Raw genomic sequence first — 72,089 nt, forward strand, 5'->3', positions numbered from 1 at the left:
GCGTAGGTGTTGTCATCTCGGCTAACTTAGAGTAGTCGGCAGTTCTGAAATAGGGCGGCCAATGTGATGACCCCTTTTGCATATGTCGACATTCTTTTGTCCCTGGCTGCAAATTCTCCTGTTGACTGGTTAACAATAAGCTGTGAATCACAAAAAACTATTACCTCATCTGCTTCTGCTGCTGCTGCCAGTTTTAGCCCTGCAATTAGTGCTTCATATTCCACTTCATTGTTTGAGGCCTTGAACCCCAAACGGATGGACTATTCTATTATTTCTCCATCTAGAGATATCAGTAGTACTCCTGCCCCCGCTCTTTGTCGGTTCGAACTTCCATCGACAAACAGTCTGAATGAATCGCCGATGTAGATGCTGCAGGGTCTAAGTTTTTCCTTCCTTTGTTCTTTTGCCTTTGGCTGGGATTCTTCTTGCTTGCTGGGACAATGCTCATCCTGGCTCAACGGAGCCCGATGTTTGACGGTTTCAGGGGTGAATTCTGCCACGAAGTCGGCCAAAACTTGGCCCTTTATTGTTGTTCTCGGCCTGAACTCCAGGTCATACTGGCCCAGGGCTACTGCCCATCTTGCTATCCTTCCTGTTAAGTCTCCTTGTTGCAACAAGGACTTCAGTTGGTGCTCTGTTAGGACCACAATCTTGTGCGCCTGAAAGTAATGGTTCAACTTCTTTGAGGCCATTACTAAGGCTAGCATTAATTTCTCCAGTGGTAGATACCTTGTTTCTGCATCGGCCAAGGTTTTACTTACATAATAAACAGCCTTTTGCTCCCATTTTTCCTCTCGGATTAGTACTGCACTGACTGGGTGTTCTGAAACTACCAAGTACAAAAACAGTTCTTCCCCTGGTTCTGGATTGGAAAGAACCGGAGTTGTGGTCAAGTACTTTTTCAAGTCGGTCAAAGCGGCTTCGCATTCTTCTGTCCACAGGAAGTCTGTGGCTTTTTTCACCAGGTTGAAGAAGGGTCTGCACTTATCTGAGCTTCTGCTGATGAATCTGTTTAGGGCTGCGGCCCTTCCAGTAAGCATCTGAACCTGTTTTGCCGACGTCGGGCTCTTCAGCTCTAGGATGGCCTTGATTTGGTCTGGGCTGGCCTCAATGCCCTTTCTTGTTACCAGATACCCTAAAAACTTACCTGATCCAACTTCAAATGCGCACTTTGATGCGTTAAGTCGGAGCCGGTATGTTTTGAGTATATCAAAGACCTCTTTTAGGTCAGCAAGATGACCCTTAGATTCCTTGGTCTTCACGACCATGTCATCGATGTAGACTTCTACCGTTTTGCCAATCAGGTGCTTGAACATCTTTGTTACTAACCTTTAGTAAGTTGCTCTTGCATTTTTCAACCCAAAAGGCATTACCTTGTAACAGTACAGGCCTTTAGGGGTGATGAACGTGGTCTTCTCCTCGTCTGGAGGGTACATTACAATCTGGTGGTACCCCCTGTATGCATCCAGAAAACTCATCCTTTCATGCCCTAAAGTAGCATCTACTAGCTAGTCAATCTTGGGCAGAGGAAAGCTGTCTTTGGGGCAGGCTTTGTTGAGACTGGTAAAGTCTACACAGACCCTCCATTTGCCGTTCTTCTTCTTCACCACTACTGTGTTGGACAGCTATGTCGGGTAGTGAACTTCTCGGATGGCCCTGGCCTCCAGAAGTCTGTCTACCTCTTCTTTTACTGCTTCAACGTGCATCAACGTTGGTCTTCTGGCTCGTTGAATCACAGGCTTTGCCGACCTGTCGACATTCAGTTTGTGGCAAGTGACCTCGGGGTCAATGCCAGGCATTTCGTAAGGTGTCTAGACGAACACCTCAATGTTGGTTCTTAGAAAAGTTTCCAACTCTTTCTCCTCTTCTTCGGCTAAGCCTGAGCCGAGAAGGAAGAACCGTTTTTCATCCCCATCCTGGACGAGGATTTTCTTCAGCGCCTCTTCGCTCTTCTCGGCTGGTTCTTTGCCGACGTCTTCTAGGACTTCTACATCCTCATCTTCAATTTCTGCTTTCTCTGGTTCTCGTACGCTGTAGGTGGACTTCATTGCTGCCATGGAGCAATTCTTTGCCTGTAGTTGATCTCCTCTGACTTCTTCAATCCCATGTTCTGTTGGGAACCGTAGTAGTTGATGCAATGTTGAGGGAACTGCCCCCATTGCATGCAACCATGGCCTTCCCAGGATAATGTTGTATGGCGAGGGTGTATCAATCACAATGAATTCCGTCTTGATTTTCTTCGTGCCGGCTTGAACTTCCAAGCTTGTTGCGCCAAGTGGCCACGTCGGCGTTCCGTTGAAGCCGACCATCGAGCCATTCAATTGCTCTATGTCGTCTGGGTGAAGGCCCAACTCCTTGTAACATCTAACATACATGATGTCACAAGAGCTGCCTTGATCTATCAGGATGCGTTTCACTTGGTACTCCCCAACCTGGAGGGATACTACCAAGGCATCATTATGCGGATGTTGGACCAACTCCAGATCGGCTTCAGTAAAGGCTATCACCGGTCCTTGGCACTCTTCTGGCCGATGTCTTTTTTCCCCAACTTGGTAGACATGCTGTAAATGCCTTACCCTCTCGGTCTCCCCTCTGACTTTGTTCTCGTTGACCCTTAAGTGGATCACATTAACCACCCGTGGTCCTCCTGCCTGTGGTTGCTGTGCTGGGGGTGGTGGAGCTGCTGGTGCTTGAGGCAATCTTGCCTGTTCTTCCCTCGTCCTGGCTTCATCGACCAGGTCCCTCAGAAGGCCTTGCCTTACCAAGTCTTCTAAGTGTGCTTTTAAGGCTCTGCAACCCTGAGTTGGGTGCCCTTCTTCATTGTGGTAAGCACAACGCCTACCAACGTTTCTTCCCATAAATTCTCCTGGTGCTCTTGCTGGTGCCCTGAAATAAGGTTGGTTTTGAATTTGATCCAGGACTTTATGGATAGGGATTCGGAACACCGTCGTCATCGCCTGTTTACCCCTCAATTTCGTCTCTTGTTTAGTCGGCCCGTTGTTACCTCGGCCTCGCTTCGGCGAGCCGTTTCCCTTCTCCTGCTTTATCTCTTTGTTTCCCGATGTATCTTCTTCGGCTCTGGCGTACTTCTCAATTCTCGCCATGAGTTCTTCCATGCTTTTTGACAATGTTTTTGCCAAAGACTTCCGTAGTGGGCAGTCATCTTTCAGGCCGTTCTTGAAAGACACGACCGCCACTTCTTGGTTGCATTCGGGTATTCGATTGAACACCTCGTAGTATCTCTTCGCGTAGACCCTAAGGCCTTCATCCTTGGTGATTCTTAAAGCCATCAAGGCATCGACCCTCAGGGGCTGCAGCTTGTTTGTCACAAACCTGGCCACAAACATCTCGGCCAGGCCTTCCCACGTCTTTACGTTTCCCTTCGGTAGCTTATGGAACCAATCGGATGCAATCTCCCCAAAGGATGCGGGGAATACTTTGCAGAGCAACGGCTCGTTCCTACTATATAATGCCATTGAATTTAGGTATAGTCCAACGTGAAAGTTGGGATCTGACTTACCATCATAAATTTGGAACCTCGGCATACTGAATCTCTTTGGTGCTTCGAATTTGTCCAGTTCCACCGAGAATGGTGTTCTCGGCTTAACTGGGGAATTTACCTCGGCTTCAACATTCTGTTGCTTCCTCTTGAGGTAATTCCTCAAGTCTTCTTTACTCCTCCCTAGAGCTCGGCTATCTTTGGACTTCAATCTTTTTGGCACACTACTTTCGGCCTCTTGGTGGGCCCGTTTCGATTTTTCTCCGTGGGTTGTGTCAAAGAAGAGTGCTTGCCCTTGAATATGCCGATGTTCTTTAGGCTCTGAATCCTTTGTGTGATGCGTCCTTCGGGACTCTTCTTGCCTTGGCTCTTCTCGTCCGACTTCCCTGGAAGGTCGATGAGAGTGCCTTCCGCTCCTGGTGTGCTGAGGGACTTCGGGGATTGTTTTCCTTCCTCCCTTCTGGGTATTAATTGTTGGCATCGGTGTATCTTGCAGCGGGTATGGTGGCTGCATAACATTATTCTGCATCATAAAGTTGACGACCGACTGTAGGTCTGCCAACTTGTTTGCCAATTCTTTTACTTCCTCATCCCTCCGTAGGCACCTGTCCCTCCATACCTGGAGGTTATCTTCGTTGTAGTACTTTCCTTGGTCTGTCTTCTTCGAAGTGTCGCCCTCCTTGACGACGTCTTTCTCTCTGTGACCCTGGTCACGGGCTTCTGCGTTGTGGTTGTCTCCTTCAATGTCAAGGTCAATTAGTCTGCTACTCCCAGCGGGAGCGTCGTCCCCAATCTTTTCCTTCTGTCCGTTACTGGCCATCTATTCTTCCTTCTTCCCACAGACGGCGCCAAATTGTGTGGGTAAAAATCTGACCACACTGCCCGACTTAGTCTTCAGCTGGAGAACATTGGCAGAATAGATGACTTCAGCCAACCTGTAATAGAAAGAGAAGGCTCCGGTGGTGGCTCTTCCACCCGGGGGCACTTTGACGATCAAGTCAGTATATCTCTCAAAGATGATCAATTGCCAAAATCACTGCTCAAAGCATAAAACTCATACCTTAGACCCACGGGGGTGCCTCTCTTTTATAGTTTACTCAATCCAAGTCCCACTAGAAGCATGACCTCTATGGACTCCAATTCAATACTGACTTTGGACTCTTCAAGAGATAAAGATAAACTCCCTAAGAGTTTTATCCTTATCTTGGCTAAAACTCCTCTTCATTTTAGGACTCTTGTCCCTTATCCGTTTATCTCGGATTCCAATATCTTCGGAGATAACCTCGGCCTCGCCAAGATAACCTCGGCATAACTACCGATAACCTCGGCATAACTACCACGACACGTGGCATCTCGGCTGACACGTCGGCGTCACCATGCCACGTGTTGGTACTCAGAAAATATATCCCCACACATTGATATGTGATATCATCAATCAATAATAAAGAAATACATGAAGAGTGAACCTTACATGTCAAATGTAACTAACAATCCAATAAATTATATATCTTCGTAATAAGATTAATTATGCTTAATAATAATAGATATCACCATTACATTAAAAATATTATAAATTTTTCATAGATAATAATATAATCTATCGTAATTTTTTAATTTTCAATCAAAATAGCCATTATTGTTCTCATAATTTTAAAAATGTCATTGACATTTCACTCCAAATAATATTTTTATAATTTTTTAAAAAATATTTTCTTTATATTTGGTAAAAAATAGAACAAAAAAAAGAAGACCAAAACCCAGGGGGCACGTGACCCCCTGCCTCCTCTTTATCTCGGCCCCTGCATATAGTATTCTTAAAATATCAAATAACTACTTATTGCGAATAATATAATAAATTCTTAACCAAAGAACATGTTAAGAAAAAAAAAATACATTTTATACATGGCAATCACCAAAAAAAAAAAAAATTCAAAACTGAGGGGCACGTGAACCCCCCGCGGCAGCGGTGGCGGCCCTATGCTGCCTCTGCCCCTGCACCCAATTATGGATTTTCAGTAGTTAGTATTAGTACCCATGAAACAGTACCAGCAACAGAGCTGAATCTTTCTTGATTACTTTATTTATTTATTTTGTGATCTAAGACCTAATGCCCTGTTTTGCATACCCTTTGATGCAATGATTGTCGTCAAACCTCAACAAACCTGCCCAAGACGCGTATGTACTCAAAGGTATGTTTGATTGAATGGATTAAAATATGTAATTGAGATTATTAATTCGTGAGCCTAATTATCTTATGTTTGTTTTAACATTTTGGTTTAGGATTATTAATCTAATGGATAATTAATCTAACAAATTTGTAGGATTATTAATAATGGGGTAGAGATAGGATTATTAATCCAATGAATAATTTATCCTATTAATTCTATTGGATAGTAAATACTACACTAATTTGATAGGATTATTAATATCTCACTATTAATCTTGTGAATCAAACATGACCAAAAGATATTGTTGGCTACATATTTTGTACAAGCCAATTACAGTTCAACGCGTGGCAGAATAAGGGTAATACCGGAAGATTATTCAAGTCTTCGATCCTGATCGTACACGTGGTAGTTATTATTGGTTATTACAAGATCTGGGTAGCAGTGGATCAACAAAGAGATGCAAGGTGATGTGGCTTCAACGGTTACTCACATTTAAATTCAAATTTAGGAGGGAAGCCTAACTGCAAGTGATGGCGTAGTGGAGCTAATTATAAGGCAACATGATCAACGATCATGGAGGAGCAGTTCGATGGTTCGAAATGCAATTCGATGGTCATCCTTGAGAAGTATAAATAGCAGAGAAGGCCCCAGAAAAAAACCCCAGACTCAGATCCAAAAAACCAGTCTTATTCTACTTTATTTCTTTTCCAGTTTTACATTTCTTGTTCTTTACATTCCAGTTCTTTACATTCCTGTTCTTTACATTTCTGCACTTTAAAATTCCTGCACTGCACTTTGTTCGATAGGAGTAGTTTCAAGTAGATTGTTGTTGTAAACCTCTACGAGGTTGAGTTTGGATCATTGTAAGTTTTTCATTTCAATGAAATGCTTCAATTGTTCTTCATTTAACTGTTATTTTGCTTAATTCTCCTAAATCAAGCCACCAGTAAAAGTTCTCTTCATTGAGGCTGAAAGAACTAAAACACAATCGTCTGATAATTGGTTGGCAATTATTTTTCTGTAATGACTGATTGATCCTTGCTGGCACGCTCGCAATTACAATAATAACCTTCGAAAGCCAAAAAGCCAACATATATTTTTGGCACGCCCAGTGGGACTAATTGAAATGGCTAGACGTAGAAGACAAGGAGAAAATGAACGCTTGGAAGAAGGCGTGGAAGGAGAGATAGAGATACCTAATCTAGAGGATAATGTGATAACACATCCTGTGGAAACTCCCATTTTATCAGAACCTATGGTCGAACAGACCAGCACTTCAGAACAAGTACCACATGTTCATAATATTGGACGAGACCAAGGAATTGGACCATCCACTGTTCCATCTACTCAGCCATGGAGTGGCCTAGTACATGCTATGGGACAACAATTAATGAACACAATGGAAAGGTGGGCAACATCCTTTTTGGATCGAATGAACAACCACCAACAAACAAACGCAAGACACATGGAGGAAGTTTTAAATGTCCCTCAACAAAGATTGACTAAAGATAAACAGCCTATGTAAGTTAATGGACATTCTAATGGTCAAACTAGTAATCAGAACTATGAAAGACCCTCACCTCAGTCTTGGTACAAACCTATTTCGAGGCCTATAGCAGGTCAAAATGCCTCAGTACTTAACAGTGAAGCCATGCAAATTGGTGGATCTGACCCAGTACAAGAAAATGGCATAAGAATGGTTCTAAATCCCATGTTCGAAGCCATACCTGGCACGAGGGGGTTCACAAATCCCTTATTCGAATTTATACCCGGGGGGTTAGAAGGTTTTCCTACAAATGGAAGAGACACAACGTCTGTTCCAGCACCTTTCGCAGGTCCTTTCGCAGGACAAGCTCAAAGGGGTTACCCAGCACCCCAACAGTAACCTACACCACAGAGACAACCAGTCCCAAATTTACCACCTTATGGACCAAGAGGACCGCAGGCATAAGTTTGTTCACCAAATCTTGTGTTTATCCCTCCAGTAGTGGTTCAGCAGGCACAAAATATGGTCCCTATGGACCAAATTGCTGATATTGTTAGAGAGATGTGTGGACCGATGGCTCGGGGGATCCAGACTCCTGTGTACAAGAAACCATACCCAGAATGGGTAGATAGGGTACATGAATACCCAAGAGATTTCAGGATACCAGATTTTGCCCTTTTTTATGGGAATGGAAACCAATCAACAGTAGAGCATATTGCTAGGTTTGCTGCTCAATGCGGTGAATTTACTAATAATGACTATATGAAGTTAAGGTTATTCCTAAATTCTCTAACTGGGGGAGCACTTGTATGGTACATTAACATTACACCTGGCTCTATCCAAACTTGACAACAAATGGAAAAGGCATTTCATGCCCAATTCTTCCAATCAGAGCCAGAGGTTTCCATGGCAGATTTGGCAAGATTAAGTCAAAGGCCTGAGGAGAAGGCTACTCAGTTTATTGTCAGATTTAAAAGGGCTCGAAATAAATATAGAGTCATCTTACCAGAGCCAGAATTCGTAAGATTGGCTCAAAATGGCTTAGAGTTTAGGCTTCGGAAGAAGTTTGACTCAACTGAGTTCAGGGACTTAGTGGAACTGACTTATAAGGTGTCTAGGTACGAAGCATTACTAGAGGAGGAATAAGATCGAAATAATGCATCGTACATGACATATTATAGAGATCCTAATTATGAGATCGATGCAGCAGAGATTGTGGAAAAATAACCTGTGATCTGTGAAGCATTAGTTCATAAGGATAAAACAATTGACCAACAGTTTAAAAAGAAAGACCTTCATAGGAAATACTCTTTCGATTTAACTAAGGCAGATGACATTTTTGATCATTTGCTTGTGGCCAACTACCTTAAGTTATCAAAAGGAGTCAAAATTCCATCTCCAAATGAACTTAAAGGAAAAGTATATTGTAAATGACATAACTCTTGGTCTCACTCGACTAAAAACTGTATTGTTTTTCGAGATAGGATCCAAGAACAAATTCAGAAAGGAAGTTTGAAATTCCCAGCCAAAGCAGAAAAAGCCATGGGGATCGACAGTAATACATTTTCAGAAATTGGAGAGGTGGCAGCCAATGTCATTATGCCAGACATCTAGAGCTTGTCATTGAAAGAATTGGAAGAAGTCAATATGCAGATGCATGTTGCCAACCAGACAACTATCAAGAAAGACACTGGAAATTTACCAGCTATTGGACAAGGTTTCTCACACCAGAGGGAAAACTCTGATGAAGAAGCACTGGATGACGATTCCTTAGAGGCGGCTATAATGCAAAGGATGTGTCCCAGATGCAAATTGAGTTATAAGTGGTTGAAAGGGCTTCCAGTTGATGAGAAGCAATATTACAGGGATGTGCAGAGACGTACTAAACCAACCAATGCTTACAACAAAAGGCCATACCCAACTAGCGGTAGGTAGCAACCATTAATGGTTGAGCCAACCGCCGATAGAATGCATTCTAAAGGCAAGAGACCTTTGTATGAGTCCAGGCCACCTAATTATTACAGAATGGAGAGCAGTCATTCTGAAAGAAAATTGGAGAAGGGTTCAGTTCATGGGATCAAGGCCTAAGATTGGCCCCCCAGACCAGCCTCATGCAGGACAAAAAGTGGCCACCTTCATCGAAGGCCTGAGTTAGGCCCAAAACATGAAGTCAGGACCAAGTAGCGGCCTTCACAGCCAGTTTCGAAGATGGCTTCGAAGGAAGAAAAGAACAGTTCAACATCTGGGTCAGTAAGTTCGTGGGTACCTGGAGTTCCAGATTGGTTTGTTATGCAGAACAAACCTAGGGAGGTATCTACCCGAAGAGATATTGTTGGAAACCAAGGCAGGATGGTCAAACCTCCTTTGGTGGCCCCAAACAATTGGGTATTGCTTAAACACCCAAAAACAAAAGAACCAGATATGGTTCTAGTAATTTCAAGATCACGAAGGAGAAAGATTCAGCGTAGGTACACTCAGTACCAGAAAGACCTGAAAGAAAGTGGAAAGAGCTCTTCATTGGTCCAGACAGAAGGAAGGAAGAATCCAAAGTCAGACCATACTCCAAAACCAACTCTACAAGGCAAAATGGGCTGCAATAGAGAACAGTTGGCTAAAGTTCACTCTGAACTAAAAGCCAGAGAGAAGTCCAGTTTAGCAGGATTGGAGAAGGCTTTGATGCAGAGTGATAGCGAGACAGAAGAAGAAGTTGGCCTAGGCCAAAAGAAATGAATGGTTGAGGAAGAAATGTTCAAAGCCTTCATGGTTGAACAAACATTTTTGGTTGCAAAGCCAGTCGGAAAAGACCATTCGAAAGAGTCTGTTAGTAATGAAGTGCCAGAATGCAGCATGAAAGATGCATCTGAAGTAACTGAACAAGGTGGCCAAGAGGAGAGACCGGCACAACCAGCCATCCAATTTGGCTCAATGTCAGTGAATATGGTACACATACTACTGCATGAATTCCAAACTGGAGATGAGAACCAAGAGGGGCAAGAAATTGACCCAATTCCAGTCTCTAGTGAAGATTCACAAGTGAGTATGGTGCAAGATGAATCCAAGATGGCTACCCCAATGGAAATTGAATACGAGAGTGAAGAAGAGGTGAGCATTAACCTCTCTTATCCTTTTGAGTATCCCTCGAACTCTATGACACAACATGTCAAGCCTTTGTATATCAAGGCCTTCTTCGACAGGATACAATTGAATCGAGTTTTGGTGGACAATGGAGCAGCAGTGAACTTATTACCGAAATCTTCCTTGAAGAAACTAGGGAAAAGGAACCCCAGGTTGATCCCTACTAGCACAACCATTGCTGGCTTCGCTGGAGACAAACAGATGGCTCAGGGAATTCTGCCCATCAACCTTAGTGTGAGAACCAGGGACTGCATGATGGCATTCTTCGTTATCGACAGCAATGCTAAGTACAATGCTTTACTTGGTAGAGATTGGATCCACACTAACAAATGTGTGCCTTCCTCTTTGCATCAGAAAATAATGATGGCTTTGGGCAATGGGGAGACAGAGGAAATTGATGCAGATCCTCAACCCTTCATAGCCTGTGCAAACTTCGCAGAGGCCAAATTGTATATTGAGGGAGTGACACCACTCAGTTTACTGAGGAAACCTGATGGCTCAGCCGAAGTGACGGCTGATGAGGAAGTGACACACCTGAAGCACTTAGTCCAGGAGAGTGCTGATGAAGAGATTGTCATTAAGGATGACAATGATGCCTGGTTATAGGCAAAAAGATGAAGCACAAGAAGCCAAGTCTTTGGCTCTAATCAAGTTCTCAACATTGGATGTAAAATCAATAATCTAGAAAGTGCAGGAGCAAGAGAAAGAAGCCATGATAATTGGCTGCAAGCAGGAGCTGCAACAGGTCAGAGTTTTGGCCCTTGATAAATACTGTGCATTAGACATTGAAACAAAAGTCTAGGAGATACAGGAAGAAGAAGCCTTGCGGACAGACTTTGTCTATGAGGAGGAGGGTAAAGATGTTAAATTAAAGAACCTGGGACCAGAACAAAGCAAGAAGATTGCTTCGAAGGCAGAAGGAATCAAAGAAGAAGCCTCAGTAAGTTCTCAGACACAAGACTCCTTAGAAGAAGTAAATTTAGGGGAAGGTTCTATACAACAGCCCACATATATAAGTGCTTGGTTGAATGTTCTGGACAGGGACCAGTTGTTGGTTGTCTTGACGAAATATAAAGATTGTTTTGCATGGTCTTATAATGAACTACCAGGATTGGATAGGTCATTAGTAGAACATAGGCTCCCTATGAGGCCTAATTTTAAGCCATACAAGCAAAAACCAAGAAGAATGAGTCCAGAAGTGATTCAGAAAGTTAAGGAGGAAATTCTTAGACTACTCAAGACAAGTTTTATTAGGACAGCCAGGTATGTTGAATGGTTATCCAATATTGTGCCTGTAGTTAAGAAGAATGATAAAATGAGGGTATGCATTGATTTCAGAAACTTGAATCTAGCAACTCCAAAAGATGAATATCCTATGCCTATATTAGATTTGTTGGTAGACAGTTCAGCAGGACATCAAATTTTATCAATGATGGATGGGCACTCTGGTTATAACCAAATCTGCATTGCAGAGGAGGATGTCCACAAGACGACATTCAGATGTCCTGGGAATATTGGCACCTTCGAATGGGTTAAAATGCCATTTGGTCTGAAGAATGCTAGGGCTACATATCAGAGGGCTATGAACACTATCTTTCATGACCTCATTGGAGGGTATTTAGAGTGTTATATTGATGACATTGTAGTGAAATCTCAATCCATGGAGGAACATCTGTTTCACTTAGAAGCAGTTTTTGAAAGAATGAGGAAGTTTAAGTTGAAACTCGATCCTCTTAAGTGTGCTTTTGGCGTATCATCTGGAAACTTCTTGGGCTATGTAGTACACAAGAAAGGAATGCGGATTGACCAGAACAAAGCCAAAGCCATCATTAAAGCTAGACCTCCATCAAGTAAGAAAGAATTACAAAGATTCCTTGGACAGGTTAACTTTCTTCGAAGATTCATTTCTAACACTGCAGGGAAAACTAAAGCATTTTCTTCTTTGTTAAGGCTAAAAGATGAAGAGGAATTTGTGTGGACAGCAAAGCATCAAATTGCTTTCGAAGGAATCAAAGCCTACTTGGCCAACCCTCCAGTGCTGATGCCACCAAAGGGTGATAAGCCCTTGAAGTTGTACATAGCTGTAGCAGAAGATTCATTGGGAGCTTTCTTAGCCCAAGACAATGAAGAATGCAAGGAGCAAGCTGTTTATTACCTTAGTAGGTTTTTAAATTCTTGTGAATGTAAATATTCAGCTGTAGAAAAGTTGTGCCTTGCATTGTATTTTGCTGCAATGAAATTAAGATACTATCTTTTGCCTACAACTGTCTTGGTAATTGCAATCACAGATTTGGTTAAGTATATGTTATCTAGACCTATATTGAGGGGAAGAATTAGCAAATGGATACTAGCCTTATCAGAATTTCATTTAGAATATGTTCCCCAAAAGGCAGTAAAAGGACAAGTTTTAGCTAATTTTTTGACAGATCATCCATCTTAAACAGAAAGCCAAGAGATAATGGAACTTGGTATGGCTAGTGTTGAGTCATGGCAAATGTGGTTCGATGGATCAAAAGCCAATGGCCTAACTGGAATTGGTATAGTGATTAAGTCACCACAAGGAGTAGAAACCACACATGGTTTTAGAGTGGATGAAGCTACTTGTTCTAATAATCAAGCTGAATATGAAGCCTTAATAGTGGGATTGGAAATTCTTATTGAATTACAAGTTCATGCAATTGACATATTTGGAGATTCTCAATTAGTGGTTAACTAAGTGAAAGGGATTTTCAAATGTCAAAGTATAAGCATGTTGCCATACTATGTTGTTGCATTACATCTGCTTTCTCAGTTTCAAATAGCAAATGTAACTCATGTCCCAAGATTCTTGAATAATAGAGCTAATGATGTGGCTCAGAAAGCTTCGAATTTCAAGAGAAGGGATAATGCTCAAAGGGACATAAGCCAAACAACATATCAGAAATTAATACCACCCTTAAATAAAAGGAATGTGGTCCTGAAAGTCAATCATAATGACTTACAAGAACAAGATTAGAGGCATCCAATAATGCATTACTTAGCTGGCCCATCTTCGAAAGCCAGCAGAAGAATTAAATTGCAATCTATGCAATACATGATGTATGGTAATGCTCTTTACAAAAGAGGGGGAGATGGTTTATTGTTGGAATGTTTAGGCCCAAAAGAAACATTAACAGCTATGGCTGAGGTTCATGAAGGCATCTGTGGTGCTCATTAGCTTGGTGTGAAAATGAGATGGTTACTTCGAAGACATTCCTACTATTGGCCAAATATCCTTAAAGACTGCATAGAATATTCAAAAGGTTGCCAGGCATGTCAAAAGTATGGCCTGCAGTAGTGAAGCCTTGGCCATTTAGAGGATGGGCCATGGATATGATGGGAAAAATACACCCACCTTTTTTGAAGCATCATTGTTTCATTTTAGTGGCCACTGATTACTTCACTAAGTGGGTCGAAGCTAAGCCATACAAGGCTGTAGACCAGACTGAGGTCATTGGATTCATTAAAGATTTGATCCATAGATTTAGTATCCCACAGACTATAACTGTTGATAATGGGACTGTATTTGATGGGAAGATGGTAAAGTCTTTTGTGGCAGAGTTTGGAATTAACTTTGTTAATTCCACCCCATATTATGCACAAGCCAATGGTCAAGCTGAATCATCCAATAAGTCCTTGAAAAAAGGAATACAAAAGGTTGTGGAAGACAATACTAGGGATTGGCATAACTTATTGTTGGATGTTTTGTAGGCTTATAGAATTTCCCCAAGGTCAAGTACAAGAGTCACTCCTTATGCCTTAGTATATGGGCATGATGCAGTGTTACCTGTGGAAATTAATGTTAAGTCCTTGAGGGTAAAATGCCAAGACCAATTAGATCCTGAGCAATACCATCAGAGTATGTGCTTGGAATTAGAAAGCATAGATGAAGCTAGAATTCTGGCATTAAATAACATTCTTTTTCAAAAGAAGAAAGCAACCAAAAATTATGATAAGAAAGTCAAACACATTGGCTTTGATGAAGGTGATTTGGCATGGAAGACAATACTTCCAATAAGGATTAAAAGCCATAAGTTTGGCAAATGATCACCTAATTGGGAAGGACCATATCAAGTTCATAGAGTCCTGCCTTTTGGAGCATACCATTTGAGAAATTTGAATGGATATGTACACTCCAAAAAGATTAATGGCAGATATCTGAAACCTTATTTTTCAACCATTTGGGAAACACAAGGAATAAAATAAACACTAAGTACAAGAACACAAGAATACTCAAATGATAAATAAGAATTTGTTTTTCACAAAGAGTTGAATACATTCTGCCATAAATTGGCCCAGAAATCATTACAATGCTTTAGCTGTTCTTTTACAACAGATGTCTTACTCTTAAATGATGAAAACAACTGGATGGATGTGGTCATTTCTTGTTTTTGATCGGCCAGTCCTTGGTTGGTGATCTGCAGTTTGGTGTTAGTTCGGATTAAGACCTGGTTCACTGCAGATAGCTCCTCCTCAAGTTGAGCTTTCCTCTCCAATAGTTGAGTTTGAAAATGGGAGACAGAGGAATGTTGTTCCTTTAGCCCTGATACTTCAGTATGTACTTTAGAAACAAAGCTCTAGTCTCTCACTATATTCTCCACTGCAGCCTTGGCAGCATGACAAATATTGATGTAAAAGTCAATAGTGGCTGCTGCCTGAGATAAATGACTTGAAACAGTTATGCTAGATTGTTCAACGATCTTGCAGCATTGAAGGAAGCCATTTCGTATTATAGGTCTCTCTAGGGGCTCGAAAGGAATCCTTGAAAAAGATGTTAACAGCTCCAGACAACTGTTTAAGTCCATCAGAGGTGAAGAAGGCTTGCTGCTGGAGGAAGAGCTCTCGAAAATTTCTAGCAAGGAGTCGGCCAAAACTAATGGCTCAGTCTCTTCATTAACTATTGGAGAGGTAGAAGATATGTCGAAGAGATTGGCTAGTCTTGCTTCAAAGATATCTACCTCATCCGTGGACATGAGGGGTGCAGAAAGAGCTGTAGTGGAAGGCACAAAGGACTGCATAGGGATAGGAGAATGGGTGGAGTATCTTCAGCAGTCTCTATGGTCCTAGCCACCAATAGATCAAGGGAAGAAAGGCTGGAACTAGGTAAAGGTAATAAACCATGAGTTGGAGAGCTACCAGTACCCTCTGTAGAGGAATCAGCTGCCATCAGAGATGGAGCAGCAGTTATAATTTCCTTAGGAGGAGGAGGAGGAAGAACAAGGCTCGAAAGAGAACTAAATTGAGTTAGATCAAAAGACAAGTAAGGAAGATATGGAGTTAAGTCAAAAGAAAGAGATTTAGGAATACTTGGCCTCAAAAAGGGTACAGAAAATGTAGGCCTGGGAAGTTGGAGAATTATCTGAATGGACTTCACATTCTGTAATTGATCAACTTCAACTGAAATTGAGGGAGTCCTTATTGGAAGAATAGGCTCAGTAGTTGTTGCTGTAAAAGAAGAAGTACAAAGTAATGTCAAGTCTCAAATATCAAAATTTGGCAAGGAAAAACAGTAGAGGCATAAAAGAAGTTACTTGTTCCAGGAGTGATAGCAACAATGGGAGAGCTACGAAGGGAATAGTGCTCAGCAATATGTTGCCTTCTTGCAGTTTCCCTTTGAATTGCATCAGCAGCAGCAGTTTCATCTCTTAAAAATTGCTGTTGCCGTCTCTTCTCAGCTCTCTCAAAGACAATCATGGCTTTAGAATGTTCATGCTCTACTGCCTTGACGGCTGCTTCATGAATAGGGTCTTCGACCAACTCAAAAGGAGAGACAGTCATCTTTCGTCTCTTTTTTCTTTGTATTGGTATTGTCTGCTCCTTCTCAATTTCTCTCTCTTCAATTTGGGATTCGGATTCCTTAGAAGTGAGTTCCTCTTCTACTACTCTGGCAGTTGTCTTATGAGTGGGATTTTGAACCAAATCAGAAGAAGAGACAGTCACTCTTTTCCTTCTAGGAGTAGATTCAGTTCCCGCAAGTTTTTTATTTCCTAGTAGAAATATTTTTCCTGAGCTAGCTCAAAAATATATACCTGATGAGATAGCAAATACTTCTTTAGAAACTTTAGACATAGAAAATTATGAAGATTTAGAAAATTTTGATTTTGAAAATAAAGGAGACTATTGGAACCTAGAAGATTTTCATGAAACAGCTAACTTAGAATTAATTTTTGCAAAAATAGGAAAATTAAAGAAAAAACCAGTATACAAAAGAACAAAAAATGATTTAGATGAGATAATAAGATTAGCTGAAACAACAGAGATTTTAGGAGAACAGCCCACGAAATATTGGGAAAGAAATAAAATTTTAGCCAGTTTAGATATAAAAAATAAAGATTATAGGATTACCTCAGCACAAATAGATCATACACCAGCAGACATAGAAGAATTTAGAACACAGATTAAGGAGTTACTAGATTTAAGAGTAATTAGACCCAGCAATAGCCCGCATAGGAGCGCAGCATTTATGGTTAGAAATCATGCAGAAATAAAAAGAGGAAAAGCTAGAATGGTTATAAATTATAAGAGATTAAATGATAATACAGAAGATGATAAATATAATATACCAGATAAAGACCAACTCATAAATAGAACACAGACAGCAAAGATATTTAGCAAATTTGATTGTAAGTCAGGATTTTGGCAGATAAAAATGGAAAAGGAAAGCATACCGTGGACAGCCTTCTGTTGCCTTCAAGGACATTATGAGTGGCTAGTTATGCCTTTTGGATTAAAAAATGCACCTTCCATATTTCAGCGTAAAATGGATAGTATATTTAGTAAATATAGTTTTATACTGGTATATATAGATGATATATTAGTGTTCAGTCCAGATAAAAATAGTCACATAGATCACCTGTATATAACATTAGAAGAATTCATAAATAATGGAATAATAATTAGTAAGAAAAAGATGGTATTATATAAACCTTACATAGAATTTTTAGGAATGGAGCTAGGAGATGGGAAAATTAGGTTACAACCTCATATAGTCAAGAAAATTTTAGACTATCCAGATAAATTAGAAGATACAAAACAACTTCAATCTTTTTTAGGAATTTTAAATTATGCACGAATGTATATTCCTAACCTTAGTAAAATAATAGGACCCCTTTATAGTAAGACTACACCCACAGGACAGAAATATTTCAATCAGCAGGATATAGCTCTAGTTAGAAAAATAAAAGACATTTGTAAAAATCTACCAGACCTACAACTTCCCTTAGAATCAAAATATATAGTTGTAGAAACAGACGCAAGTCAATTAGGATGGGGAACAATATTATTAGCTAAACCTAGTAAATATGACAGTAAAAATAAAGAACGCATTTGTAGATACAGTTCTGGAAAATCTAAAGAAAAAGATATAACCATGACCAGTCTAGATTTTGAAATATTAGGAGTAGTATACGCAATAAATAAATTTAGATTATTTTTGCACAAACCTTTTACGATTAGAACAGATTGTGAAGCCATAGTTAGATTTCATAACAAACTAAACGAACGTAAATTAAGTACTAGAAGATGGGCAAAATTTTTAGATTGTATAGTAGGACAAGGATATAAAGTAGAATTTGAGCATATTAAAGGAAGTGATAATAGGTTAACAGATTGGCTAAGTAGAAAAATTTATTTAGAAAAAGAAGATAACCGGTTTAATTTTTTTGCAGATAATGGAGAACAGCAAGACCATGAACTTTGGGGGATTTTCTCTTCCCATTCATGAAGGCAGAACCAAGTTCAGACCTTTAACAGGGATTGAGTTAGACCCAGTTCAACAGTGTCTTTTAGATAACCTTTGGAACAGTCAGAACCACCCAGCTAAACGCCTTTCAGCCCTAAATTCTCTCAGTATATATTTTTCAAAAATCCAAAATAAACCTTTGTCAAAAAGCTTTTCCTTCTATGTAGTAGCTAAAGGAACCAAGCCTGGAATTTACCATGACTGGGTAGAAATAGAACCCTTAGTTAAATTTTTTCCTATACCCCAGTTTAAAGGATTTTATGATTTTGAGTCAGCCAGTACCTATGCCCGAAGACAAATAGGAACCAGTTACTTTATTAGTCAGATAGCTAAAGATTACTTGGACACATTGAGCAGGATGCCAACCATTCTTGCTACCAGTGGAGTTCCAACTAGCCAGATATTTGGAAGCAGTAGTACAGGCAGTAGTAGTTCTAACCCTCAGATAGATTCTCAAAATCCTCTCCAGATGTGCAGACATTGTGAAGGCCTTTCCAGAAATTTCAAGAAAATTATGGATAAAGGCAAAAGGGTCAGTGAAGAGCTAGACCAGCTCCGAGACGAAGAAAAACAATTGAGAGCAACCGTTCGAACCCTCACCAACCAGCTTAAAAAATTAGCTCCAGAAAGAACACCTACCTCCTTACCTAACCCAAAAATCAAACAACTCACCAGTGAGGAATTTGACCAATTGAGTGCTAGAATGTATTTCTTCAGGCATTCTATCATTCGATCTTTTTGTGAGAAAAGCCAAGTAATGGAAGACCTAAAACCCTATATTTACACCTTAGCCGAAGATAGCAGAAATAATGAGTTAGTAATTATTCAGCAATTTCTTCAAGACCTCTCCATAGCAAGAGTTGACTGCCCTGGCCTAGCTTATCAATGGACCTATACCTATGAAGAAAAAGAGCAGCCCTGCGTAGAAGAAGAAAAATGCAGAAAAAGGTCCGAACATTTTGGTAGATGTCAGTGTAACCTAGACTTCAGCATTTGCCTTTGCCAAATAAATTTAGCTACATTCGAGCCATTGGAGATAGAAATTAGGGGCGAAATTCGTTATCTAACAGCCCCAAAATTGTTAGATTACGGCTTTGTCTCTAGACTAATTTTCACAGATCCAGATCAGACAGATAACTTTGGACATAAGCTTGCTCATGCAGTACTATGCGTAATGGAAGAACATCATCCGTATGTGGAAGCTTTGATAGATAGCAAACTACCAGAGTGGAAGGGAATGTGGTGCAATCCAGCTAAACACAAAATGTACCTCAGAGGAACCTCTACATTCCCAGGATACCCAGGACTTCTCAATCGGAGACCCTGGCCATGCAGAAGATTTCCACTCAAAGACCAGCTCAATAAATGGAGAAAATTTGCCAGCAACTCACTATTAGCATATAACGGAAATTATGGACATGTAGTTTGTGAAGATAGATATCAGAAGATACATTGTAATTTAGCCATCCCAGGATATCCATTCAGCAAAGAAACATTTGTCGACGAAAGTCAGTACCCTAACTATCAGCATGGCGTCTCTCATGAATCACCAGTAATGGGAGAAAATGATCAAGAATGGTACGATGAACCACCCATGGGAGATGGGGATGACTTTTACGACCAACTCTCAGCAGCAGACCTGGATGATCTCTCAGACAGAATGTATGGATAAAAAAAAAAAAAAACAGGTTCCCACTCTACAAGACTCATATAATCTTTTAAAAAGTATTTCTACGTGACTCTTTCAATTTTGCAAAACATTCAAGAACCCACCTAGAAGTATCACTCCATGGGTCAGCATCAATAATTGGCTCTTTGTCAAAAGAAGACAAAATCCACAGAAGATAAAGATTCTCCTCAGATATCAGAAAAATGCACGCCAAGAAAAGACAAAAAAGATTTTTGTAGATATTTTATGAGTCTGTCAGTGATAAGGATTTTCCTTCACTCACTACTTTAATAAAGTGGATATCTTTTATCCTGCTTTATTAAAGAAAAGCTGTGAAAATCTTTATACATGTCTTGTAATAAATTATAGTGTCAAAATTTTGTCAAAAAAAAAGGATTGAATGATATGCGATGGGGCCCAAAGTAGTACCCGATATCATTATCCTAATCTTTTATTGATAAAATTTATCTATATCTAAAATAGTGATTTAAGTCAAGCATATAATTGTATACATATATGTTTTGTCTTTATATGCATACAATTTGCCGTCAAAGTTTGCAAAAAGCCTAGAGTCTAGGCTTGTAGGTTTTGAATTAAGAAAGGCTAGTCATAGGACATAGATTAGGATTTTTGTTTTTATCTTTCTTTTGAGTTATATAAATTGGCTTGCATGCCAACGAAGAAAGCAGAATGAAAAAACACCACTTCACTCTGCGTTGTAAATTTTCCAACCCCTCTCAAAAACCTCTAAGTGTATTAATTTTTTCAGAGTTTCAGAGTCTGTAATATAATCTTTGTAAGTATATTTCTTATTAATATGAAGTGTGAGTAGTTTCTTTTTTTCCTTAAATATTTCGAAAGGGTAACTCTTCTATTCTAAAAATTTATTTTCTTTTTAGGAAAACTAAGTTTATGGAATGCTTGTTTGCTCATTAATATTACATGCTTTGAACCTTCGTAGTATCTTCAGTTTTCTATTTTGTTACTGAGTGACCTTAGTTGAAGAGCCCGTGTAAGCCGTGGTTAGGCGTTGGAGGGCGAATTGTAGGCAGAAAGGGAAAAGTAAAAAATGGAAAATAAAAATATACTATGTTGAACGAGGCTTAGTCTCAAGGTGGGAGTACATGTAATGAAAACAAACATTGCCTAAAAATAGTTTTTACCATAGAAAAGAATTTTATAATAAAAGGAGAGCAACCCGAGTAGAAATATTAAGAAAATATTGTCCATATAAGAATTTCAAAAAATCAAAAATTTGTATGCCCTTAGACGTAGATCTTAGAAATATTAGATTTCAAAAAATCAAAAACGTATATGCCCTTAGACGAAGACCTTAGGAATAAAATTAAAATTTTTGATTTTTGTATGCCCTTCGTCTAAGGGCATATACGGTTTTGATTTTTTGAAATCTAATATTTCTAAGGTCTACGTCTAAGGGCATACAAATTTTTGATTTTTTGAAATTCTTATATGGACAATATTTCCTTAATATTTCTACTCGGGTTGCTCTCCTTTTATTCTAAAATTCTTTTCTATGGCAAAAACTATTTTTAGGAACCTACTCCTTCATATTTTGTTTCATTTTCTCAATTTTTTTCATTTAAATTGATGATATTATTGAAATTTATCAATAATGGAATAAAGTGATTGTTGAGGGAGCGTATGTGTATGTATGTCATATTTTAGTTGATTTTTTAATTTTTTATAAAAAGATATTTAAAAATGTAGAGGGTGATATGTGATGGATTATTTTGTTTTATTAATTACTTTTAGCTTGGAAAATACATCTTTGATAAACATAGTTAGGGATTTACATAGGAAAATTTACCTATAAATTATATCTTGAGGAATGGTGGTCTGTTTAGTTCCAAAAATTTTTTTATAGACCAATTAGTCCCATTGATTTTGGAAAGGTAGATTTAATATATTATTTAGAAATTAAATTTACTGTTATATCCTTATTTTTATTATGTTTTTTATTTCTTTATTTTTTATTTTTTTTTCTTTGGTATTAGAAAGGTAAGATACACAATCAATAGGAATCAAATTTGGGATGAATTTCTTAAAATGCGAGATTCTTCAAACATTTCAAAAGTGTGTGAGATTCTTCAAACATAGTAAGTTTTTGGCAAATATATAATTTTAAACTTTAACACTAAAACGTAACATTTCAATGTAACACTAAAAAAAAACTCCTTGATATACTTTTTCTACACGTAACACTCCAATATAATATTCTCAAAAATTTCTTAGCGTAACACTCCAATATAACATATAAAAAAACGTTAGTGTATTTTTTTTCAAACATAGCAATCCAATAGGGTTCGTTTGGCAAGAGCTAAATGGGGCTTTTTTGGCTATTTTAGCCACAAAAGATAAAATAGGCTATTTTAGCCACAACAAACAAAACATCACATCCAACCCATAATCATTACATTCTTCTCTCACAAAAAAAGTCAAAAAAGTCAAAAAAGTCAAAAAGCCCTTCCCAAACCAAGCTTTTTAGCCCAGGCTAAAAAAGTCAAAAAAGTCAAAAAATTAAAAAGCCAACTCACTTCCCAAACAGAGGCTAAAAAAAAGATGTGGGATGTGAGATGTGAGATTCTTCAAACCATTCCAAAATGAGTTCAAAAATTCTTTAGTAAGATTTAGACAAATGTATAATTTCAAACTGTTAGTGTTATATTTGAAAAAAGTACACTAAGAAATTTTTTAGTATTTTTTGTGTTACATTGGAGCGTTGTATTTGTAATTACATTGATTAAAATGTTATGTTGGAAAAGTATATTAAGAATTTTTTTTTTTTTAGTATTACTTTATTACGTTTAGAAAAAGTACACTAAGTAATTTTTTAGTATGTTATATTGGAATGTTACATTATTATTTGTAATGTTGGATTTGTTCCAAAATGATGGAAAATTCAAAACATTTACAATGTAGATTGCCTAAATGTATAATTTCATATTTGGAGAAACTCATTTTTATCACTAAAAAATTAAATCCAAATATATAAGTGACTATCCTTTTGTGTAATTTTTACTTTAATATAAGTTTTAGATTCATAAGGAAAAAAAAAAAAAAAAAAGTAGACAATTCACAAAATTATATTTTAAAATTTATTAGTACTTCATTTATATATATATTTGTTAATTTTTTTCCCTTCAAAACCATATATGCAATATAGATATTGTTGTAAAGATCTCGAAAAAAGAAATTTAAGAACATTAATTTTATTAAAAATAAATTTAGAGAATTAAAGTTATAATATGTTTAATTTTTTTAATACAAGATACATATAAATCGCGAAGATGTCATCATCATGAATTGTTATTTTCATTTCTAAACAAATCCAATTTTAGGGAACATTTTTTTAAAAATCATCTTAAACCTAATTTTTATTTTTTTAAATTCAGATGGATAAAATTATGAAATAGTGTTGTTTTTTTTGGAAGTGGACTTTATTATGTGTCACATCAAATAATAATAATTTTTTTATATATATAATAAAATGTTAAACTTAAAAATTAGTGTGACAAAAATAAAATATTAAAAAGGTTTTAAAAAAATTATTTTCAATAAAAAGAAGATAAAATTATATGGAAAACAATGAGTATTTTTTATTTATTATTTTTTCATTAAATTAATTTTTTTTAAAAAAAATCAAAAATCAAAAATCAAATTTTAAAAACATATAAAAAATACAACAAAATCTTAACATTAACTGTGATGTGAGGAAAATAAAAAGCTTTTGTTTGGGATGAGCTTTTTTGGCATTTTTTTTTATGAGAGAAAAAATAAAATAATTATAATTTAAATATAATATTTTATCTTATTAATTTTTTTAATCTATTTTACCTTTTTATTAATAAAATAGCAACCAAAAAAAAAAAACAAAAAAACAAATCCATGCCAAATATAGCTAAGATGAGGCAAGACCTTACCTGCTTCGACAAAAAAATGCAAGCTGCCTTCTTTGAAAATTTGGCGCGCAACTCTGACTTTTTAAAGCAAATTATTTAGTACTTTTATAATATTATGTGATATTTTTTATTTTATAAAGTGTTTTTAATTCATGATGTAATAAAAAATAAATTTTGTTGAGATGTGCTTTTAGGGCATATTAAATAGTTTAAAAATATTAGAGATTTATAATTTTAGATCCATAATACATCTACAATTATGTGGTAAGAGAGTTGGATCTTATATAATAAGTGTATCACAAATAAAAACTTAATATGTATTATATCACATTATTAGAAGTCAAATTAGGGGAGTGAGTCTACGAGTCTCAAACATTTTTTGTTATTGAGCCTCTGTTTGGCAAGTTGGTTTTCAGGCTTTTTTGGCTATTTTAGCCACAAAAAACAAAATAGGCTATTTTAGCCATAACAAACAAAACATCACATCCAACCTATAATCATTACATTCTTCTCTCACAAAAAAGTCAAAAAATTCAAAAAGCCAAAAAGCCCTTCCCAAACCAAGCTTTTTAGCCCATGCTAAAATAGTCAAAAAAACCAAAAAGCCAAAAAGCCAACCTACTTCCCAAACCAAGCCTGAGACGAAAATTTTTTAAAGGTACAATGTTGACTCATTTTTGTCAAGTAATTGAAAAACAAATGATAACTTGATATGTTTTGTTATTATTCATTTGTGAGGAATAGCACATAAGTAAAGTCAAATTATATTTTGAAGGGTGTTGGCAAAGTGGTGATGATTAACTTAGATAATGTGAGGTCCATTATATTTATTGGATAATTATTCAATAATCTTAGAAAATTATATGATATTATTCACATTATTAGATAGTTACAAGAAAAGATAACATATTTAGTACTAAGTAAACACTATTATATCATAATCTAAGAATATCTAATAATATGCTTTTATTTTTATTTATGTTTATGTTTGGAAGATGAGAGGGTAATTTTTGGGAAAGAATTGGGCCGAGCTGTGAATTGGGCCCTGCGGCCCAAAGTGTGAAGGAATCGGTAAGAAGCCGTAGTGATATTTCGGCCCAGTAGAGGCATAGATACTCCGGTCCAAGAGAAGTGTAGTTATTCCGGCCCAGGAGAGGTGTGGTTACTCCGGTTCAAGAATGTGTAAAGCAACTCCGGTCCGGTGGCAATTTGAAGTAAGTCCGGCCTTACAGTTAGTCCGGTCGTGTCATAATTTGGTTAGGTCGGTCAGAACTTGCTACTTGGAAGTTTGATCTAAACACACCATGGTTGAACAGGGGAAAGCCGAGATAAGGAGTTGGAGGAGAAGACCGAGCTAAGGACAGTTCGGCCTTCTCTGTGGCTCTGCATAGCCAAGCTTATTTCGGTCATATAGTAGTTCGGCCATGGTGAAAACCATCCCACTTGGTTTAAGCAGTGGGGGAGGGTGTAAAAGGATAAGCATTATCCTTAGGAGTATGAATCCTAGGAGGACTCTGCATGGAGAAATACAAGTCCTACTAGGATTGTGCCACAGGAAACTTATAAAAGCTCACAAACATCACCTTGGAGGAGGTAATTGAACACAATTCTTTCTGAGAACATAAAACTTTGTCTATTTGTCAAGCTTACTGACTTAGGCATCGGAGAGGTTTTCGGCACACACCCGCCAGCTAGCTCACGTTTGTGTTTTCAGGTGGTAAAGCGACGTCGTACGGAGGAGCGTGGACTTGGTCAACAGGATTTTACGAGGAGAATTATTTCCTCCCCGTACAGAAGAGAATACAAGATTAGAGTGATGGTAATTAAAAGTATGCACGCTATTGATATGCAACAATTTTTTCTACAAAGGAATACTTGAAAGGTGGTTAATTCACGCTTTGTTGATAAAGTACAAGAGTGACGGTAATAAAAACTGACAAAGGTGGGCCTATAGGGACTTTTGGCCCACCACTTATAGCCCAATACATAATTTAAACACTAAAAAGTCCAGCGTTGCACCAAGGACCAATAACATCTGAACACTTGTTAAGAGAAGAACCAACTACATAAACAGACAAAGATCCTACAGAGTTATTGCACCACGCACCAGTCATTAATGGGTTTCCTTGCAGCATTTAATGCGATAACCCCCTCACGTCGGGGCAGAGTAGCCTCACCATGAACAAGGCAAGCTAAGACATAGGCTTTCGGCTAACATGACAGGTCGGAGTAGATAAGGAAATGATGAGCAAAGGATATAAGCAGGCTTCTAAGACAAAATGAAGGTTAAGTTCCGTATCACCATTCTCTCTGGGCATTCCATCATTCTCTCATTTCTAACTTGTTCGTCGGAGGGTTTGCTGGGGGACTCCCGTTCCCCGTTGAACTCTTGTGCAGGTTTTTCCGCAGGCCCAGCCATTGGACAACGGTGTGGGAGGCGTGGATCTACCCGACCTTATCCATCAGGGTCCAACAGCATCATTAAAAACTATGTAAGGATCAATTTGAAAGAAACCTGATATCTAGTCATCTACGTGACTACATATAGTTGATTTGAATTATAATTTCGATTGTTGTATTAACAAGAAAACAAATAATGTATTTGTGAAGCTTATCATCTTAATTAAGATTGAAATTAGAGGTCATCTTAATCTAATAATCTATAAATAGAGAATTTAAAAATATTTCTGTTTCAAGTTAAAAATACTATTCTCTTTGTTTCTAAAAAAATTAATTCATTTAAATTATTTTTATCTAATAAATAAATTACAGCAGCATTGATGAACAGGAAGGAAGCTATAAGAGTCGTCCTAGTGGTCTTCTGTTTACTTTGTTGAACAAAGATTTGGTTGCATAAGAAAAGAAATATTTCTCCAAATCCACCATCAGCATTGATTAGGTCCCACACAAACATTATTCGGTAAAATGCAAATACCCCTGAAATTTGGATTGTTCTATGTAATTTTAAAAATTATAAATATTTTTTTGTCAGAATTTGTTATTTAAAAAAATTAATTAAAAAATAACTTTTTAAACTATTCTCTTATACAATAATAAAATTACCTGAATTGTTAATTAAAATATATTTCTAACATTATTAAAAATTATTAATTAACTTGATATTTTATTAATAGTAAAAGAGGTTATTTGTTATTGGATTAGAAATTTGAAGAGACGAAATGTATTTTCTAAAATCACAATGAACAATTCATATTTTAAACAAATCTTAAATGGTGTATTTGTAATTTATCCAAAATTGTTTAGTAAAAAAAGCAGTTCAATTCCACCACGTAGGATTCCAGCAACATAAAAAATGCTTTCTCCAACTGCCTCATCACCTCCTATATATAAACCATACATCCCCTGCCACTTCCTCAAACATCAACAAAATCACTTCAAAACACAAAAGTGAAAATCAAAATGAGGTCTAGTTGAGGCCTTGACACTTCTCTCTTTGCTCACCATCCTAGTAGTACTAACACTAGGAATCTCAGCAGAGCAATGTGGAAGTCAAGCTGGGGGTGCACCGTGCCCAGGAGGCCTATGCTGCAGCCAACATGGGTGGTGCGGAACCACCCCTGACTACTGCGCTGCTGGTTGCCAAAGCCAGTGCGGCAGCGGCGGCAGTGACACTCCTAACCAATAACACCATGACATGTGCACTCTATAATCTCAACCAATAACACCACACACAAAATGATGGATGGAACCGATCCTGTCTCCTATCCAATCAATTGAGGTAGTTAAGATCGGCTCTAGTCATTCAATTATTAGTATTTTTTGATTTGTGAGAACCACATTTGTAATTCAAAGAGTATTGGTGACACACTTTTAACTAAATACTGGTAAAAATCGTTTGATCACCATTACATCTAACCTTTATTCGGTAACCGGTGCTTTTGGGTCAAAATGAACATTATAACCTTGAAAGTATGCATGATCCTCATGATTTGCAAATTCTCTATCATCGTTTTTTTCTTTTAAATGCAATTACCAACTAGGAGATGGTATTTTTATCATGTTTTATTGGACTCAATGTGACAATAGTTAAGTGGAGATTTTAGAAGAGAGGTTTTTTTTTTTTTTTTTGGGGGGGGGGGGGGGGGGAATGGATGATAATAGTTTTGGTTCAATAATGCACCTTGTGAAGTTAAGAACAATATGAAAACAAAACATGATCAATAATGCACCTTGTGAAGTTAAGAACAATACGAAAACAAAACATGAGATGTCAAAGCAAAGCATGAGATGTGAAATGATTGCTTATCTTGTCAATGAGGGGAGAGAAAGGAACAAAGCTAAAAAATTGATCTTATCAAGCAAGAACAATTAAGGTGGGCTGTGGAATAAAGCATGTGATTCTTTTTGTCTTTCTTTAGTTCTAGCAAAATTATTAATTATCCTTATCTTAATGTGCTGGAAAACATTAGCTATTCAAATTTGACCATAACTGAGTATAAACTACAAGCAGAAATACACGCTGAACACAATATGTTGAGAGATATTTGTGCTTAACCTATAGACCATATAGTTTTTTTTTTTTTTGTTTAATCAGCCATACCTCCATGTCAGGGATTCGAACTTAAAACATTAATTTAAAAACAAAATGGCAGTAAACAATTGAACTATACATGTTAATATTAATAACGGTTCATTCCCCGTCATACATGGATCAGGTTAGGTGTGTCAGAAATCTGATACTTATCCCAACAGATCTGGATGATTCAGAGAGAGAGATAGGAATTATATAAACAACTTCATAAATAATTGCTTTTCCAGCTTCAAATGGCCCTGATATGCATGGAGTGAAGAGCAGATATAAAACTGGGAAGTTCAGAGGGCATGGAACATTTAAAAATTTGTGAAAACACCATCTGCTCCAAAGCACACGAAAGTGTCCACAAAGGTATGCATAAGCCGCACACACTAGCTAAAAGTAGAGGTAAAAATGGAAACAAAGGTCAACACACTGTGGTGTGTTGGGATACTGTGACCTCTTACCCTAATGCTACGTATATGTGGTTGGCGAGGGCGATTATCTCTATATTGAGAAAGAGAAGCACAATCTCGTTATCTTCAACCATGTTCTTGTCATGTACTATCATCTTCGACATGCTTTTTACTGTCATATTTCTAACAAAAAATTAATCTAATAATCGTTGACAGTTGAAACTAATCACAAGCAGAAGAATTAATACTGTTTCCAAACTAGCAAATATTTTTCCTCTTCCAGTCAGGCTAACAGTCATTTTTGAAGTACTAAAGCCCAAAACTTTTGATTATTATGTACAATTGGCTCACATAAAGCCATGAACATAGCAAAATTACATTGTTTGACCAAATAAAACCAATGCTATATGATGAACTTTACAAATTTTCTACTTGCCCTCTTCCCCCAACCAAAAGAAACAGAAATAAAAAAATAAAAATAAAAATAAAAAGAGAAAAGGGTTCGATGCTATTGCTATGTTGGGATGTGATAATTGCCTAAGCAGTTGCATAACTGGAATCTATAAAAGCTTCACAGAATAATGATTCTCCTAGCTTTTGGGACAGCCTAATGAATTTCAGCTAGCTTTTGCTGATAAAATAGAAACAAGCTCGGATCGAGCTTTTTCGAGGGCATTTGACAAATTCTCAGGTTTTCTACCACCTGCCTGAGCAAAATTAGGCCTGCCACCCCCTCCTCCACCGCATAACTTCGCTATAGGCCCGATAAATTTCCCTGCTTGAACTCCCATGCCAACCACCCCCGGTGAGAATGCAGCGATTAAACTTACCTTGCCTTCACCAGAACATGAGCCCAAAATCACAGCTGCTGGATCTTCTAATGTATCCACTAGGTAGTCGGCTGCACTCTTCAGTGAATCAGCATCTGTATCATCCATGCACTCAACCAGCACCCTGTAAAGTAATTTTCCAGAAAGCAACTGTATTATTCATAGAATGCTCTTTTAGAACTCCAAAGGGGAAATAATATCAAGACTTGTTAATGTCAATTTTTTTTGTTTTTGTTTTTGTTCTTTTCTGTGCTTGGGTTTAGGTTGAGTTGTCTGAATGATGGCGGTGCGAGTTAGCTATGTTGAATAGCTTAATACACATTGTTGGGCTCATTTTCTAATAGCCTAAGCTTTGGGGACTAATGGTGATATAACATATGGTATCAGAGCCAGAGAACTAGGGATGGGTAGGGTGCATATCCCTGGCTTGTACATGGTGGGTGCTGCCAAGCGAGCACACTGGTGTGAGGGAAGAGGTGTGAAGCGAAATTCCACATTGACTGGGTACAAAAGTAATGTGCAGTATATAAATCTGAAGGCACCTCATGCTGAGCTAACTTTAGGGTGTGTTTTTTCCAAGACTCTGTAACAAGCTATTCTTTACAAGTTTGAATGATTTCGTGTGCTCTTTATCATAGATGCATAGTTGATCCAAAATTTCTACTCTCTAACATAGATGGAACTACAGAAGTTAATTTAATACCTGATATTTTTAGAATTTCCCACAAGCAATACATTGTTTGCGATGATTGAGGCTCTGTGAACTGCTGCTTTAGCACGAATAGCTGAAATTTCATTTCTTGCCATTCGCAATTCCTCCAATAGTGTTTCTACCCTGGCTGGTACATCTTCAGCTTTCACCTTTGCAGAATGAATTTTAATAATGAGAACATTGGAAACAATCAGGTGTTCTCTATTTAGCAAAAAGATTACAGAAGAAAACATACTTTGAGAGTAGAGCAGAGCTGTTTCATGTAGTTATCTCTAGCATTGATGTATTCGATAAAAGCTTCACCAGCAACGGCTTCTATACGTATGATTCCAGACGCAATCCCCTGTTCTGAGATTATTTTGAAGCCATGTATTTCAGAAGTACTGCTGACATGAGTGCCACCACATAGTTCCATGGATACACCTGGAACCTCTACAACACGTACCTAAAATAATCACAGTATTTGAAGGAAAAATCAAATCCTATGTAAAAGTATGTTCCATAAGTTACAGCATTTATGTGTTGTGAAATGAGCGTATATTTTAACACCATTTTCTGTCAGAACTCAGAAGTACAAAAGAAAAGATTTTATAGAAACTTGAACCTGTTCTCCATATTTTTCTCCGAACATTGCAATAACCCCAGCATTTTTAGCATCAGTTAGAGGCATCACTTTAGTTTGCAGAAGTGTAGAGTCCTCAATCCAGCTATTGATCAGTCCTTCAATCTCCACGAGGCAAGAACCAGATTTATGAAGTTAATTTCACATATCATTTATATCTGGAAGCTATCAGTTAAAGAACTCTCACGTGGAAGTATACAGTCCCCAAGAAGTGAAGAACAAAAAAGTCTCAAATGGACACCTTGGGCTTAGCAGGCAAGTGCATATTTGTAACTTGAATGACCATGAAGAGTGATTTTAACAAGGGTATGAAAATTTTGGAAACATTCATGACAAGCCTCTTTGGCATGAATTTGGATAGCTAGACATCTCTTTACATGGAAAACAATTTTAATGATCAGATACGCAAGCAGAGAAAATTACAAAAGATATATTAGACTATAAGTACAACAATATGATTAAAGTTCTTGTCTGCTTACCTCGTCATGCCACATTTCAAATGCTTCATCATCATCTTCATAAACACTTACCCATACTCTTTCAGCTGGCAATCCAAACCTGTGCAATTAAAAAATAACTTTCATTCTTCTTGCTCAGGGAAACAATCACAAATTCATAGCTACGACGAGGAAAAAATTTATTCAAAAAAAATTATGAAAAACCCATCCTTTTAGTAAGATCCTCTGTATTGACCAACATCTGGTACTAACATATTGGAACCTACGCCCCCCAAAAAAGGCATTTATGCTTGACTTTAGGGTCTGTTTGGCTGATGTGCACATGTACTTCGCACTCTTCACTACTAGTATGGATCCCAAAATATTTACAGTTTTGACTGCTGCTTTTTTCCCATTGCTAACAACAGTGTCATCCCACAACAAACACTGTCCAAGGATGTGCCTTTGAAACTACAACTACTTGCAGCCACTAGAATGGTTACATCTTATATAGTGAATTGATACTCATAATATTTTAAGGTCATAAATAATTCCAGGCATTGATTGTACACATAAAATTGTGGAAATATTATTCAAAAAATACTGCTTGTATGACTTAAAAACCAGTTTTTATCAGAAATTTTATAGGCCTGGTACCTATTGAGAAACATAAAACTTCATAAGAGGTGCCAACTTGAAATAAGGATGTTGAGATTTATGGCATGCCAATGAAGGGAAAAAAACAAATTAAAAATAGACATTCAATCAACAAAAGGAGTGTGAAGACAAGAGAATTATCAGTCTAGACTTTAGTGTCACAATAAAATTACTCATACATACTCCAAGGTAGTAAGCTCCCATGCCCATTTAATTGCTTCCTTCTTGAAGTAATCTCCAAAATTGAAGTTTCCAAGCATCTCAAAGAATGTATGATGTCTAGATGTTCGACCTACAATCTCAACATCATTTGCGCGTATGCATCTTTGGGAAGTTGTGGCACAGGGTACCTCAGCAAAATATGATGATGATGATGTTAAAGTGGCTCAAAATTGCATTCGAAAGAACATATGCAATATACACATGTTCATTAATAACAAAATGAATAAGACCACATCATTGCATTCCATTAGCAGACCTTGTAGACCAAAACCAAGAGACACATACCCATCAAAAGGCGAACAACGGGGGCAAAAAAGAAGATGGAAACTACGACACACATTAATGAAAAACCAGTCAATTACTAGATTAATGAATCATACATTTGGTAATCATCAGACATCATGCCTATATGTTAACCAGCCCAATTACGAGATGTGCATCAGTGCCTTTTGAAAATAATTTTTTTATCCAAGGTAAGTGTTTATAACTCCATATCATACATTTGCTTAAAATAGTATATATCTATATAATAAAGCAGAACGATTTTTGAAAATATGTAAAATGTATCAGAGATACATTTCATTTTAAGGGCTCAGATTAATTGTGATAAATATAGATGGTTGAGATATGCTTTAATTCCCGCCCAAACACTTGGTGCTCTCTCCCTCTCCCACCTACCCACGTCTCTCCCCATTCCATCTTTATCTCTCTGTTGCACGTCTCCTTCCATTCTCTCCTTATCTCTATCTCCATCTTTGTTCCTCTTCTTTATCTCCCCCCTTCTCTCTCAGTGGCTTCAATTCGCAACCCTCCACCACCACCCACCCACTTTCTCTCTCTGCTTCGAACCCCGATTGGAGCTCTTTGGTACCTCTCTCCCTCTCTCTCTTTCTCTCTATGCTTCAAATTTAAATTGTTGCTTCATGGTTTCTGGTTTATCATCATTTCTGTTTCTGGTTCATGGTTTATTATTTGGTGAAACAGAGCTACTTCAAAGCTATACCAAACCTGAGGCTTTTATCTGTGCAAGGTAAGATTTCTGTCTCTATTCCCATTCTCTTTCTGTTCCCCTTCGTTTTCTTCTCTTGCCATTTTCTGGTTCATTTCTGTTTATACAAATTTGCTGATCAACATTTGGTTCTCTTACTGTTCATTTTTGCCATTTTCAATTATGATTGAATATAACTTGGTGACTGAGGGAAAATTTTAAGTTTGGTGAATGATGTGATGGCCAAAGAAAGAACACTCCGTAAAGGTGTTTTTCTTCATGGGTTTTATAGGTATGTTTTTAGTGTTGTCCCAAACTACTTTCAGAATTACAGAATACAGATTGACAGTAAATCAAATTCGTTGGCTATACCACACAGAGGAAGCATCTGGGATGAAGACATGGGTGTTTGGATCAGTTAGACAATCAGTTAGCCAGTGACAGGTCTGTCATGAACCCACATGGGAACACCATCTGAAGGCACCTCACATTTTTCCAACACAAAAGTAAATAGAATGGGATGGGCTGTAATAGAGGGGTAGCCCCACCTCTCAAATTTCAATTCCATCATTTTATTAATGAAAAAGTCTAGAAACACATAAACTTATCATATGAAAATTATGTCCGATTTTTAGAAACACAGAATCTAATCATATAAAGATTGCCTCTGATTTTTAGATTGGTTATTAGTTTTATTGTTGTTGAAACTATGATATGGGTAACGGTAGAAATTTCAAATATTCATGGATTTGGGTCATTTCTGTTTTTCTCAAGAGGCATCCAGGTGAAGCTATGTGGAATAGCTCAGTATGGTAATCTCATAGGTGTTACAATTGGATACACAATAACGGCATCTATTAGTATGGATGTCGTTATTTTATCCTGTGTTTTTTTCCCTTCACAATTATTGTATTTTTAAATTAAGTTTTGTAAAGGAGAATGCTTGATGAAAGTCATTTCAATACATTTGAGATTTTGTCACCAAATGTGTATTTACATGGTGAAAGCACAAAAGCACTTTATGATTTTAAAGGACTTCTTAGATGAACATATACCAAACATTCATTTTCTCTAAAAAGTCTTATGAAGTTCTTCTATAGAGTTGATAGAAAATGCCACGAGTATACAAGGATCAAACTTTTCAAGAGAGAGTGAATTAGAAAGGTCACAGGCATATTAATCACCACCTTTACTTTTTTTGAAGGTGGTGTGAACTAAACTTCATTATAAGTCCTAACTACCCAAGTTTACCATGTCGTACACTAGAAGAAGTCAGCAAAATGTGTATATTGAGGTTGTGCTAATTAAATATATAGGCTTTGTTTGGATTTCTATGTGATTAGTCTAACCAACACGTATCTAAAAAATGCTCAAACAAACAAAGGGTAAGAGCAAAACTTCAAATAAAGATGCATACATGACTTGTGCTTCAAAGATAGAAAAAAGAAAACAAGGTAAATAACAACACTAGAGAAATGAATGATTATGAGCTAATATTCATTGAAATAGCACACAATTGTGCATACAACACTACCATCACTTGTTTCATCAAAATTGCAATTAAATTGATTGCTTTCATAGGAATATTGGAGGACCATATAAAGAAGAAAAAAAAGTTCAGCATTATTAAGCAACTGACAACAAAAGAATTACGAAAAATCTTGATTTTTTCTTCCTTCTCTGCATTTCATTGTTGGTGTGTGAACATAGCATCTCAACACATGCCACGCTTGATCTTCTTGTGTTGTGGTGGTATATGGAACTTTGGCTCTCTAGGTATGGTGCAATGCTTCATCGACCTGAAAATAACCCGAAACAAACAAAGGACATCGTTATGTTTACACCACTTGTGCCAGTCAAATGATGCATTAGAAAACTTCTAGATTTGAGGTATATTTTACAAAATTGGAGATCCAAACAACACCTGATCAATAAAATATGCTGGAAAAGTTGCAGCTACAGTGACACTGAGGGGAAAAAAATGTATATAAAAAAAGAAGAAAGAAAGCAATGTATACAAACTACATATTGCTTTTTAAGAATCATTTGAAGAAGAGGGTCTATTTGAAGTCTTTAGTAGGAGAAGTTATTTGGCAGGTTCAGCTTTCCGCGCCCACCAAAATAGACATGATATCTTCTTGTATAGAAAATAGAAACAAGTGGATCATATGTTTTTCTAATATTGAAAAGACACACCATGTGTCCTATAGGCCAAACCTACTAGATAATTTCTCTATTTAGTAGATTTTTTGGTTATCCATATTCAAATGGAAAGCCATGTATAGCAAAAGAAGTTTTTAAAAATTCTAGATTTTATCCGATACCTTCTAGGGATGAAAGGCCTGTCGAAATAGGGCATGAGTTGAGCTCTTGGAATGAGCTCCTTTCTTAGTCTCCTGATTTCCTCTTCTTCTGCTAACTACAGGAGCAAAATCCAACATGCACACATATATCAGTAAACTACCAATAATATCACCAAAACACACCCATAAGGTTTTTTCTGTCATGTACCTTTTGTTGTCTTTCCCTTTTCTCCCTGTACTGTTCAACAAGGCTCATCTTCTTAGCCAGCTAATATGCAATCACAGAAGCAAAATTAAAAGGTAATTCAATAAAGGGGATTTCATTATTGCTATGTAATATGCGCGAGAACGTGAGTGAAGGGTAAAGACTATAGTAATGACATAATGCCTACTCTGTATGTGATAGGTGAGTGAAGTTATGGTCATTATGCCCAAAACAATTGATTAATACATGAAAACCCTGAGTAAAAATATTTAAAGAAAGTTAAAAATACACCTGTTGGTCAAACTCAGCACGCTTCACAGCCCTCACATCGCTATGCAGCACCAAATCAACCGGTCTTGTGATTTCTTTGACGGCAGGTTTTACTAAGCACTGTAATACCATCAAAAAGCATATATTCATGCTACACATTTCAACAAAATATTACATATGAAATTAGAGATAGAAACATTTGTACAACACAGCGAAACTTCCATCTTTTTTCTCCTCAAATTAAATGGAATTACCTCTGGCTCATCTGTTGTCAATGGGAGACCTTGTGTAATTGGTATCCGTTGCTTTTCCTCCTCCATCATCATTTGTTGTAATTTCTTGACAAATTCTTCCTCCTTGTATCTCCCCCTTTGCTGCAATAAAAATCAATCACCAAAATTAACATGATTTCAAGTAAATTGAGGCAAAGACAGAAGGATTTAAAAGCAAAAGTCAATTTCACAAAACCATAAACGCACACCTCTGTTCGAAGCTTGAAGGGTTTTTGGTAGGTTGCTTTGAGTTGCTTCTTCTTCCAACGACTTCCACCAAAGGTCCCAGATGATTCAGAGCTCTACATTGAAAAAAATGAATATTAAAAATAATAAAAAAAAACACAGGTCCATTTTTCATTTTAGAAATAGAAAAAAAAATGCTTACATTTCGTCGGCTTTTGTGACCACGACCAGAAGTCCTGTTTGAAATAGTGAAGCTAGAAAATAATTCAAAGCAAACCCAATTAGGATCCAAATTGAAACGATTGAAAGAAGGAATAAGAGAATAAAAATTAATCAAATTATTATAACCAACCTTCCATGGCTGCCATCTAATGAAGACGAAACATGCAAATCCAAACCTAAACTCTCTGATATCACGAAAAAATCTGATGGAAAGAACGAAGAAGAAATCAGTGTTTCGGACACCTTAGGTTGTTGCAGTCCTGGCAATGCCCATTTCATCCCCTTCTTATCATCATCATCATCACCAACATCTTCTGATTGTTTCTCATCTGTCTGATCTGAGCCCTTCGGTATCGTAAGAAGCTTAGGCTGGAAAAGAAAGAGGAAAAAGGGGGTCAATAGTATGAGACAAAAAAAAAAACAAAAGATTCAAAGAAATAATTAATTTCAAGAAGATCAAAACCTAGCTTTAAACATGAACCCAAACAGACCAAGATCAAGAATCCATAACATATTGAAGTGAATATACCATTCCCAGATCAAAAAATAACCAATCAACAGGGAAAAAAAAAAAACCTATAAATTTTTTTCTTCAAAATTATAAGAAACACTAGTGAGTTCAATCATTTCCAAGATTCAAACCAACCAATAATCAATGCGGGTTGAGATTAGCGAATCAACAAGTAAACCACGAAGAAAATGAAGAACCAGAAATTACCAGAAAAGCCCACTGATCGACTGGTTCAACAACGTTCTTCCTCGGAGGAGCAACTACTGTATCTATGTTTTCGGCGATTTCTGGGTCTTGTGTCTACATATCCAACATGTTAGACTACCAAATGGTGGACAAACTTATAACTTGTAAGTAATAAATAATAATACTCATTACATAGAATCATATTCCGAAGTAATATATTCAGCTGGCATGGGCATTTCTCACCCTTTCATTTTATTTTTTAATGTTTACATTAATGTTGTGCTTAGAGAAGAACACAGCTGCCAGAATTATCACAGTAGATCCTCAATGGTCTCTCGCAAATTAGTTTATTAAGTGGTGGAATTCTATAATTGTGTTCTTCAAATACATGTAAATATATGTTTCTTTGGTTCTGATTTTTTTTGTTTAAAAAAATGTTTGTGGACTTAATATGCCAAGTGTTTAGTCTGCTGAACTTATTCAAGATTGAAAACTAAGTAGCAGATTGAAGGTGAATAGATGGATTTCAAACAGAAGTAAATTATATTGAAAACAGGACATGAGAGATCAATTAACTAACAATTGATATACCTTTGGAACAGTACTCTTTTGCTCTGTCAGTATCTGAACCTGCTGAACCGTGCCTCCAGCTCCGGTGTTGGATCTCTGACTCGTAACATTCTCTTTACCATTTCCGAGTCCATTATACTTGTTGACTCCCACTTTGTCATTTGCTTTTGTACCACCAGTCACAGAATCTTGTGCATTGACTCCATGTAGCCTCGTGGCTTTAGAATGCACAACTTTGTTAACCTGAAATTTTTATGCATAATTCAGCTGACTAACCATGATTATGGACTAAATATGCCAAGTGTTTAGTCTGCTGAACTTATTCAGGATTGAAAGCTAAGTAGCAAATTGAAGGTGAATACATGGATTTCAATCAAAAGTAAATTATATTGAAAACAACACATGAGAGATCAATTAACTAACAATTGATATACCTTTGGAACAATACTCTTTTGCTTTGTCACTATCTGAACCTGCTGAACCGTGCCTCCAGCTTCGGTGTTGGGTCTCTGACTCGTAACATTCTCTTTACCATTTCCGAGTCTATTATACTTGTTGACTCCCACTTTGTCATTTGCTTTTGTACCACCAGTCACAGAATCTTGTGCATTGACTCCATGTAGCCTCGTGGCTTTAGAATGCACAACTTTGTTAACCTGAAAATTTTATGCATAATTCAGCTGACTAACCATGATTCTGGACTAAATATGCCAAGTGTTTAGTCTGCTGAATTTATTCAGGATTGAAAACTAAGTAGCAGATTGAAGGTGAATAGATGGATTTCAAACAGAAGTAAATTATATTGAAAACAGGACATGAGAGATCAATTAACTAACAATTGATATACCTTTGGAACAGTACTCTTTTGCTCTGTCAGTATCTGAACCTGCTGAACCGTGCCTCCAGCTCCGGTGTTGGATCTCTGACTCGTAACATTCTCTTTACCATTTCCGAGTCCATTATACTTGTTGACTCCCACTTTGTCATTTGCTTTTGTACCACCAGTCACAGAATCTTGTGCATTGACTCCATGTAGCCTCGTGGCTTTAGAATGCACAACTTTGTTAACCTGAAATTTTTATGCATAATTCAGCTGACTAACCATGATTCTGGACTAAATATGCCAAGTGTTTAGTCTGCTGAACTTATTCAGGATTGAAAACTAAGTAGCAGATTGAAGGTGAATACATGGATTTCAAACAAAAGTAAATTATATTGAAAACAACACATGAGAGATCAATTAACTAACAATTGATATACCTTTGGAACAATACTCTTTTGCTTTGTCACTATCTGAACCTGCTGAACCGTGCCTCCAGCTCCGGTGTTGGGTCTCTAACTCGTAACATTCTCTTTACCATTTCCGAGTCTATTATACTTGTTGACTCCCACTTTGTCATTTGCTTTTGTAGCACCAGTCACAGAATCTTGTGCATTGACTCTATGTAGCCTCGTGGCTTTAGAATGCACAACTTTGTTAGCCTGAAAATTTTATGCATAATTCAGCTGACTAACCATGATTCTGGACTAAATATGCCAAGTGTTTAGTTTGCTGAACTTATTCAGGATTGAAAACTAAGTAGCAGATTGAAGGTGAATAGATGGATTTCAAACAGAAGTAAATATGCCTAGTTTGGTGTCATTAATCAAAATGTTGCAGCTTCTCACCTTTGATTTTGCAGTTTCCAGGTGGGCTGACTTTGCGGCAGCAATGATTTTACTTCCACATCCAGATTTAAAAGTCAAATCCCGAGTCTTAGCAGTAGATTCCTTGGACATATTTGACTTTCTTACTTTGTCACAATTTGCTTGAGGCGCTCTCATGGCATTTTGATTATTATCAGGTGTTACATCTTTGTTCAGTGATGCACGAAGTGTCGTGTTCTTAACATTATAACCAGGGTGTGAAGAGGAGCCCACACCGGATTTTCCCGAGGAAGATTTACGCCCTTCTAATTTTCTCCCACCAACTACTTCAAATGCATGTTACATGTACGCATAAAATCCAAGAAAATCATACCAAAAATAAAAAAATAAAAAACAAATCCAAGAACAAAGATATTGGACAGGTATATATGCAATTCATAAACATATGCGTGCACAGAAATGTAATACAATTTAAACAGATTCATTAATTTTTTATTTTCGATAACATTACAAACAGAAACAGAGGAGCACAAAATTTAGACCAGCATCTCTAATGGAACTTCTTGCAAAAACCTTCAAAAATACACACACCAACTCAAACATTGTTGGTCACCAAGCTTCTTTTTTTATTGATGTATTTGGCGATGTAAACTTTTTACTGTCTAAATTTATCAATAATTTTTTTTTTACCGATTAAAAAAAAAAAAAATTGAACATCTCGCATCCACCATATCGAGGAATGAATCAGCAACGTGGTCACATGCATTACTTAAACACAACTGTCGATGAAACTAAAAATTATCATGTGACAAATCAAACTTATTCAAAAATTTAAAACTAGATGAACATGTATGTTTATATTCATCTTTCATTCATATACTTTTTAAGAGAAATTACCATTCAATGGTAGTTTTAGAAAATTATTACAAATTCCTAAAAGAGTTTTAAGACTTTAATTATTCACTGTACTTTTTTGTAAAAACTTACACTGAATTGAAAAACAAACAAAAACATAGATATGGACCTAAGATAAAAGGAGAACCTGAAAGTCGAATCATCCTCTGAAATATCATAAGCAGCGACAAGAAAATCAGCAACAAGAAAATCAGCAAAAAGAAATTCTCCATTGCAACAACTACAACAGCGTACTGAATAGCTGTGTGTATGCGAATATATATATATATATATATATGCATTTAGAGAGGGAGAGAGAGAGATTGCGGGAATTTTGAAATGCATTTAGAGAGGGAGAGAGAGAGATTGCGGGAATTTTGAAAGAAATTTGATCAATTAAGGAATTAGTTAATTAAGGAATGATTGATTAAGGAATTAGGAATTTTGATATGGTTTTTCCAATCTTCCAGAAGCCTCTCTATTCCTCTATTTTTGTTACTATAGCTAGCTAAAAGCAGAAAATTCATCTCCAGCAGCCTCGCCGGTGGCTAGCTACTTTGATTTTCAGCTACAGTGCCTCGCCAGGGAAGACGAGGCGCTGTTCAGTAGCCTCTCAATTTTTTATTAGTTTCTTTCGAGCACTCCAAGCTTTGCTTACGAACGACGATCGACGCTGGACAACTCACGATCAATGCCGGAGGAGGAGGGCCAAGCCGGAGGAGGAAAATCAACGCCAGAGGAGGACGATCGAGCCGGAGGAGGAGAATCGACGCTAAACGAGTCACGATCGACGGCGGACGAGAACGCAACGAGGACGATCGACGCCGACCTAATCACCATCGCAGACGAATCTCTGGGTCTCTGCCCCTCTGTCTCTCTTTCCCTGTGCTTGTATTTATTAATATTTTGAAGGAAATAGTTAAAGTAGAGAGGGCCGTTGGAATGTGTGTTGAAAAAATTGTTAGCTAAGCTAATAAGGTGTAACTTTTGGGTAACTAATCTGAGTACGAGTGCTGTTGGAATGTGGGTTGATAAATATGTTATTTATTTGTTGATTTTCCTCCCTTTGTTTGCGTAGAAATCATCGAACATATTTCATAATTTTTAGAACTCAATGATTTGAAGTCGAAAAGAAAGAGCATCTCTTTCTCTGTCTCAATTGAGATTCTCTCAGATTTTTTTTTGCAATCGGAATTATATTTTTAATTTTTCATATTTTGTTTTATTTTTTTAATTTTTTTCATTTAAATTGATGATAGTATTGAAATTTATTAATAATGGAGTAAAGTGATAGTTGAGGGGGTGTATGTGTATGTATGCCATATTTTAGTTGATTTTTTAATTTTTTATAAAGAGATGGAGTATTTAAAAATATAGAGGGTGATGTGTGATGGAGTATTTTGTTTTATTAGTTACTTTTAGCTTGGAAAATACATCTTTGATAAACATAGTTCGGAATTTATATAGGAAAATTTATCTATAAATCACATCTTGAGGAATGGTGATCTATTTAGTCCCAATAATTTTTTTGTAGACCAATTAGTCCCATGAATTTTGGGAAGGTCGATTAAATATATTATTTAGAAATTAAATTTACGATTATACCCTTATTTTTATTATGTTTTTTATTTCTTTATTTTTTATTTTTTTTCCTTTGGTATTAGAAAGGTAAGATACACAATCAATGGTAAGAGAGTTGGATCTTATATAATGAGTGTATCACAAATCAAAAGTTAATATGTATTATATCACATCATTAGAAGTCAAATTAGGGAAGTGAGTCTACGAGTCTCAAACATTTTTTTGTTATTGAGACGAAATTTTTTTAAAGGTATAATGTTGACTTATTTTTGTCAAGTAATTGAAAAACAAATAATAACTTGATATGTTTTGTTATTATTCATTTATCAGGAATAACACATAAGTAAAGTCAAATTATATTTTGAAGGGTGTTGGCAAAGCCCAGCAGATCCCAACTGCTGCAATCAGTCAAGGAAGTCAGCACAGTCTTCCTCCAATCAACCTTGGAAGCCCCTCATCTAGTGGCTTCAAGCCCAAATCATCCAAGTCAAAGATTCAGCCCAATATTGATCATTCCAAGTCCAAGGCTAAGTCTACAGCCCAATCCAAAGCTCATTCAAGGCCCAAGTCAAAATCTCAAGCAAAGCCCGTTTCACCTCCTGCTCAGCCCAAAGTCAAATCCAAAAGAAAGTCCAAGTTATCCAAGGAAGAATTGATCCAGTTGGTCAGCAAATTTATGGATCAACCTGATTCCCACTCAACCAGTTCAGATAATTCAGAAGAAGGTTCAGAAAATCCACACTCTTCTGAAGAATCAACCAATCAGTACTCAGGTCCAGAGTTTCAAGGTGCTCAGGATCCATTTGCTTGATCAACATTGGATTCTACATAGATACAAATTAGCTTCAATCAATACTCTTTTGCGAAAAGTTGCCAATTTGTATTTATATTGATTCCATTAATCGCATGTTCCACCGAAAGGCATGAATAGTAAAAGTTACTGTTCACTTTTACTGTTCACTTTCACTATTCAATCAATCAACTGTTGATAAAGCTGCTCATTTGTGCAATCACTCCACCAAAAGCAACCGACAGCATCTGCTTTGCCTCATGCGCTGCCAGCTGCCTTCATCAATCACATGCTAATTTGCTTTTCTTTTCTATATATTGTAATCAGTTATATTCATTCAGCACTCTTCAATTTTAGAAAATCTTCATTCTAAGAAAGCCAGAGAGCTCTGAGTGAAAATTACTTCTTTCCGTCTGTAACCCAATTAAGATCCTTGCAGTTGATACAATTGTAATTGTAAGTTATTTTCTGTATTTTAATTACAAAGTTTAATATTAAATGGTTTTGGTTTAATTAGTGCATTCTAATTCTGTTTATCAATTTTGTTTCGTATTTGATTTCGTAATCCATTTTCTTCATTCTGCTTGCTGCTTCCGTGTTTTGGTATATATATATATATATATATATTTTGTTCCCTTATTTCAAAGCATTTTGAACCACACTACCATATCATATGAATCTTATAACTAAAGAAAAAAAAAAAGGCATAATTTTATACGTTTTGAGTCATAACTAAAAAAAAAAAAATTTAAAAAAAGTCATGACCAAACATCACATGAGGAATAACCAAAGATCAGATGAATCATAACTAAAATATTGTCATGTTTAAAGGAGAAAATTAGTCATAATTAAATAAAAAAATGACATAACTAGGGGTTGCATATGATACATCATTTTCAAGGAGCGTGTATAATAGAATTTCCCTACATTTAAAGTAGAACACAAAAAATCTATCACATAATAATACACATAAATGAATAAGATTTTTGAAAATTTACTTATAAATCTCATATTGAGGAATGATAATCCGATTAGTCCCAAGAGTTTTCTTATAGACCAATTAGTCCCATTGACTTTGAAAATGTAGATTTAATATATTATTTGAAAAGTAAATTTACGGTTATACCCTTATTTCTATTTTTTTTTTCCTCTCTCTCTTTTTTTGTGTGCTAGAAAGGTAAGATACACAACCTATGATAATCAAATTTAGAATGAATTTTTATATGAGAATCTTTTTTATTTGGAATGACTTAAAATATGAAAATTTTCAAGCATTCCAAAAGGATTTCAAAAGGAGTATAAAAAGTTCTTAGTAAACTTTGAGTAAATATATAATTTCAATATGTAATACTTCAATGTAACACTCTAACGCAACACTAAAAAAAAACTCTTTAGTGTAATACGCAAAAAAATTATTTAGTGTACTTTTTCGAAACGTAATATTTCGATGTAACACTCAAAAAAAAAATGTAGGATTCTTCAAACTATTTCAAAAGGGTGTGGAATTGTTCAAACTGTTACAAAAATAGAACAAAAATTCCTTAGTAAGCTTTGGGTAAATGTATAATTTCCAATTGTGCGTGTTACATTTGAAAAAAGTACATTAAGTAGCTTTTTAATGTTTTTATGTGTGTTATATTGGAGTATTACATTTGAGATTATATTGATTGGAGTGTTACGTTTGAGAAAAATACACTAAGGAATTATTTTTTGCGTGTTACATTGGAGTGTGTTACATTGGAGTGTTACGTTGTTACATTTGGAAAAAAATACACTAAGGAGCTTTTTAGTGCGTTACATTGGAGTGTTGCGTTCTTATTTGCAACGTGAGATTTATTCCAAAAAGAGGGAAAATCCATAACCTCTATAGTAGGAAAATTATTTTCACACACCTACTTATCTTAGTGCACACACTTAATGAAATATTATTTTAATGACAATTATAACTTAAAATAAAATGAATATAATGGATATCAAAACACACCCTTAATATTGAATTTAAATTTTCTCTGTACACATTTAAAAAAAAAAAATCTCAATGCACATTTTTTGAGTAAAAAAAAAAATTCCTAATTTAGATAAAGAGAGAAGCCATTGAAATCCATGGAACCATCTTAAAATCAGAGGGATTATTGTTTTGCTATGAACTAAGAAATCCCCAATTCCATCTCCAATTCAAAGGTCATCTTTTTCAGAACCTCCAATTCCATTTTTAGATTCTCAATCACTTGTATCAATTGTAATTCTCTGTCGATTTCCACATTCTCTCCTCCACTAATCATATCAATCATATTTCATCACCTTTTGCATTCTCTGTCGATTTCCACATTCTCTCCTCCACTAATCATATCAATCATATTTCATCACCTTTTGCCTCTGATCATCCAAACTCTTCTTTAGAAACAACAAACTCCCTATCATCACCTCCCTATCCATTGATCCACCATCGCTACCAATCTCACCTTCACCTATTTGGGTCTGTAAATCCAATTTCTCTGACTTTCCTTCCTTTTTCTTGAATGATGGTTTTGCCACTAAATTAGACTTGTTTCACAATATCATCATCTTGATTGTCACAACCCAAACCCGGCCCTATGGGTTTAGCACCGTAACCGGCCAGTAATCAGAGATTACCGAAGGCCTGCAGGACAGTAATACAGTAAAACAGAGTACAGGGCCTGGCGGAAGCCAAAACAGTAAATAAACAATGCCCAATGAGCTGCGACAGTCTATATGAAAAGATTTTTCATACATTTATACGTAAACAGTACAGAACGGTATGCACAATATTTACAATCATTCAGACTAGGGACTCAACCCTAGATGACAATACGGTAAACATTCAGTCTATACAAAACAGTGAAACAGTACAAAAGGGGGAATTGTAAAACACCCCTAAGCCCTAACACGTTAGGCTCGGAACCTCGCAGTGAGGCACAAAGGCTGGCTTGACAAAACTGGAGTAACCCTGACGCCTCTAGCTTCAATCCGGTGCCTGTACACCTACATATATATATGAGCAGTGAGCTAAAGCCCAGTGAATAACATAAAGCGTAAAGGGGTTTAGAATGAATGCCCTTACAGTAATGAAAACAGTTCATTTCAATCAGTATTTCAGTTGCTCAGTACAGTAAACAGTCATATGTGGTACATCCATTAGCGTAACAGTAACAGTAGGTCTTAAAAGACCGAACAGTAATGATGGCCATCAGTCAGTCAGTTGCTCAGTACAGTAAACAGTCATATGTGGTACATCCATTAGCATAACAGTAACAGTAGGTCTTAAAAGACCGAACAGTAATGATGGTCGTCAGTCAGTAAACAGTAGTGGTTCCAATGAGGGAACCGACAGAGAATTCTGTCACAGTAACAGTAAGCAGTAGGTGCCAAGAATGCCACAATACAGTTCAGAATATAGGACATACATTCATTCAGTTAACAGTAATCAGTTCAGAAAACAGTACAGTTTAGTTGTTCAGAAAATAATCATTTGTGAACATATCTTTACACATTCGTTACTCACAGAGTTCGGGCTACAGTATGCTAGAGCGTGCCTCTCCAGTCGCCAACCCTACACAATTAACAGATTGAACACACTAAGCTACACAGCTGGGAAAGATAATAACTTAACCCCTAATGCCTCGGTGTGTTCTACATCTATATCCTCAACAAGATGCCTTAAACTAGGCCTAAGAATGCCTAGAATGGGATGAGGATGCAAAGATGTACATTTAAAAGCATTTTCAGAAAAACAGAGTTCCGCTCGAGCTCAGGTTTCCCCGCTCGAGCGGCAATGCAACAAAGGTACACACTCGAGCGTAAACTTTCCCGCTCGAGCGTACCATTAAAGTACTGGATGGGTGAAATCTCCGCTCGACGCCCGCTCGAGCGTGAGATATGACTCCGCTCGAGCGCCCAATCATCCACTCGAGCGTACTGCAGAACAGTGCAGAGAGATGCTGGATGCTCGGATTCCACGCTCGAGCGGAACTTACCCCGCTCGAGCGGAAGTGCGAAATCTGGAAAACCCAGATTGCACCTCCAAGCTCAAACTCACACTCAAATGCATCAAAACTCGACCTCTTGGGCTCATTTTCTGAAAAATGTTTATAAACACATAGAATAACATGGTTCAAAGCTCAATTTTGAGAAATCAAAGCCCAAGGGTGTTTTATTCAAACCCAATTTCAAACCATTTTCCAAGAACAATCCTCAAACATGACATGCATGATCTTTAAATCATTTTCAAAACTTTAATGCTGTCTTAAAAGAGCTCAAGCCTTCAAAAACAAGATGAACTCATAGAGTATGACCAAAAGATGGACATACATGTGAGGTATTATGAACTACAACCTCAAAACTCCAATATATGTACATGCATGCAACAATCAAGCTTCAATTCAACAACAATGAACCAAAACAAGACTTAGTTCTACAATGAAGCATGAATCATGCAAGAACAACTCAAGGACACCATTAAGATGATGAATGATCTACCTTAGGTGTAGAATTAGAAGTGAGGGAGCTCAAATAGACAGATACACTTCAATTTCAAGCAATTCTTCAAGTTGACTAAGCCAAACCCCCAAGAACAATTCTATTCTCTCCCTCTCTCCCTCAAGGTCAGTGATGTGCTCAAAATGTGTATGCAAGAGTGTAAAGAGAATCAAAGATGACCCAAGTAGTGGGCCACTTAAGTGGCAAAACGGTAATTAAGTCCAACTCTTTAATTAGCTTATTTAATCTAATTTAAGCATACCTAATCAGTTTTCAGATAATTATACCATAAAATCACATTAATTATGAGGATCATAATACACTAACCCATTTCCGGTTCGGCCGCCGATAAGGCCTTCAATTAATAGTTTAAACGTAAAACACGAACAGATCAAACAAACAGTCAACAGATAAAATGCAATTCAAACAGATGTATTCACTCAATTCAATTTCAATTTCGGTCAGTCAGTTCAGTACTTTAATCAGTTCAATTCTCAGTCAGTTATCAGTCATTATCAGTTCCGTTTAACAGTAATCGGTGATTATCGGTAATCAATCAGTCATTAATCAGTAAACAGTATGAGGGTTGTTACATTGATTACTCCCTAGAAAAACAAGGTCTAGTCCAAACACATATTCATTGAAGTTCCACCCACTGATCCTCCATTTCACAGTCACATCACCGATTAAAAACTTTGAGTTGCCTTAAATCGAAATAGGGTCTAAATCGTTGGTATATAATTTTGAACAAATTTGTGGAAAAAGGGTTGAGGTGGTGTGTGTACAAGCATATGAGTTAAGGGTATGATTGGAACATTTGATGTGTTGAATGAGAATAATAACTCATAATCAAATTACTAAATGTGTGTACTGATAAATGATGTACACTGAGATAAGTGGGTGTGTGGAAATAGAATTACCCTCTATAGTGCGGATTGTCCAAATGTGAAATTTCATATTTGAAGAAACCCATTTTTATTCCTCAAAAATTAAACTTAAATATGTAAGTGACTACCATTTTGTGCTCTTTTGGGAAGCTGGTAAAAAGCCAGCTCCCAGCTTTTTATTAATTTTGGGTCACATTACCTCTCACATAACTTACAAAAAAAAAACAAAATAAGCTAAAAAAGTCAAAAGTCAGCTTTTTACCAACTTTCCAAAACACCTAATTTTCCTTTGAATGGGACCTTTAGATTCATAAGAAAAAAAGAAAAGATGAAATAATTTACAAGATTATATTTTGGGATTTATTGGTGCTTCACCCTAAGATTTTATGTGATAATACACATAAATTAATAAGATTTTATAGAGTTATTAGAATGGTCTATTTTTTTAAAAAAAATCTTAGTCATATGTAACTGATTCCATGATCAGTTTCTCAGTCTATAGATTTATTTATTGTGTTTGATTTCAATTTTCTAAATTTAATTTTCTAGAAATTAAAATTTTATTTTTTTGTGTTTTTCTGTTTTTAGTGAATATTTTTCAGATTTTAAGCAAAATTTAAAACTTGTTTTAGATATATCTTACATAAATGTATCTAAAAAGTAAAATATTTGTCAAAAAAATATTTTAAAAATTAATAAATATACAAGAATACGAAAATGTACTGAATTTTCGTATTTTTTTATATTTAGTGAATTTTTTAAATATTTTTTTTACAAATATTATACATTTTAAGTGTATTTATATTAGGTGCATTTAAAAATTAAAAAATTATTGCTGAAAATATTGAAAAATTCAATGAAAATAAAAAAAAAAATTAAAAATTTAAAAAATTAGTTTTTTGAAAAGTAAATTCTGAAAAACCAAACCAAATAAGTTGATTTATTTTGAAGAACTCAAAATAAAATTTTTTGGGACAAATAATATGTATTTGGAAAAATCTTATCTACATTAGTGTGGTGGAAGTCTCACATCCACATTGGTATGGACCAAACACGATCTTGTGAGTAATTAGTAATTTAGTATGTAATTTATTAGAATTTTTTTAAGTTTTGTTCTTGATGAAAATTTGCTTCTTTTGGACCTGATTTCAATTCAGATAGCCGTACAAGATGGTGTCTAATTAGGCCAACAATTTCAATGCAGTCTTAGGTGAGAGAGTACCTACAGGTCCTAAGCTGTATTTGAAAAAGACTCTTCTGAACTGAAAATCAACATGCCTAGCATTTCAAAGCTATTTACTAGGGTCAAGTTTGGCATTCTTAAAAAAATTTTAAAAGTTAAAAAGTCACTATTCTATTTAAGTCATATCATCTTATTTAAGTCGCATCACCTCTCTAACACATCACTTCAAACCTAACCCAAATCCAACCCATATTTCATAAAAAGTCAAAAAGTACACTTATTTAGTCTTCCCAAACTTGGCCTAATAATCACCGGCGGAGCCAACAAATTAAGTTAGAGAGGTATTTATTAATTATAATTTTTTATTTTAAAAAAATCTTGAGCAATATTAAAATAATTATAATTTTATGAGATAAATTTAAACATAAAAATTACATATTCATTATTAATAAGAACAAATCAAAATTCTATAATAGTGTAGAATAGTTCGGTGTGGGATGATGACGTAAATTTGTAATTTTAACACAAAAAATTATGGATCAAAATTCCTAATTTTAAAAAATAAAAACACATCATTTATAGGAGTTTTTTTTTATTTAAAAAAAAATTCTATAAAAAAAAACTATTTAGAGAATTGACCCACTTTTCAAATTATTTAGGAAACTAACTTACTTTTTGAAATCGCATTTTAAAAATGCGATTTTGAAATTGAAATTACATTTTCAATGTGCAATTTTACCTTGAAATCGCAGGTTGAAAATACAATTTATGATGACATGGTGAAATTGCATGTTCAACATACGATTTTAATTGAAATAATTGAAATCGCATTTTCAATATGCGATTTCAAGGTGAAATTGCATATTGAAAATACAATTTCAATTTCAAAATCGTATTTTCAAAATGTGATTTAAAAAACAAGTTAGTTTCCCAAAGAGTTTTAAAAGTGGGTCAATTCTCTAAATAGTTTTTTTTTAGAATATTAAAAAAAAATCTCATTTATAACACAAATTATTATAAAATATATTTAATTTTTATTTGATAGAAAAATATTAAAGAGATGACATTTCTTATAAATAATATGTTTTGAATGAAAATTATTAAACAGTCTTAGAGTACCATAGAGCGTTACTTACATGATGCTCAAAGCATAAAAAATCACAAATCACACTAAGTGGTATGTCAACTATTTGAAAATAATGAGTTCATTATATCAAATCTAAAATATTTTTCTCTACACTATTGATTTAAACTACTATATAAATAATACCACATAGTCAGTGGTAGAGCCAAAAAATTAAATCAGATGGGGCATTTATTAATTATAATATTGAAAGCTTTTTCAAAAATATTTAACATAAATTTTTACGATTGACTTTGAGAAATATCAAAAAAATGATATTATTTGTAACTAATGTATCATGGACAATACAAAAAAAGTTATGAATATAAGTCTTAAAATAAATTATATAATAATAAAGTAATTTTTTTATACAAAATGTGAGTAAAAAATCAATATAATGGTAAAAAATCAACAAGTGTTAACATTCATTGCTCCTTAATTATCATTCCTTCCCCCTACACCTTCTCTCTGCCCCTTAATGTGAACATAAGCTGTACTTAGGATCACATTAGGGAAGTTGGCTTCGTGCCATAGTCACAGACCTGATGTGTTCTTCTTTCACTGATGTATTAAAACTTCTAGTATTTAATTCACCCCCTTTAGACCTTCTTTCTCTTGGCCTTTGCAAATTATTATCGCTGTTTCTTGAAGCATTTATTCCTTTCACAATTCTGGTCACCACTTCTGGCATGCACTTAGTGGTTCTGTTCTAATCAAAACGACGTTTGACTCCGGTGAATCTTTTGCCGACATTTAACTTTGTGCACTCTTTAACTTGTAAATTCTCTCAGAATTTCAACAAGTGTTAACGTCATTTCGTTTTAACTTCGGTTAAACATCATCTCGGCTTAACTTCGGTTTAAGCATCATCTCCGTTTAACTTTTGGTTAAACATAATCTCGACTTAACTTCGGTTAAGCATCATCTCAGTTTAACTTCGGTTAAACATCATCTCAATTTAACTTCGGTTAAACATCATGTCGGCTTAACTCCGGTTAAGCATCACCTCAGTTTTTGAAGTTTTTCCTTTTTTGTCGCTTGTACTCTTGTACCTTGTAAGCTCTGCATATGGCCGATGTGCCTCCTTGTTCTTGAATGTCTAATGCAACTTTCCTTCTCTGAATGCTTGTGCATTTGTCTTTTCTTGACTGCCTTTGCATGATTCTATACTTAGAATATTTTGCGTGTCTTTAGTATGCTCTTCCTTCTTTGTGCAACCTTCTCGGGGTGACATACCTCGGGTATACAAACTGATGATTTACCTCGGCAATAACTTGTCCTATAAACTTTGCATAAATTCCAACAGATATAAAACACATACTGTTTTAATTTCAACCTATAAACTTTCCTCAAGTTATAACAAGTGTTAAATAATGATCTACTTGTAAATTGCTACAAATTTCAACAAGTGTTTAAACAATATACTTAGCTTTTACTTCAACCTGTAAATTGTTGCAAATTTCAACAGATGATCATATGTCGGCTTAATGTCATCTTGTAAATTGCTACAAATTTCAACAAGTGTTAAGCATCTTCTTCGGGTTAACCAACTTGTAAATTTCTACAAGTGTTTAACCAATAACCTTGGCTTTACTTCGGCTTGTAAATTGCTACAAATTTCAACAAGTGAAGATAAGGAACCATCTTAACTCCAACTTGTAAATTGCTACAAATTTCAACAAGTGAAGATAAGGAATCGGCTTAACTTCGACTTGTAAATTGCTACAAATTTCAACAAGTGAAGATAAGGAATCGGCTTAATTTCGACTTGTAAATTGTTACAAATTTCAACAAGTGTTAAACATATTCTTCTTCTCTCTGCCTCTTGCTTACTTGATCCATTGTTACCTCGGCCTCGCTTTGGCGAGCCGCTTCTTTTCTCATGTTTTTTATAAGCCTCTGCATCCTTTTGTCCGTAGGGTCACCAGAATCCCTTTGATATGGTTCTGTAGGCAAGGGATCTACCCCCTGCATAGCTTCCACATACTCCTTTGTGGACTTTACAACAGGTCTTCACCTTGGCTAACTTCAGTCCGATCTTGTGTGTTTCTTTTTTATCTTCTGGGATCTAAGATTTGCTCACTGAGCTCTTCTCTTCTCGGGTTTAAGTCCCGAGATCTTGTCTGCTAGAATCTTGGATCTGCTCACTCAGGTTGAGCTTTTCTCTTCTCGGACTTACTCATCTAGGCCGAGATCATGTCTTCTAGGATCCGGGATCTGGAATCCGGGATCTGCTCACTTAGGCTGAGCTCTCGCCTTCTCAGGCCTACTTGTCTAGGCTGAGATCATGTCTTCTCGGATCCGGGATCCAGGATTTGGAATCCGGGATCTGCTCACTTAGGATGAGTTCTTCTATACTTGAATGTTATCTCATTGGGAGCGCTCATGCCCCCTTTCTTTCCATCCCTTCTGGAAGGGTCTTCGTTCCTCCGCAGGTATCTATCCTTCCATACTTGGAGGTCATCTTCGTTGTAGTATCCGCTTCGATCTGTTGTCTTTGGTGCGTCATCTTCCTGGTTGGCGTCTTTCACTCCGTGACTCTGGTCACGAGTTTCTGTGTTGCAGTCGTCCCCTTCAGCGTCGAGGTTGATAGGTCTCCCACTCCCAGCAGGAGCGTTGTCTTCAATCTGATCTTTCTGTCCGTCATTGGCCATCTATTCTTCTTTCTTTTCCACAGACGGCGCCAAATTGTGTGGGTAAAAATCTGACCACACTGCCCGACTTAGTCTTCAGCTGGAGAACATTGGCAGAATAGATGACTTCAGCCAACTTGTAACAGAAAGAGAAGGCTCCGGCAGTGGCTCTTTCACCCGAGGGCACTCCGACGATCAAGTCAGTATATCTCTCAAAGATGATCAATTGCCAAAATCACTGCTCAAAGCATAAAACTCATACCTTAGACCCACGGGGGTGCCTCTCTTTTATAGTTTACTCAATCCAAGTCCCACTAGAAGCATGACTTCTATGGACTCCAATTCAATACTGACTTTGGACTCTTCAAGAGATAAAGATAAACTCCCTAAGAGTTTTATCCTTATCTTGGCTAAAACTCTTCTTCATTTTTGGACTCTTGTCCCTTATCCGTTTATCTCGGATTCTGATATCTTCGGAGATAACCTCGGCCTCGCCAAGATAACCTCAGCATAACTACCGATAACCTCGGCATAACTACCACGACACGTGGCATCTCGGCTGACACGTCGGCGTCACCATGCCACGTGTTGGTACTCAGAAAATATATCCCCACAACTGCCCCCTAGGTTCTATTACCTCGGTATTCTGAGATGATGGATCCTATATCGATATTTCTTTCTGCATATTGGCTCAAAAACTGTTTAGCCGAGATAATTCATTTCAAGCCGACGTGTTCTCTTCGGAGAACAAGAATTCAAACGAACTCCCTCACGCGCATAAGCTGTCATGCATCACTTCTCAACCGTTCCCCTCACTCGCTTTATCTTTATTGGCCCGTGTCTGTGACGCGCCTGTAGACCGTCTTTCATCCGTCTGCGCCGTCTGACGTATACGTTCCTCCAAGCGCAATAAATGCCCTGTTTTGCCGCCGTTTCAAGTTTTTGATAAAACCTTTCTTTCCATCTTCATTTCTTTACTTTATGCACTAGATTTTCTGGCTCTCTCTCTCTCTAAACTTTCTCAAATCCGCCATTGCTCTAGCTCCAAGCTCTGCAACCGTCTTCATTCCTCCATTCCAGCGAAGCTTTCGCCGTTCCGTTGTGTCTACAATCGTTGCCTTACCTCGGCGACTTTCACTCCGGTTTCATTTGTTCTGGTAAGCCTCTATTCCTCTTATTCCCAATTTTTTTTTATGTGCTTTTGTTTACTTGCTGCCATTACTGCTTTGTTCAAACCTTTGATTTGCTGAACTATTCATCTGGATGTGTCTATTCCATGATTTTGCTCATATCTTTAACACTTGCACTATTTCAACACTTTTCTTGCCACTGTTCTTGACCTTTTACTTCTGTATTTCTTTCGTTTTTGAGAACCATACCTCTGTTCTTTGATTCTGAAACGTCATTCTTTGTTTCTTGTTTTCTGTTTTTCCTTTCCAGATATGTGCCTTTGATCTTCATCTTCATAGTTCTTAGGCTTGGGATTTGTTTGTAGAACTTTTAATTTAGGGAAAACTGAAACAAGCTGTACCAATACTTACCTAGGTTTTTGCCGAGGTTCTAATAACCTTTTAAGAATACCTTCTTTCTAAGACCTAGCCCTCTGATTTTAGGCCGACGTTATGGGCATGTGGAGACATAGGGTAAATACCCCAACAAAACTCGAATACTTTAGGCAGGAGTTCTCCATCCCTGCCGATGTCCACCTGAGACTGGCTAGGGATGATGACTCTATTATGCCTACAGACAATACGATGCCTTTTCCTATTGTAGCCTTTACTGAATGTGGACTCCGGCTTCCACTTAATCCCATTTTTTGCAAAGTTCTCCACTACTATAGGTTGAACCCCATGCAACTTACCATCAACTCCTATCGAGTGATTAATGGTATCATAACCCTAGCTAGGCAGGAGAATGTCAGGATCACCCTTGCCGACATCCAATATTGTTATACCATGTGCCCCCTCAACCTGAAGGAAAAAGGTTACGTCTATTATCTCAAGCCGAGGTCTACTGAATTCAAAATCGTAGCCGACCTCCCAGACTCCAACAAGGGGGCTGGGGATGACTATGTTATTGCTTCGAGAAATTAGGAGTTCGGCCCAGATAAAGATGTCCATATTTACCCTCTTCCTCGAATAGTAAAAGAGGGCAAGGGTAAGAGCCCAGCGTCAATACTTAGTTATTTATTTTCAAGTCTTCAATACTTTCTGTTTCTAATGTCTGTTTGTTTGCCCTGCAGATCTTCATCAGCCACCAAAAAACTTCCGCCAATCCTACTTTCCGGGCAAGGATTTAAAGAAGCTCCTAGATCTTCCAATCCAAAAACGCAGAGCCCCCCTGGTATTAAATTTTATCCCGACGTACAAGTCTACTCTGCCCGACGTCCCGAAGAAGAAGAAGAAGAGCCTCTCTTCACCTATTGCCACAACTATAACCGCTTCTACATCCCGAACAAATCAAGAGTCCACATCTAACCCAACCAATCAACCATCCACTTCGGCCCCATACTTGATCCCTGTTTCTGAACGGAAACATCGGCGAAGGCTCGTCAAAACTGCCGAAATGGGTCGCTCGAAGCCCGTTGCCCAAGATCTCCTAGCCGACCTCCCAGCTGATGTTGATGCTGTACCGACCCAATCCATGCCCCCACCAAAGCAAAAAAGAATAAAAAAGGCTCAGCCTAAGGCCAAAGCTACTGAGGTTGAGGCTGAGGATGCTCTGCCCATCTCACAATTGGCTGAGAGTAAAAAAACTGCTTCTACTTCTGCAAAAAGGTCTGCTGAGGCCCAGCCATCAGATTCCACCCAATCAAAGAAGCCGAGGTCATCGTCTGCGACGACCTCGGGTTCCAGAATACCAAAAGTCCCTTGGAGACCAGAGATTACTCTAGAAGATAAGCCAGTCCTAGCCAGCGACAGTGCCGATGACATAAACGTCGGCGTGGCCCTTAGTACTGCTCTACTCCTCCCAGGCGATCTTGAGCGGAATGCCAAGATGAGTGAGTATGAGAACTATGCCTTTATGCTGCAACACTTTGTCCAAGTAAGTGCCTTTGTGTTGAAATTTGTTTTCTCTCTTAATTTGTAAAATTTTGTAACAATTTGTGCCTTGTGTTCTTTCAGGCCATTCAACATGCCCACTCCCTCTCCATGCAAGCTTTTGAAACAAGGGAGAGGTTGGCCAACATGAAGAGGGAGGTTGCTGCCCTTAAAAAGGAGAGCAAAACCCTTCAATCAAAAATGAAAAAACTGGAGGACCAAGCTGAAGCCGCCACCGGAGCCCAAAGTCTAGCCGAGGAAAAAGTCGAATCCGCCGAGGCCATAAAGAAAGTTGCTGAGGCCGAGAAGAGAGAGGCCGAGGTTAAAAAGGCCCAGGCTGAGAAGGAGCTTCAGAAGGCTCTGGTCACCAAAGAAGCCAAAATCAAAGAAGCTGATGAGAAGGCTTACGCCCAGGGCATGGCCGACGTCACTGAGGAATACAAACTTCAAGTCAGGCAGGCATGCAACAGGGACTTCTCCCTTGGTTGGATGGCCCTTGCCAAAAAGCTCAACATCCTAGATGACTCGCCATTGTGTAAGGCAGATGATATCCCTCTGCCATTCCCCCCTCCTCCTTCATTAAGTCAACCTAAAGGAGAATCTGAATCTGAGTTTGAAGATGCCGATGGGGAGGAAGATGAGGCTTTAGTCAGAAAGTCAAAGGATGCTGATGGGGCTAAGTCCCCTCCTCAGAATGAGCAACTCCTTGACTTGACTCAAGATGAAGAAGGTGATGAGGTTGTCCGAGAAGCTGTTCCTGACACTGTACCAGCCAACATCCCTTCCGAGGTTAAGACTGTTGAACAAACTCTTCAGGAAATTGACGCCGAAATAGCAGCAGAAAAGGAGGCCGAGGTGGTATCTGATCTCCAAATTCAACAATCTGGAGGAGAAGACCCTTAGTTTTATGTTCTTTGTTTGCTTACTTGTATTTTGTTTTTCCTTTATATTTTTCTGAACAATGTAAGTTTTTGTATGGCCGACGTGCCTCCCAGTTTTGTAAATGTTAACTCAGCTTTCCTTTTCTGAATGCTTGAATCTTTGTCACCTCTTTGATTGCTTCTGCATGGTTTCTATACTTAGAATATTTTGCATGATTAACATACTTCTTCCTTCCTTGTGCAATCTTCTCGGGGTTACATACCCCGGGTGTAATAACTACAAAACTTTTACTTCGGCAAGATACTGACCTGCAAACTTTTCATAAATTGTAACAAGTATGAAACATATACTACTTAATGTTAACTTTGCAAACTTTTTCTCAAGTTTCGATCAAGTGTTTAGACAGTGATCTCGGTCTAACCTACTTGTAAATTGCTACAAATTTCAACAAGTGAATTAAGGAATAATCTCGGCTTAACTTCGACTTGTAAATTGCTACAAATTTCAACAAGTGAAGATAAGGAATCAGCTTAACTCCAACTTGTAAATTGCTACAAATTTCAACAAGTGAATTAAGTGTCTCTGTCTTCTCACTGCCCCCAATGTGAACCTGAGTTCTACTTGGGTTCTCATTTATTCATGTCTCCAAAAACACCCATATGTAACTTGATCAATCATATGTGTTTTGAAAAAAAGGGAAAAGATTTTATTGATGACATCGGCCAAAAATAATGCACATCTAGTGATAAAAGAATTTCAAATTACAAGTGTTCCAAGGTCTTGGCAGTGCTTTGCCCTCGTTATCTTCAAGCTGATAAGCTCCATTCCCTAATACCGAAGTAATTCTGTAGGGTCCTTCCCAGTTTGGGCCAAGCTTGCCCTCTTTGGGATCCTTCTTGTTGCCGACGACTTTTCTCAGGACTAGGTCGCCGACTTGAAAATCTCTTGGGTTGACCTTCTTGTTGTAAGCTCTGGCAAGCTGTTGCTGGTATACTGCGAGCTGAATTGCAGCCTTCTCTCTTCGTTCTTCCAAAAGATCCAGATCTCGGGCTAAGAGTATGTTATTGGTGCCATTCTCTACTCCCTGGGTTCTGATCCCTGGGATGCCGATCTCCAATGGGATGACTGCTTCTGTGCCATAAGCCATGGCAAAGGGAGATTCCCCCGTTGATCTTCTCGGCGTAGTCCGATATGCCCAAAGTACGTTGGGCAACTCGCCTACCCACTTTCCTTTTGCTGCCTGTAGCCTCTTCTTTATTCCGTCCAAAATTACTTTGTTGGATGCTTCTGCTTGCCCATTACTTTGGGGAAAACTTGGTGTTGAAAAGTAATTCTTGATCTTGAATTTCGCACAAAATTTCTTGATGAGTTTGCTGTCAAACTGTGTTCCGTTGTCGGCAACTATTGCTCTTGGAATCCCAAATCTAGTGATGATGTTTCTCCATATAAAGTTCTTGACGTCCACATCTCGGATCTTGGCAAGAGGTTCTGCCTCTATCCACTTCGTAAAGTAATCTGTTGCTACCAGCAAGTATTTTCTCTGCCCAGTTGCCTGGGGAAGTTGCCCAACAAGATCCATGCCCCACTGGGCAAACGGCCAAGGGCTGGATACTGGGTTCAGGTCAGCAGCTGGCTGATGTATCAAAGGTGCAAACCTTTGGCATTGTTCACACTTCTTTACGTAGGCTTCAGCATCCTTTTGCATGTAGGGCCACCAGTACCCCTGGGTAATGGCCCTGTGGGCTAATGATCTGCCCCTAGCGTGGCTTCCACAAATCCCTTCATGAATTTCGTACAGAAAATCTTCAACCTGCAAAGGGTGTACGCACCTTAAAAGGGGCCCAGTGAAGGACCTTCTGTAGAGATGGCCCTCTGCTGTTAGGCTGAATCTGGCCGACTTCAATCTGATTTTATGTGCTTCCTTATGGTCTTCTGGCAGCTTTCCCTCTTTTAGGAATGCAATGATTGCATCCATCCAACTTGGTCCCAAGTCCACGCACATTGCTTCTTGCTCGGTGCTCTGTGGTTCTATGCTCGGGCCCGACATGTAGTCGATCATAATTGTCCTTGTTTTTCCAGTCTGCATTGAACTTGCCAGGTTAGCCAACGCGTCGGCGTAGGTGTTGTCATCTCGGCTAACTTAGAGTAGTCGGCAGTTCTGAAATAGGGCGGCCAATGTGATGACCTCTTTTGCATATGTCGACATTCTTTCGTCCCTGGCTGCAAATTCTCCTGTTGACTGGTTAACAATAAGCTGTGAATCACAAAAAACTATTACCTCATCTGCTTCTGCTGCTGCTGCCAGTTTTAGCCCTGCAATTAGTGCTTCATATTCCACTTCATTGTTTGAGGCCTTGAACCCCAAACGGATGGACTGTTCTATTATTTCTCCATCTAGAGATATCAGTAGTACTCCTGCCCCCGCTCTTTGTCGGTTCGAACTTCCATCGACAAACAGTCTGAATGAATCGCCGATGTAGATGCTGCAGGGTCTAAGTTTTTCCTTCCTTTGTTCTTTTGCCTTTGGCTGGGATTCTTCTTGCTTGCTGGGACAATGCTCATCCTGGCTCAACGGAGCCCGATGTTTGACGGTTTCAGGGGTGAATTCTGCCACGAAGTCGGCCAAAACTTGGCCCTTTATTGTTGTTCTCGGCCTGAACTCCAGGTCATACTGGCCCAGGGCTACTGCCCATCTTGCTATCCTTCCTGTTAAGTCTCCTTGTTGCAACAAGGACTTCAGTTGGTGCTCTGTTAGGACCACAATCTTGTGCGCCTGAAAGTAATGGTTCAACTTCTTTGAGGCCATTACTAAGGCTAGCATTAATTTCTCCAGTGGTAGATACCTTGTTTCTGCATCGGCCAAGGTTTTACTTACATAATAAACAGCCTTTTGCTCCCATTTTTCCTCTCGGATTAGTACTGCACTGACTGGGTGTTCTGAAACTACCAAGTACAAAAACAGTTCTTCCCCTGGTTCTGGATTGGAAAGAACCGGAGTTGTGGTCAAGTACTTTTTCAAGTCGGTCAAAGCGGCTTCGCATTCTTCTGTCCACAGGAAGTCTGTGGCTTTTTTCACCAGGTTGAAGAAGGGTCTGCACTTATCTGAGCTTCTGCTGATGAATCTGTTTAGGGCTGCGGCCCTTCCAGTAAGCATCTGAACCTGTTTTGCCGACGTCGGGCTCTTCAGCTCTAGGATGGCCTTGATTTGGTCTGGGCTGGCCTCAATGCCCTTTCTTGTTACCAGATACCCTAAAAACTTACCTGATCCAACTTCAAATGCGCACTTTGATGCGTTAAGTCGGAGCCGGTATGTTTTGAGTATATCAAAGACCTCTTTTAGGTCAGCAAGATGACCCTTAGATTCCTTGGTCTTCACGACCATGTCATCGATGTAGACTTCTACCGTTTTGCCAATCAGGTGCTTGAACATCTTTGTTACTAACCTTTAGTAAGTTGCTCTTGCATTTTTCAACCCAAAAGGCATTACCTTGTAACAGTACAGGCCTTTAGGGGTGATGAACGCGGTCTTCTCCTCGTCTGGAGGGTACATTACAATCTGGTGGTACCCCCTGTATGCATCCAGAAAACTCATCCTTTCATGCCCTAAAGTAGCATCTACTAGCTAGTCAATCTTGGGCAGAGGAAAGCTGTCTTTGGGGCAGGCTTTGTTGAGACTGGTAAAGTCTACACAGACCCTCCATTTGCCGTTCTTCTTCTTCACCACTACTGTGTTGGACAGCTATGTCGGGTAGTGAACTTCTCGGATGGCCCTGGCCTCCAGAAGTCTGTCTACCTCTTCTTTTACTGCTTCAACGTGCATCAACGCTGGTCTTCTGGCTCGTTGAATCACAGGCTTTGCCGACCTGTCGACATTCAGTTTGTGGCAAGTGACCTCGGGGTCAATGCCAGGCATTTCGTAAGGTGTCTAGACGAACACCTCAATGTTGGTTCTTAGAAAAGTTTCCAACTCTTTCTCCTCTTCTTCGGCTAAGCCTGAGCCGAGAAGGAAGAACCGTTTTTCATCCCCATCCTGGACGAGGATTTTCTTCAGCGCCTCTTCGCTCTTCTCGGCTGGTTCTTTGCCGACGTCTTCTAGGACTTCTACATCCTCATCTTCAATTTCTGCTTTCTCTGGTTCTCGTACGCTGCAGGTGGACTTCATTGCTGCCATGGAGTAATTCTTTGCCTGTAGTTGATCTCCTCTGACTTCTTCAATCCCATGTTCTGTTGGGAACCGTAGTAGTTGATGCAATGTTGAGGGAACTGCCCCTATTCCATGCAACCATGGCCTTCCCAGGATAATGTTGTATGGCGAGGGTGTATCAATCACAATGAATTCCGTCTTGATTTTCTTCGTGCCGGCTTGAACTTCCAAGCTTGTTACGCCAAGTGGCCACGTCGGCGTTCCGTTGAAGCCGACCATCGAGCCATTCGATTGCTCTATGTCGTCTGGGTGAAGGCCCAACTCCTTGTAACATCTAACATACATGATGTCACAAGAGCTGCCTTGATCTATCAGGATGCGTTTCACTTGGTACTCCCCAACCTGGAGGGATACTACCAAGGCATCATTATGCGGATGTTGGACCAACTCCAGATCGGCTTCAGTAAAGGCTATCACCGGTCCTTGGCACTCTTCTGGCCGATGTCTTTTTTCCCCAACTTGGTAGACATGCTGTAAATGCCTTACCCTCTGGGTCTCCCCTCTGACTTTGTTCTCGTTGACCCTTAAGTGGATCACATTAACCACCCGTGGTCCTCCTGCCTGTGGTTGCTGTGCTGGGGGTGGTGGAGCTGCTGGTGCTTGAGGCAATCTTGCCTGTTCTTCCCTCGTCCTGGCTTCATCGACCAGGTCCCTCAAAAGGCCTTGCCTTACCAAGTCTTCTAAGTGTGCTTTTAAGGCTCTGCAACCCTGAGTTGGGTGCCCTTCTTCATTGTGGTAAGCACAACGCCTACCAACGTTTCTTCCCATAAATTCTCCTGGTGCTCTTGCTGGTGCCCTGAAATAAGGTTGGTTTTGAATTTGATCCAGGACTTTATGGATAGGGATTCGGAACACCGTCGTCATCGCCTATTTACCCCTCAATTTCGTCTCTTGTTTAGTCGGCCCGTTGTTACCTCGGCCTCGCTTCGGCGAGCCGTTTCCCTTCTCCTGCTTTATCTCTTTGTTTCCCGATGTATCTTCTTCGGCTCTGGCGTACTTCTCAATTCTCGCCATGAGTTCTTCCATGCTTTTTGGCAATGTTTTTGCCAAAGACTTCCGTAGTGGGCAGTCATCTTTCAGGCCGTTCTTGAAAGACATGACCGCCACTTCTTGGTTGCATTCGGGTATTCGATTGAACACCTCGTAGTATCTCTTCGCGTAGACCCTAAGGCCTTCATCCTTGGTGATTCTTAAAGCCATCAAGGCATCGACCCTCAGGGGCTGCAGCTTGTTTGTCACAAACCTGGCCACAAACATCTCGGCCAGGCCTTCCCACGTCTTTACGTTTCCCTTCGGTAGCTTATGGAACCAATCGGATGCAATCTCCCCAAAGGATGCGGGGAATACTTTGCAGAGCAACGGCTCGTTCCTACTATATAATGCCATTGAATTTAGGTATAGTCCAACGTGAAAGTTGGGATCTGACTTACCATCATAAATTTGGAACCTCGGCATACTGAATCTCTTTGGTGCTTCGAATTTGTCCAGTTCCACCGAGAATGGTGTTCTCGGCTTAACTGGGGAATTTACCTCGGCTTCAACATTCTGTTGCTTCCTCTTGAGGTAATTCCTCAAGTCTTCTTTACTCCTCCCTAGAGCTCGGCTATCTTTGGACTTCAATCTTTTTGGCACACTACTTTCGGCCTCTTGGTGGGCCCGTTTCGATTTTTCTCCGTGGGTTGTGTCAAAGAAGAGTGCTTGCCCTTGAATATGCCGATGTTCTTTAGGCTCTGAATCCTTTGTGTGATGCGTCCTTCGGGACTCTTCTTGCCTTGGCTCTTCTCGTCCGACTTCCCTGGAAGGTCGATGAGAGTGCCTTCCGCTCCTGGTGTGCTGAGGGACTTCGGGGATTGTTTTCCTTCCTCCCTTCTGGGTATTAATTGTTGGCATCGGTGTATCTTGCAGCGGGTATGGTGGCTGCATAACATTATTCTGCATCATAAAGTTGACGACCGACTGTAGGTTTGCCAACTTGTTTGCCAATTCTTTTACTTCCTCATCCCTCCGTAGGCACCTGTCCCTCCATACCTGGAGGTTATCTTCGTTGTAGTACTTTCCTTGGTCTGTCTTCTTCGAAGTGTCGCCCTCCTGGACGACGTCTTTCTCTCTGTGACCCTGGTCACGGGTTTCTGCGTTGTGGTTGTCTCCTTCAATGTCAAGGTCAATTAGTCTGCTACTCCCAGCGGGAGCGTCGTCCCCAATCTTTTCCTTTTGTCCGTTACTGGCCATCTATTCTTCCTTCTTCCCACAGACGGCGCCAAATTGTGTGGGTAAAAATCTGACCACACTGCCCGACTTAGTCTTCAGCTGGAGAACATTGGCAGAATAGATGACTTCAGCCAACCTGTAATAGAAAGAGAAGGCTCCGGTGGTGGCTCTTCCACCCGGGGGCACTTTGACGATCAAGTCAGTATATCTCTCAAAGATGATCAATTGCCAAAATCACTGCTCAAAGCATAAAACTCATACCTTAGACCCACGGGGGTGCCTCTCTTTTATAGTTTACTCAATCCAAGTCCCACTAGAAGCATGACCTCTATGGACTCCAATTCAATACTGACTTTGGACTCTTCAAGAGATAAAGATAAACTCCCTAAGAGTTTTATCCTTATCTTGGCTAAAACTCCTCTTCATTTTAGGACTCTTGTCCCTTATCCGTTTATCTCGGATTCCGATATCTTCGGAGATAACCTCGGCCTCGCCAAGATAACCTCGGCATAACTACCGATAACCTCGGCATAACTACCACGACACGTGGCATCTCGGCTGACACGTCGGCGTCACCATGCCACGTGTTGGTACTCAGAAAATATATCCCCACACATTGATATGTGATATCATCAATCAATAATAAAGAAATACATGAAGAGTGAACCTTACATGTCAAATGTAACTAACAATCCAATAAATTATATATCTTCGTAATAAGATTAATTATGCTTAATAATAATAGATATCACCATTACATTAAAAATATTATAAATTTTTCATAGATAATAATATAATCTATCGTAATTTTTTAATTTTCAATCAAAATAGCCATTATTGTTCTCATAATTTTAAAAATGTCATTGACATTTCACTCCAAATAATATTTTTATAATTTTTAAAAAAATATTTTCTTTATATTTGGTAAAAAATAGAACAAAAAAAAGAAGACCAAAACCCAGGGGGCACGTGACCCCCTGCCTCCTCTTTATCTCGGCCCCTGCATATAGTATTCTTAAAATATCAAATAACTACTTATTGCGAATAATATAATAAATTCTTAACCAAAGAACATGTTAAGAAAAAAAAATACATTTTATACATGGCAATCACCAAAAAAAAAAAAAATTTCAAAACTGAGGGGCACGTGAACCCCCCGCGGCAGCGGTGGCGGCCCTATGCTGCCTCTGCCCCTGCACCCAATTATGGATTTTCAGTAGTTAGTATTAGTACCCATGAAACAGTACCAGCAACAGAGCTGAATCTTTCTTGATTACTTTATTTATTTATTTTGTGATCTAAGACCTAATGCCCTGTTTTGCATACCCTTTGATGCAATGATTGTCGTCAAACCTCAACAAACCTGCCCAAGACGCGTATGTACTCAAAGGTATGTTTGATTGGATGGATTAAAATATGTAATTGAGATTATTAATTCGTGAGCCTAATTATCTTATGTTTGTTTTAACATTTTGGTTTAGGATTATTAATCTAATGGATAATTAATCTAACAAATTTGTAGGATTATTAATAATGGGGTAGAGATAGGATTATTAATCCAATGAATAATTTATCCTATTAATTCTATTGGATAGTAAATACTACACTAATTTGATAGGATTATTAATATCTCACTATTAATCTTGTGAATCAAACATGACCAAAAGATATTGTTGGCTACATATTTTGTACAAGCCAATTACAGTTCAACGCGTGGCAGAATAAGGGTAATACCGGAAGATTATTCAAGTCTTCGATCCTGATCGTACACGTGGTAGTTATTATTGGTTATTACAAGATCTGGGTAGCAGTGGATCAACAAAGAGATGCAAGGTGATGTGGCTTCAACGGTTACTCACATTTAAATTCAAATTTAGGAGGGAAGCCTAACTGCAAGTGATGGCGTAGTGGAGCTAATTATAAGGCAACATGATCAACGATCATGGAGGAGCAGTTCGATGGTTCGAAATGCAATTCGATGGTCATCCTTGAGAAGTATAAATAGCAGAGAAGGCCCCAGAAAAAAACCCCAGACTCAGATCCAAAAAACCAGTCTTATTCTACTTTATTTCTTTTCCAGTTTTACATTTCTTGTTCTTTACATTCCAGTTCTTTACATTCCTGTTCTTTACATTTCTGCACTTTAAAATTCCTGCACTGCACTTTGTTCGATAGGAGTAGTTTCAAGTAGATTGTTGTTGTAAACCTCTACGAGGTTGAGTTTGGATCATTGTAAGTTTTTCATTTCAATGAAATGCTTCAATTGTTCTTCATTTAACTGTTATTTTGCTTAATTCTCCTAAATCAAGCCACCAGTAAAAGTTCTCTTCATTGAGGCTGAAAGAACTAAAACACAATCGTCTGATAATTGGTTGGCAATTATTTTTCTGTAATGACTGATTGATCCTTGCTGGCACGCTCGCAATTACAATAATAACCTTCGAAAGCCAAAAAGCCAACATATATTTTTGGCACGCCCAGTGGGACTAATTGAAATGGCTAGACGTAGAAGACAAGGAGAAAATGAACGCTTGGAAGAAGGCGTGGAAGGAGAGATAGAGATACCTAATCTAGAGGATAATGTGATAACACATCCTGTGGAAACTCCCATTTTATCAGAACCTATGGTCGAACAGACCAGCACTTCAGAACAAGTACCACATGTTCATAATATTGGACGAGACCAAGGAATTGGACCATCCACTGTTCCATCTACTCAGCCATGGAGTGGCCTAGTACATGCTATGGGACAGCAATTAATGAACACAATGGAAAGGTGGGCAACATCCTTTTTGGATCGAATGAACAACCACCAACAAACAAACGCAAGACACATGGAGGAAGTTTTAAATGTCCCTCAACAAAGATTGACTAAAGATAAACAGCCTATGTAAGTTAATGGACATTCTAATGGTCAAACTAGTAATCAGAACTATGAAAGACCCTCACCTCAGTCTTGGACAAACCTATTTCGAGGCCTATAGCAGGTCAAAATGCCTCAGTACTTAACAGTGAAGCCATGCAAATTGGTGGATCTGACCCAGTACAAGAAAATGGCATAAGAATGGTTCTAAATCCCATGTTCGAAGCCATACCTGGCACGAGGGGGTTCACAAATCCCTTATTCGAATTTATACCCGGGGGGTTAGAAGGTTTTCCTACAAATGGAAGAGACACAACGTCTGTTCCAGCACCTTTCGCGGGTCCTTTCGCAGGACAAGCTCAAAGGGGTTACCCAGCACCCCAACAGTAACCTACACCACAGAGACAACCAGTCCCAAATTTACCACCTTATGGACCAAGAGGACCGCAGGCATAAGTTTGTTCACCAAATCTTGTGTTTATCCCTCCAGTAGTGGTTCAGCAGGCACAAAATATGGTCCCTATGGACCAAATTGCTGATATTGTTAAAGAGATGTGTGGACCGATGGCTCGGGGGGTCCAGACTCCTGTGTACAAGAAACCATACCCAGAATGGGTAGATAGGGTACATGAATACCCAAGAGATTTCAGGATACCAGATTTTGCCCTTTTTTATGGGAATGGAAACCAATCAACAGTAGAGCATATTGCTAGGTTTGCTGCTCAATGCGGTGAATTTACTAATAATGACTATATGAAGTTAAGGTTATTCCTAAATTCTCTAACTGGGGGAGCACTTGTATGGTACATTAACATTACACCTGGCTCTATCCAAACTTGACAACAAATGGAAAAGGCATTTCATGCCCAATTCTTCCAATCAGAGCCAGAGGTTTCCATGGCAGATTTGGCAAGATTAAGTCAAAGGCCTGAGGAGAAGGCTACTCAGTTTATTGTCAGATTTAAAAGGGCTCGAAATAAATATAGAGTCATCTTACCAGAGCCAGAATTCGTAAGATTGGCTCAAAATGGCTTAGAGTTTAGGCTTCGGAAGAAGTTTGACTCAACTGAGTTCAGGGACTTAGTGGAACTGACTTATAAGGTGTCTAGGTACGAAGCATTACTAGAGGAGGAATAAGATCGAAATAATGCATCGTACATGACATATTATAGAGATCCTAATTATGAGATCGATGCAGCAGAGATTGTGGAAAAATAACCTGTGATCTGTGAAGCATTAGTTCATAAGGATAAAACAATTGACCAACAGTTTAAAAAGAAAGACCTTCATAGGAAATACTCTTTCGATTTAACTAAGGCAGATGACATTTTTGATCATTTGCTTGTGGCCAACTACCTTAAGTTATCAAAAGGAGTCAAAATTCCATCTCCAAATGAACTTAAAGGAAAAGTATATTGTAAATGACATAACTCTTGGTCTCACTCGACTAAAAACTGTATTGTTTTTCGAGATAGGATCCAAGAACAAATTCAGAAAGGAAGTTTGAAATTCCCAGCCAAAGCAGAAAAAGCCATGGGGATCGACAGTAATACATTTTCAGAAATTGGAGAGGTGGCAGCCAATGTCATTATGCCAGACATCTAGAGCTTGTCATTGAAAGAATTGGAAGAAGTCAATATGCAGATGCATGTTGCCAACCAGACAACTATCAAGAAAGACACTGGAAATTTACCAGCTATTGGACAAGGTTTCTCACACCAGAGGGAAAACTCTGATGAAGAAGCACTGGATGACGATTCCTTAGAGGCGGCTATAATGCAAAGGATGTGTCCCAGATGCAAATTGAGTTATAAGTGGTTGAAAGGGCTTCCAGTTGATGAGAAGCAATATTACAGGGATGTGCAGAGACGTACTAAACCAACCAATGCTTACAACAAAAGGCCATACCCAACTAGCGGTAGGTAGCAACCATTAATGGTTGAGCCAACCGCCGATAGAATGCATTCTAAAGGCAAGAGACCTTTGTATGAGTCCAGGCCACCTAATTATTACAGAATGGAGAGCAGTCATTCTGAAAGAAAATTGGAGAAGGGTTCAGTTCATGGGATCAAGGCCTAAGATTGGCCCCCCAGACCAGCCTCATGCAGGACAAAAAGTGGCCACCTTCATCGAAGGCCTGAGTTAGGCCCAAAACATGAAGTTAGGACCAAGTAGCGGCCTTCACAGCCAGTTTCGAAGATGGCTTCGAAGGAAGAAAAGAACAGTTCAACATCTGGGTCAGTAAGTTCGTGGGTACCTGGAGTTCCAGATTGGTTTGTTATGCAGAACAAACCTAGGGAGGTATCTACCCGAAGAGATATTGTTGGAAACCAAGGCAGGATGGTCAAACCTCCTTTGGTGGCCCCAAACAATTGGGTATTGCTTAAACACCCAAAAACAAAAGAACCAGATATGGTTCTAGTAATTTCAAGATCACAAAGGAGAAAGATTCAGCGTAGGTACACTCAGTACCAGAAAGACCTGAAAGAAAGTGGAAAGAGCTCTTCATTGGTCCAGACAGAAGGAAGGAAGAATCCAAAGTCAGACCATACTCCAAAACCAACTCTACAAGGCAAAATGGGCTGCAACAGAGAACAGTTGGCCAAAGTTCACTCTGAACTAAAAGCCAGAGAGAAGTCCAGTTTAGCAGGATTGGAGAAGGCTTTGATGCAGAGTGATAGCGAGACAGAAGAAGAAGTTGGCCTAGGCCAAAAGAAATGAATGGTTGAGGAAGAAATGTTCAAAGCCTTCATGGTTGAACAAACATTTTTGGTTGCAAAGCCAGTCGGAAAAGACCATTCGAAAGAGTCTGTTAGTAATGAAGTGCCAGAATGCAGCATGAAAGATGCATCTGAAGTAACTGAACAAGGTGGCCAAGAGGAGAGACCGGCACAACCAGCCATCCAATTTGGCTCAATGTCAGTGAATATGGTACACATACTACCGCATGAATTCCAAACTGGAGATGAGAACCAAGAGGGGCAAGAAATTGACCCAATTCCAGTCTCTAGTGAAGATTCACAAGTGAGTATGGTGCAAGATGAATCCAAGATGGCTACCCCAATGGAAATTGAATACGAGAGTGAAGAAGAGGTGAGCATTAACCTCTCTTATCCTTTTGAGTATCCCTCGAACTCTATGACACAACATGTCAAGCCTTTGTATATCAAGGCCTTCTTCGACAGGATACAATTGAATCGAGTTTTGGTGGACAATGGAGCAGCAGTGAACTTATTACCGAAATCTTCCTTGAAGAAACTAGGGAAAAGGAACCCCAGGTTGATCCCTACTAGCACAACCATTGCTGGCTTCGCTGGAGACAAACAGATGGCTCAGGGAATTCTGCCCATCAACCTTAGTGTGAGAACCAGGGACTGCATGATGGCATTCTTCGTTATCGACAGCAATGCTAAGTACAATGCTTTACTTGGTAGAGATTGGATCCACACTAACAAATGTGTGCCTTCCTCTTTGCATCAGAAAATAATGATGGCTTTGGGCAATGGGGAGACAGAGGAAATTGATGCAGATCCTCAACCCTTCATAGCCTGTGCAAACTTCGCAGAGGCCAAATTGTATATTGAGGGAGTGACACCACTCAGTTTACTGAGGAAACCTGATGGCTCAGCCGAAGTGACGGCTGATGAGGAAGTGACACACCTGAAGCACTTAGTCCAGGAGAGTGCTGATGAAGAGATTGTCATTAAGGATGACAATGATGCCTGGTTATAGGCAAAAAGATGAAGCACAAGAAGCCAAGTCTTTGGCTCTAATCAAGTTCTCAACATTGGATGTAAAATCAATAATCTAGAAAGTGCAGGAGCAAGAGAAAGAAGCCATGATAATTGGCTGCAAGCAGGAGCTGCAACAGGTCAGAGTTTTGGCCCTTGATAAATACTGTGCATTAGACATTGAAACAAAAGTCTAGGAGATACAGGAAGAAGAAGCCTTGCGGACAGACTTTGTCTATGAGGAGGAGGGTAAAGATGTTAAATTAAAGAACCTGGGACCAGAACAAAGCAAGAAGATTGCTTCGAAGGCAGAAGGAATCAAAGAAGAAGCCTCAGTAAGTTCTCAGACACAAGACTCCTTAGAAGAAGTAAATTTAGGGGAAGGTTCTATACAACAGCCCACATATATAAGTGCTTGGTTGAATGTTCTGGACAGGGACCAGTTGTTGGTTGTCTTGACGAAATATAAAGATTGTTTTGCATGGTCTTATAATGAACTACCAGGATTGGATAGGTCATTAGTAGAACATAGGCTCCCTATGAGGCCTAATTTTAAGCCATACAAGCAAAAACCAAGAAGAATGAGTCCAGAAGTGATTCAGAAAGTTAAGGAGGAAATTCTTAGACTACTCAAGACAAGTTTTATTAGGACAGCCAGGTATGTTGAATGGTTATCCAATATTGTGCCTGTAGTTAAGAAGAATGATAAAATGAGGGTATGCATTGATTTCAGAAACTTGAATCTAGCAACTCCAAAAGATGAATATCCTATGCCTATATTAGATTTGTTGGTAGACAGTTCAGCAGGACATCAAATTTTATCAATGATGGATGGGCACTCTGGTTATAACCAAATCTGCATTGCAGAGGAGGATGTCCACAAGACGACATTCAGATGTCCTGGGAATATTGGCACCTTCGAATGGGTTAAAATGCCATTTGGTCTGAAGAATGCTAGGGCTACATATCAGAGGGCTATGAACACTATCTTTCATGACCTCATTGGAGGGTATTTAGAGTGTTATATTGATGACATTGTAGTGAAATCTCAATCCATGGAGGAACATCTGTTTCACTTAGAAGCAGTTTTTGAAAGAATGAGGAAGTTTAAGTTGAAACTCGATCCTCTTAAGTGTGCTTTTGGCGTATCATCTGGAAACTTCTTGGGCTATGTAGTACACAAGAAAGGAATGCGGATTGACCAGAACAAAGCCAAAGCCATCATTAAAGCTAGACCTCCATCAAGTAAGAAAGAATTACAAAGATTCCTTGGACAGGTTAACTTTCTTCGAAGATTCATTTCTAACACTGCAGGGAAAACTAAAGCATTTTCTTCTTTGTTAAGGCTAAAAGATGAAGAGGAATTTGTGTGGACAGCAAAGCATCAAATTGCTTTCGAAGGAATCAAAGCCTACTTGGCCAACCCTCCAGTGCTGATGCCACCAAAGGGTGATAAGCCCTTGAAGTTGTACATAGCTGTAGCAGAAGATTCATTGGGAGCTTTCTTAGCCCAAGACAATGAAGAATGCAAGGAGCAAGCTGTTTATTACCTTAGTAGGTTTTTAAATTCTTGTGAATGTAAATATTCAGCTGTAGAAAAGTTGTGCCTTGCATTGTATTTTGCTGCAATGAAATTAAGATACTATCTTTTGCCTACAACTGTCTTGGTAATTGCAATCACAGATTTGGTTAAGTATATGTTATCTAGACCTATATTGAGGGGAAGAATTAGCAAATGGATACTAGCCTTATCAGAATTTCATTTAGAATATGTTCCCCAAAAGGCAGTAAAAGGACAAGTTTTAGCTAATTTTTTGACAGATCATCCATCTTAAACAGAAAGCCAAGAGATAATGGAACTTGGTATGGCTAGTGTTGAGTCATGGCAAATGTGGTTCGATGGATCAAAAGCCAATGGCCTAACTGGAATTGGTATAGTGATTAAGTCACCACAAGGAGTAGAAACCACACATGGTTTTAGAGTGGATGAAGCTACTTGTTCTAATAATCAAGCTGAATATGAAGCCTTAATAGTGGGATTGGAAATTCTTATTGAATTACAAGTTCATGCAATTGACATATTTGGAGATTCTCAATTAGTGGTTAACTAAGTGAAAGGGATTTTCAAATGTCAAAGTATAAGCAT

At 38.1% G+C, this 72,089-nt stretch overlaps 2 protein-coding genes across 2 annotated transcripts; both read right to left on the bottom strand.

The window, feature by feature from the left end:
- Positions 1-28,884: 28,884 nt before the first annotated feature.
- Positions 28,885-32,239, bottom strand: LOC145815372 (alanine--tRNA ligase, chloroplastic/mitochondrial-like). Its single transcript, XM_082911993.1, has 6 exons — positions 32,028-32,239; positions 31,230-31,308; positions 30,733-30,855; positions 30,364-30,573; positions 30,120-30,277; positions 28,885-29,540 (listed from the first exon to the last, which is right to left on the bottom strand). Exons 1-6 carry the CDS (start codon positions 32,102-32,104, stop codon positions 29,204-29,206), a joined length of 984 nt encoding a protein of 327 aa, XP_082768119.1. The 5' UTR covers positions 32,105-32,239; the 3' UTR covers positions 28,885-29,203.
- Positions 32,240-34,526: 2,287 nt separating this feature from the next.
- Positions 34,527-41,490, bottom strand: LOC145815373 (microtubule-destabilizing protein 60-like). Its single transcript, XM_082911994.1, has 14 exons — positions 39,448-41,490; positions 39,040-39,261; positions 38,627-38,848; positions 38,214-38,435; positions 37,801-38,022; positions 37,231-37,323; positions 36,643-36,881; positions 36,493-36,544; positions 36,314-36,406; positions 36,087-36,206; positions 35,854-35,952; positions 35,566-35,625; positions 35,379-35,473; positions 34,527-34,853 (listed from the first exon to the last, which is right to left on the bottom strand). The coding sequence occupies exons 7-14, from the start codon at positions 36,789-36,791 to the stop codon at positions 34,769-34,771; spliced, it is 753 nt and encodes a 250-aa protein (XP_082768120.1). The 5' UTR covers positions 36,792-36,881; positions 37,231-37,323; positions 37,801-38,022; positions 38,214-38,435; positions 38,627-38,848; positions 39,040-39,261; positions 39,448-41,490; the 3' UTR covers positions 34,527-34,768.
- Positions 41,491-72,089: the final 30,599 nt, after the last annotated feature.

Source organism: Camellia sinensis, unplaced genomic scaffold (assembly GCF_055761805.1).
Source record: "Camellia sinensis isolate YWXY unplaced genomic scaffold, ASM5576180v1 Unanchor2, whole genome shotgun sequence".
Classification (NCBI taxonomy): Eukaryota; Viridiplantae; Streptophyta; class Magnoliopsida; order Ericales; family Theaceae; genus Camellia; species Camellia sinensis.

What these genes read in the sequence shown, in the direction of transcription:
- LOC145815372 (XM_082911993.1), bottom strand. Translation starts at nt 32,104, where the DNA reads ATGCTTGGAAACTTCAATTTTGGAGATTACTTCAAGAAGGAAGCAATT. An exon ending in AGCTCTGCTCTACTCTCAAA is followed by an intron (nt 30,278 to 30,363) that starts GTATGTTTTCTT and finishes CATTCTGCAAAG; the next exon opens with GTGAAAGCTGAAGATGTACC. An exon ending in GGAAATTCTAAAAATATCAG is followed by an intron (nt 29,541 to 30,119) that starts GTATTAAATTAA and finishes ATTACTTTACAG; the next exon opens with GGTGCTGGTTGAGTGCATGG.
- LOC145815373 (XM_082911994.1), bottom strand. Translation starts at nt 36,791, where the DNA reads ATGAAATGGGCATTGCCAGGACTGCAACAACCTAAGGTGTCCGAAACA. An exon ending in TTAGATGGCAGCCATGGAAG is followed by an intron (nt 36,545 to 36,642) that starts GTTGGTTATAAT and finishes ATTATTTTCTAG; the next exon opens with CTTCACTATTTCAAACAGGA. An exon ending in CCTTCAAGCTTCGAACAGAG is followed by an intron (nt 36,207 to 36,313) that starts GTGTGCGTTTAT and finishes TTTTTATTGCAG; the next exon opens with CAAAGGGGGAGATACAAGGA.